Below are 72,089 nucleotides of genomic sequence, written 5' to 3'. Positions count from 1 at the left end.
CAGTTGACATGCTTTAAGATATAACACTAGCCCTCCTCTGGGTAGGTCTAATCACTTTGATCCCTCACGGACTGACTACCTATATTGGGATCCTGGGTAAAGGGGTAAGTCCTCATCAGGCATCCATGGCTGGGGTTTAAGTCAACACTCTTTTACCACGACCATTGGTAATGAGTACTGGCGCATGTCGGGGTTTCTAATCCAATGCAAGGTCATACTGGTAACACACTACATGGAGTCCAGATACTTCCCCTATGGCACCAACCAATGCGGTTCCGTATCCTTCGCAACCTAGGAATGAGAATCCTCATGGACTGGCTACTGTTGTTGGACTCCACTCCCTAACCCTATGGTCGTCCACATATTGTTTGGGCGTAGAATGCTCTCATGACTTCTCATGACACCCGGTCCGCTCCTTGGACGTCCATGAGCCCAACCCTAACATATGCAACCCTACCATTGCATGAACAACAGTGGACCATTGAGTCTCCGCACGAACTGGTTACCACTATAGGATGAAATAGAGTCACGTCACCATTGTCACGGGTCATCCGGCTTCAATTCCCCTACCGAAAGGGTAGTAGTATGTGGGGGTACCTAGCCATGCAAATCTAGACTCCCTAAGTATGTCATCCAGTAGTCATGATAGTACTGGAGGCATCAATGAGCATGTGTCCCATACCACAACCCTTTGATATCTCTAGCCAAGATACCCAATTGGATACCCTTTCTATCACAACTACACTACAACAGTCAAGATCATATCATAGCCAATTGTTCAATATCATAAATGATAAAGTACATAAAAGAACATCACAAACAACAAGTATACAACAATATTATCATGCTTTATACAATTACAACAAGATACATGATTAATGAATAGGAAAACAAGCAACTGATTCATCATGTATATGTTATTGCAAATAGACAAGAATGTATGTCCTTACTTGTAATTAAGTAGAAGCTCTTTAGAATGCAATCCAATCACAATTATAAGACTTTCAGCAAAGACAAAGTCCTCCTAAATATAGGATTACAAGATTATATAAGAGAAATGAGTCAAAACGAATAAAATCCAAAAGTCACATAGCTACTGTGACTTAGGCGGTCGCTTGGGCCAAGCAACCTCCTTGAGCAACCACCCCAAAAACAGATAGTTTCCAATCCAAAACTCAGACCTTTGATCATCCGATTCCAATCCAGTTTGGGATGATCACAATCCGAATTCCAAACTTAACATGTCTATAACCAAGGAGCAAAACAAAAACCTAAAATTAACATAGATCAATCACCCAAATTCTTCCCTTTGATTAGATCCATCGTTTATTCAAATGTAGGGATTCGGTTTTAGACAGAATCCTATCAAAAACATTGAAAAGGGGATATAGCTAACAAGATAGCTAACTACCAACAAAATGGGGATAGATCTACACCATTCAATAACTAAAGAAAGAGAATGGGTGAATGGAGATTCACTTACCTCAACCAGATCAACAAAAATAGAGGGGGAATGGTTCCATATCACAATCAGCACTTCCCCCCTCCGCCTAACTGTCCAAAATAGTAATCCCGAATATAATAATAAGTTAATAGGGCGAGGGTTACTATTCATAGAGAACATGGGGCAAATTAGGGTATTTTCCCGCAAGCAAAACCTGGCGGTCGCTTGGGGCGGTCACTTGGTTCAATCAACCGCCTTAAGCAACCGCCCCCTAGTACATTGCTAAACATGGGTGCTTTGCTCAAGGGGTTGACTCCAAACCTCAACCTAACCCTACACAACACATGGGAGAGGTCTTACCTTCATTCCGAACATCTCCAAATGTTTCAACACCTCCACCAGAGATCCAACTTCCCAGCAAGACAGGTTCTTCATCAAGAGAATCCAGATCCATGGGTTCAGGGTATGGATCATGGACTTCTATCCGGACACTCCACAATTTATTCCAACTAGATTTTTGGGTTATCGGACCTGCAATACGGATTTTGGGTTAGAATTATGGGGGTTGTTACAACCCTAGTCTAACTAGCCATGGGGCATTACAATATGATTTAAATAATATTAAATTTCTATGATGGGACTTGGGACTTGGGGACAAGGGTCGTGGATTATGATCTAGAAAACCCATTTTTGGGTCTTGCTATAGGGAGGTGACTAATCATACAATCATAACTCTTCCCTACAAATGTGACCTTACGTACAGATGTAACTCTTTGATAGGTGCCCATACGAGTTTATAAATAGAGGATAGGTCAAGAACAAGAGTGTAACTTTGGTTTTTGAAACAACAGAAATTTCGTGATAATTTGAAAAATTAGAAAAATTCCGTTTTTGCTTTCTTCCTTCCTATGTTGTATATTACCTTCATATCTCCTTTGCAAGTAGAATTTGTTGGAGTGCTAGCCATCAAATCTAAGGAGTTGTTGTATCTTGGAGGTGAGAACACCAAGGTCAAACCTAGTCTGCACTAAAGGGGGTGTTCAAATACCTTAAGGAAAAGTATTGGACATACGCCCCAACTCACCCTGTTCGAGCTTGGGTTGGTTTTGTTTCCGCCTCTTCTACATCATTTGGGTAACTAGTTCTAACATAAGGTATACTACTTTGTATTCCGTTTCTCTTTGTCTGATATTGGTCTGTCTATATTGTGCCTCTAGTCTTCTAGTTCTAACAATCTTAAGGTATTTGAATCAGTATAAGACATGGCCAGTGACAAGGAGACCCGCTGTTGATTCAATGGCTTCTAGAAAAACTCCTCCTGACAGTGTTGTTCCAAACACACAAAGTGTCATCCTAGTCCTGCAAACCAATGATTCTGTACCTACGAATGTCATCCCACCAGTGCATGTGTTGCAGTCTTCTATGACCACATGTAGATTATGTCAGAATTTGACAAGATAGACCAATTCGTTGGTCAGAATTTTAAAAGGTGGAAACATGTGATGTTGTTCGCTCTAACCCAAATAGGGGTGGCTTTTGCTTTGATAGAACCAAAGACGGCACAAATAGAGAACCCAGAACTCGAGGCAAAGAGAATGGCATGGGTTTAGGCTGATTATTAGTGTAAGAACCGGATTTTGAATGCTCTTTCTCTAAACCTGTACAATGTGCATTGTAGGTTTGAGTTATGCCTATATGATTTGGGATGCACTCTCGAAGAAATACACATTGGAGGATGTAGGAAGTGGTACATATGTGGTGGCAAATTTCATGAATTTCATAATGAACGATGATGAGGAAATTTCTCCACTGATTGACCAATATTAGGTTTTGATTGGCAAGTTAGCCAAGGAAAGAATGATTCTGCCGGATGCTTTTGTTACTCACTCTCTAATTGAGAAGCTTCCTAACTCTTGGAATACTTTTAAGTTGAACATGAAACACAAGAGGAAGGAGTGGACTTTTGAACAGGTTTTTGTTTGAATAAAAATAGAAGAGAGGAATAAAGCAAGGGACAAGAAAGAAAGGGGCAGTGGAGTTCAAAAAGTCAAGGCAAATCTTGTGGAAACCGGAAAGCAATCAAACTTCAAGAAAGGTCTTCAAGTCAAGAAGGATAAAGACTTCAAGAAGAAGAATAGGAGTTGCTTTACCTGTGGTAAACCGGGTCATTACAAGAAGGATTGTCACATTAAGAGGAAGTTCGAAAAAACCAAGATTAATCTCATTGAGGAAGACATCTTTATAGCGATCATCACAGAAATTAATTCAGTTGAAAACCAAAAAACTAGGTCATCCATACTGGGGCAATGAGACATATTTGCAATGATTAGAACATGTTCTCAAAGTACACTCTAGTTATCTCTGGAGATAAGGTCTTCATGGGAAATTCATATTCCTCTTTTGTAGTCGGCAAGGGCCAAGTGACATTGAAGCTTACATTTGGGAAGACATTGGTTTTGGACAATGTGCTTCATGTGCTAGAAATTAGGAGGAATTTGGTGTCAGGGCCTCTTCTTAACAAGGCTGGGATGAAATTGTCTTTTGATTCTGATAAATTAATTATTACTAGAAATAATGTATTTGTGGGCAAGGGATATTTGAATGAGGGGCTATTTGTACTCAGTGTTCATGATTCAATAAATGATAAGCCTGATTATGTTTACTTTGTTGAGTCGTATGACTTATGGCATGCTAGATTAGGTCATTGTAGTACACCTTACATTAAGAAAATGTGTAGGATTGGCTTAATTGAAGGAAATCTAAAACCTTCTTTAAATAAGTGTCAAACATGCGTTGAGGCTAAATTTAGTAAGAAGCCTCATAAGTCAGTAAATAGACAAAGTGAATTACTTGCTTTGATACACAGTGATCTATGTGATTTTAAATCTTCTGAGTCTAGAGGTGAAAAAAATATATGGTTACTTTCATTGATGATTTTTCACGATATACTATAGTATATTTAATTCACTCTAAGGATGAAGCATCTAATGCTTTTATTTCATACAAAACAGAAGTTGAGAACCAACTAGGAAAGAGGATTAAAAGACTTAGAACCGATAGAGGATCATAGTATTTTAATCTGTCTAGTTTTCTTGAGAGTAATGGAATTGTCACATCCACCCTAAATCCACCAAGGGGTACCCTATCTGGATTACCCGGGGGAGTGATTCACGGTCCCACCGATCAAGTTTAGAAACGATCATAGCCACTTAGCACAATAATATAATCAAAAGCAAGAACAAATCTTTGTATTCAATTACTTTAATAATAAAAGTCAAGAAAGGGCCTCAAAAGGATCATAAAAGAACATCAGAGTGCAAAAAAGATACCAATAAAATACATAGTCAAAAAGCGGAATGAAGGGGGGGAACCCCACTCTACAATAATAGCGGAAGGTAGATCGAGTAAAAGTAAGGGTTAAAACCGGTTCCCAAAATAAAAAGGGGAACAACTAAACTACAGTCTCAACAAATCAAATAAAAAGTCAAAAGATAATAGGACGATATCCCATCGTTGTCACACAAGCGTAAAAGCCGGACTGCTCCAGATAAGTACCAATCTCATACTGATAGTCTTCATCAACTTGGTCGCCATAACCAGTATTGTGTGAGTCACCAATTTGGTCTTCAGAGTGTTTGGCCATTATAGTCAACAGTAGTAGTACCTGCAAAAAAGTCTAACAGAATGTGTTGCAAAAGGAGTGAGTTCAAAAGAATTCAGCAAGGCAGTTATTCCATAAAACATAAGCCATATGATACAAGCCATAACATGATGCAATATGATATGAAACACATGATGCAAGTATGATTCTAACTCTATGAATGCTAGTCTCTAAGGTAGACATGTTTTAAGTCATAGCACCATACTTCTTTGAGTATGTCACACACACACCCTCAACCATTTAAGATATCTTAGGGTCCCTCAAACATTTAAGATATCTTGGGCAGCCGGTTGGTAATGGGTCCTACATCCCTCTCGGACATTCCTTGGCTGGGGATTTGGTCACCACTCTCTCACATCACCATTAGTATAAGTATTGGCGCATGTCACGGCAAAGCCTAGCCCAATGCAAGTCATCTACTCAATCATGTCAACTCAGATCCGGATACTTCCATTCCTCCTCAACCATTTAAGATATCTTGGGATCCTTTCCGGTATCCTTCACACTAGAGTCACGGATATACCCATCGGACTCATCAACCCTATTGGTCATCCACAAATAGTAGACGGGAAGCTCTCACGTCCCCTCACGGATCATTTCATTGGTCTTGAGTGCTCGTGAGCCCAAGTCTAGCTATTTGCAATCCTACCAATAAATGGCTCCCACAATGTGATTCATGACCTCTCACGGATCATTTCACCGGTCTTGAGTGCCCACAAATCCCCACTACTACCACGGGTCGTTCGGTCTCAATACCCTTCCGATTCGGGTCTGACACGACAGGGACATCCTAGCCACACAACTAGACAAGTCCTATGTATGTCATCCAATAATCCGGGAAAACATCGTTGGGCATCTTCGGGGAACACCCCATACTATTCCCTCCGATGTCCAAGGACAGAAGCGTCAATAGGACACTCCCAAATCCCAAATTATACCTAAGCAATCACATGCTTATTTCCATCATATCATATACCAACGATACATTATCATATTGAAAGATATGTCATAACATCACATGATCAAGTGTATAATTAAATGAAAAGAATAAATAGACATGATAAACAAGTAATTAAGCATGGTTCTACTGTCATAAGGTAACTATAGTAGTCATATGATGTCTAAAATCAACTAATAAACTAAGCCTACTAAGTTGCCAACAACAGTGTAAAAGTCATACAGACTATGTTATATGGCGATAACCATCCTTACCTTAAGCTGTGATGATGATGATCCAAAAATCACAAAAGAATGATCCAATGATGGTATTAAGACCCTAGACAAACATAAATGAAAGATTAGAGAAGAAATTGGGAAAATCGGAGGTCGAATAGGTCAAAACAACGAAGAACACAGTTCAACAACATGCTTGGTCGATGCTCCTTGGTTGATGGGATCGACCAGCGAAAGGATCGGGCTGCATAGTGTATTTTGGTGATTTGGTCCGAAATCGGTCTTCCGGGGCTCGGATCGATCCGAAACTTGGAGGGATGATTAATAACAGTATAAGAACACATATAAGCAAGTAATTAACATCATCTAATGGTTTAATTAGAAAGCCCCAAATCGAAATACTAAGTTCTAAAGACAAGGATCATAGCATAAATGAGAAATCAATGTAATTGAAAGGGAAGCTAGGGAATTAGTTGGGGAATGGGTTAGGAACAAGATTACAATCATTTGCAAACTATTAATTGGACTAATCATACTCCACATTTCAGTTTAGGACAAGAAATAAAGTTGCTAAGCAAGGAATCATGGTAAGGCATATGCAATGATCATAATGAAAGTGAGCTATAGCAAGGATGAAGGGAAATCAATGTAAATGGGAGGAGACACTCATGACAAGGTGTTTGCAAGGTTGCAGCACCTTGGCCATGGTCTCAATAGTAAGAATAAGAAGAGGAGTGAGTAGGATAGAGAGCAAGAGAGAGAGAGAGAGAGAGATTCATACCTTAGGAGTTGATAATGGAGGCAAGAGAGAGTGATTTGCAATGATTAGAGTAGAATATCCTTCACCAATATCAAGGAGGAGCTTTGGGGAACCTTCTCCACGTTCTCAGGTGTTGCAATGATTAGAATAGGGTTCAAAACACAAGGCTAGCATAAATAGGGTGTGGAATATTCCAAGGGAATCATTTACTCAAATCTGGGGAGCCTTGGTCGATGCTCCTTGGTCGAATGCTCCTTGGTCGATGGGATCGACCAAGCATAGTTCAGCAGAAAATTGGCAATAGTTCAACAACTTCGGATAGGAATTCGGAGGGCTATACGGGGTCAAATTGAGTGGGATTTTCTTCTACAAGTCAATCAAGAAGTCTAGTTTCGGGAAATACCTTCGAATCATGCACGGGAGTTCATTAGGTACTTCAAATAATTCATCCCTCTTCAATGCGCAGTTTCTTAACAGTCACTGACAATGCTTCCAAGTATGGAGCACTATCCTCAAAATCCATGGGTTTCAGGTCAAACACCATGTTTTCTATAAAGAGGGCCCACAAGGACTTCTTCCTTCACTTTGGGACATTGGATATACCCTAAGAAAAAGGTCGGACATGACCTCCTAAGGCTTTCAAAGATAGCAACATTGAAATCAAGGTTTGACTTCAAGGTCTAACATTAAACAAGCCTTTCTTTATCCCAAAATAAATAGGGTGTCCTAGTTAAGTTTGAGTTGGATTTCACAAGAATAATACATGAAACAACAACGCCATATCAACCATAATGGAATAGCTGAAAGAAAAGACAGAACTTTAAAGGAAATGATGAATTCATTACTTATTAGTTCTCGTTTGTCTTTTTATATGTGGGGGGAAGCTATGCTAATAGCTTGTTTCATTCTGAATAGTATACCTCACAAAAGTACTGGTATGATTCCCTATGAACTATGGTTTAATAGAAAACCTAATCTTAAATATTTAAGAATCTAGGGCTGTTTGGCTAAGGTAGCAATAACCTGAACCAAAGAAAATGAAAGTAGGACAAAAGACTTTCGGTTGCATATATTGGGTATGCAAGATAGTTCAGCATATAGATTTATGGTCCTTAAAACCTTAGATGGCATATGTGAAGAAGGGGACATAACAGAATCTAGGGATGCAGAATTTTTTGAGAAATTTTTTGAGAATATCTTACCTTTTAAGTTGCCTTCGATACAAGAAAAGGGAGTTAGTGGTGAGTCTGGTCAAAGAAAGGAATTGGCAACATAGGTTGCTAGTGATCAAATAGAAAATGACGATCGCTTATCAAGTGATGAAGGTTCCAGCAACCTACGTAGAAGTAAAAGACAAAGGACTTCTAAACACTTTGGAAATGATTGGATAGTCTATTCAATAGATGATAATCCAACAAGGTTGGCTTATCTAATAGATAAGGATTCTTTTTCATATAGGGAAGCAGTGACATCAACAGATGCTATTTTCTGGAAAGAAGCCATCAAAAGTGAGTTGGACTCAATTATTTCCAATCACACTTGGGAGTTGGTTGATCTCCCTCGAGGTTCTAAAATCTTAGACACTAAGTAGATATTCTGCAAGAAATTAAAGGCGGATGGATCACTTGATAAGTATAAGGCAAGACTTGTAGTTAAAGGCTTTAAACAAAAGCACAACATAGATTACTTTGACACTTTTGCTCTAGTAGCAAGAATCATTGCTATAAGGATAATGATAGCTCTTGCATCCATTTACAAGTTGGTTATCCGCCAAATGGATGTAAAGACAGCTTTCCTAAATGGTGACTTAGAGGAAGAAATCTATATAGGACAACCTGAAGGTTGTGTAGTACCTGGCCAAGAGCAGAAGGTATGCAAGACCTTTATAATAGGCTATAAGGTCTGCAACACCACAGTAACACTTCTCCATAACTCATCAGATGATATTGTGTACTGTGCCTCGCACCCGTTAGGCGTGTTGAATTATCACAAACTCATTAAGTCAATAGATAGTAAATAACTAGAATACAAGATAATCATAAACTCATAATATAAAATATAATAATTTATAAGATGAAATAGTAGATAGTTATCTTACTTGGATCAAGCCCAATCAAACCACTCTTGCGATGCAAACATGGATCTGAGGCCCGACTTCTTATCTTGCATGCTGCTCAAGGCGACGAAATTTGTTGCAGATCTTGTCGGACTAGGTCGCACCAACTCACCTCCACATGATCTCCTCATCATTGCCAAAGCAATGCTATGGTTGTAGATGAAGTTGGTTACCTGTCTTGCCCTTTCAACTGTGTTGTAGACAATGCTGATTTTTCCAATGTCCTTCAGCATTAGGTCAATTGAATGAGATGCACAAGGCGTCCGAAAAGATGATAATCAGGTGAAGCCATCAACACTTCACCGGCCTTCTTAAAGTTGGAGCCATTGTCAGTGACAATTTGCACCACATTTTTCCTACCAACCTCATCTATGACATCCTGCAAGAGACCCATGATATATCTATGGTCTTTAATATGACCAGTAGCATCCACTGATTTAAGAAAAAAATGGTTCTCCAGTCACTGTATACCATAAAGTTGATGATAGACTTTCTCGTCCGGCCGGTCCATCCATCAGACATGATGGTGCATCCTTTAGTTTCCCAATGAGGATGCCTTGGTAACCAATTTGATAAAGGATCTTGATGAGTATGAAGGATCCGATATGGAAGCCGAAGATGAGCCAGAATTGGCATGGGCAATAAGGGAGTCTAGGAATGAAGCTAGAGAAAGAGAGTGAAGAGATGAGCAGTTGAGAAGAACTCAATCAGTTAGGCCACAATGGCAAGGTCAAGAAGAAGTTGGTGGCTCATCTTGTCGTCCACATAAGGGGAATGAACATGCTAACCTTAGCAGATCAAGTAGTGTTAAATCTATACTTGATCGCTTTGGTAAGAGTGGCAAAGGAAAGAGCAAGGTCCCAGATATTAGGGACATGGAACCTAATTTATATCAGAGGAGGGATGAAAGTCAACAAAGGATTGAAGAGACTTTTCAACCAAAAACTTTGAGCAAGAGGATTGGTAGAGCAATATCTAGGTGGTTCCACAGTTCAAGCATCCCACCTCACAAGGCTAAAGATCCCCACTTCAAGGCAATGGTAAAGGAGATTCAACGTTGTGGGACAAATGTAAAGGCACCGACTCCTTATGAGATTGCTAGGCCATACTTGGATGAGATTGTAAAAGAAGTGGATGATTATGTTGATAGGTTTAAGGAGAAGTGGCCTTTGTATGGGGTGACCATCATGTGTGATGGTTGGAGTGGGCCAACTAGATTGTCCATTATAAATTTTCTCATATTCTGTGATGGTCGGACAATATTCCATAAGTCTGTGAATGCGTCTAGTAATATCAAAGATGCAGGTTATTTGTTTCAGCTTATGGATGGTATTGTGGATGAAATAGGGGAGGAACATGTTGTTCAAATAGTAACTGATAATGCTGCCAATTTTAAGAAGGCTAGTCATCTGCTAATGTTGAAGAGAAAGCATTTATTTTGGACACCATGTGCAACTCATTGTATCGATTTGATGTTCAAGGACATTGGAGAATTGTCAAAAGTAAATACGATTGTTTCCCAAGCATGAAGGATTACAAATTTTATTTACAATCATGGTTATGTGTTGGCAATGATGAGGAAGTACACGACAAGGGATTTGGTGAGGCCTGCAAGTACGAGATTTGCAACCAATTATATTGCAATTGATAGCCTCCGTTCCCATAAAGATAACCTACTTCGGATGTTCACCTCTAAGGAATGGTTGGGCAGTAGTTATGCAAGGTCAAAATTTGGGAAAGAAGTCCAAAATGCCATCACAGAGATGAGATTTTGGGAAATGATGCGTCGAATCCATGGTGCTATGCATCCACAATTTCGCCTTCTTAGAGAGGTTGATGGTGATAAAGAGCAAACCATGGGTAAGATTGTAGATGCAATGGAAAAAGTGATGAAGAAGATAGATGAAGACCAACCAAAATCAAGCAAGAAATACTTGAAGATCATTGAAAGTAGATGGGAAAATATGATGCTTCAAGATCTGCATTTGGCAGGTAATCTTAAACTTATACACGTTTTTAGTTTTTCTATTTACATTTACTCACCCACTATTTACATTTACTCACCCACTATTTATGCATTGGGCATATTATTTGAATCCAGAAACCCAATATAAGCACAATCTTGGGACTAGAGTGGATTTATTGGATGCACTGAGGAGAGTAGTTAATAGAGTCAGCCGGATGTGAGCCATGCCACACTTGCTATGTATGAGGCTAGTATCAAGTCTAAAGACTAATGATAATACATTAATTTGTATAAGATTAACATCTATGCGTACATAGGTGGAGATTTAAATAAATAACTAACGTTTGATACTTGAATACCTCTTTAGGCAAAGTATTTAGAGAGGCCTCTTGTGGTTTTGCTGATAGAATGGCTGTCCATGCAAGGAGCACACAACGACCTGGTAAGTGTTAAGTTTCGTAACTAACTATGTTACTTAGAGTTGAGTTTAAGCTTCAAAATTCTGATAAAAGAATTATCTTCATGTAGCTGATTGGTGGCTCAATTATGGAAGTATCAGTGCGCCAAACTTAACAAGGATTGCCATTCGGATCTTGTCACTAACAGCATCTTCAAGTGGTTGTGAACGTAACTGGAGTACATTTGGGTTGATACACACCAAACCCTGCAATCGTCTCAGTTATCAAAAGTTAGAGAAGTTAGTATATGTTCATTACAACATGAAGTTGAAATATTTTAGAGTTGGAGAGAGTAGGGGATCAAGTAGATGTCAACCCAATCAACCTCGACCACTTTCTTGATGAAGAAGACCCAGTTAGAGCTTGGATAGCTGACACTGATGATGTACTAGTGATGGATCAACAAGCTGAGGATCGTCAATCCACCAATCCAGATCCAATCATAGAGAGCATCGTTTGACAACTTGATGAGGATGAGACACAACCACCCTCACATTCACAAAATCCTAACGTGATGGAAGAGGAAGAGGAAGAGGATACCGATGAGGGTTTGGTTAGGAGAAAAAGGTCATGTCACAAAAATGACAAAACTCGGCAAAGTCAATATGATAGTGATGATTCTGATGAAGGTGATGGTAGTGGTGGTGATGGTGCGGGTGGTGGTGTATATGGTGGTACTAAATCAAATGGTGGTAATGATGGTGATGTATATGGTGGTACTGGATCAGCTGGTGGTAATGATGGTGGTGGATCTAGTGGTTATGGTGGGATACAATTTACATGTGAGGCAGGGTTTACACATGCAACCCAAGATTCTGATAATGATGGTAGGCTATACAGGGGAAAGGGGAGGCACTCCCAACTTGGTTATGAGGATGTTATGAGTGGCATGGGGTCACTTAGTATGAGTTCAGATGGTAGTGGTGTTCCTTCAAGTCATCGTCCTTATCCATCCAGTGGTTCTTCTAGTTATAGATATTCTATTGGTGGGTCTTCTAATGAAAATTATTATGCTTATGGACATGGTGAGGCACAATCACAAGTTAGTAATATACCAATGTTGGCAACTCCAGAGCAATACACAAGATTCTACCATGAGTGGGAATCTCACTTCCATCAATTTTATAATTGGGGTCAATATTGTACTTATGTTCGACAAGTGCCCAACATCATCTTGGTGTCTCTCATTCAAGAAGATTCAACATATGGCTTTGAACCTCCACGACATTCTTCATGGTATTAGAAGTGATTTTTTTGGGGTTAGGATGGTATAAGAAGTGATACATGTAAGAAACATCATCTAATGATATCTTATTATCAATTTCATACTTCCAGTCTCATGAACATTTTACTTACTTATTGCTTGGATTATGTGCTTAATTTCAGCTATAAAGCATTAAACCTTTCTCTTCCTCCTACATTTTCTCTCAAAGTTCATTTTCTTTAGTTAATTTGTAATATAAATTTTTGGGTAGAAAAATCGAAACACAACCGAATATTTTCTAGTTCTTATTAGCTTTTTCTAATAGAAATTATTATGAGTTTAGAAATATATTACTATGAGAGTAATGCTGTCATTCTGAATATGTGTGCCAACATGTATACCCATTGTTGTTATCTCCTTACAAGCCATTATTGTGATGGGGCTTTTGTCTTCTTAGTTCATAGGTGATTCACTAGGGACTTATGCAAGGTGACTTGATTTTACCATTTTGTTTGGTATATTCTACAGGAGTTAAGATTTAAGGAGTATGAAGAGGCCAAGAAGTTCTACCCTCATGGATTTCACGGAGTTGATAAATCTGGTAGACCAGTGTACATTGAAAGGATTGGGATGATTGATCTCAATGCTCTTCTGAAAGTAACTACAGTTGACCGTTTCGTTAAACATCATGTTGATGAACAAGAAAAAACACAGAATTTGAGATTCCCAACTTGTTCAATTGCAGCTAAGATACATATAGCATCCTCCACAACTATCCTAGATGTGCAGGGAGTAGTAAGTGTCTCCATTTCCATCAAAGAAATACAACATACAGTAAATTTGAGTACCTGGTTGAATTTTATGTTATTTTCATGTTTGAGCAAAAAAAACATACATTTACATATACTACCTTGTTGCATTTTTGTTGTACAAGTAATAACATGAAGCCTTTTCTAGTAATAGGCACAATTATGCTGGAAAATTTAAAAGATTGTCTGATTGTTGATGACGACATTAAGCCAGGTAACTATTAATAGCCAAATATACCATTTTTGTCATATGGTAGAGATTGATAGAATTGGGTGAAACTATGTGTTTGAGAATGTGTCTTACTCATTACCTATATTACTAGCTAGATTTCACCCTTTAACAAGAATTGGCTATAACTAGAAAATGGGTTTGAAGTTCCATACTATGTTTTCATTAATAATTAAACCAGGTTCCTAATTGTGTATGATACTGAAGTTCAAGTTTGCATAGAAGAACTGAAGTATTTAAATTAGAAATTAATGTCCTAAGAACGTTTAGTGATTGACTGCCAAAGATGTAGACTTTTCTTTATGTGGAATGGTGTTGTGCAGGGTATGAATAACTTCACAAAGCCTGTTCGAGATCTTTTTATAGAAATTCAAAAGATTGACAGCAATTACTATTTGAGGGATTTAAATAGTTGAATTGAGCTCACAGTTTCACTTTTCACTCTCAAACAAGGTGGGGAAATTGAAATCTGCAGAGATACTTCCAGATTATGCTTTAGTTGTATAGGCTTAGAAATGATCACAAATTTTCCCAAGGTTTTCATTGCTTTTGCAGTCCCTTGAATGTATTCTTTTATGCTTTCATCATACAATCATGTTGGGTTGAAGATCCTAATGTTCGCCCCAGCTTCAGCCAGATTATCCGCATGCTCAATGCATTACTTTTCACCATCACACCTCCCTTGCCTGAACCAGATACCACCAAGGAGGCAGCAACAAGTCGTGATAATGCAATCAGCGAGTCATCTGCACTTGCAGGACGGAAGTTCTCTTTTCTTCGCCAACTTTGTGTTTCAGTTTTCACTCTCAAACAGGGTGGGGAAAAATTGATCACATCTAGAAACAACATGGAAGCTTAAGCAAGTCTAATACTTCCTTTTGGGAAAAAATTGTTCACATCTAGTGCCTTAATTTGTTTTCTTTGGCTTTAACCATTCTCAGACTATTTGGTTCTCTAATCCTCAATGCAATAGCTTCCTTGAATGGACTTCTCAGCCAGTTGGTTCTTTAATCCTGGTTGGTTAGTATAGTTATGATTGCAGCTATTTTTGTTTAAATCCCAGTTATTTTGGAAAACAAGGATGGCTTCACGTATAATTAATTATGAAACTTATTCGTTTCTCTCTCATACCACAGTGATAAATAATTTTCAAAATTATAATTCTAATATGACTAGTTAAAGAAGTGGTTTAGTAATCAATTAGCTTGGGAAGTAGGAGAGGTATGACATAAATAATAACCCTTTCTTGTATCCTTCAGTCCATGTTCCCTCACCAATTGTATAGACATGGAGACTGAAATAATATTATGGAAGCTTACTCATTGCTTGAATTATGTATTTTGGTCATTTCTATTTAATTCTGTACCTATCGATATGTATCTGCAAAACGATACGATATGAAGCGAAACGTCTCTTAAAATCACCCAACCGATACACTACCGATACGTGATACTTTAAACCTTGCGTGTAATCTTGCAAATACCGCGAGATAGCAATAATTTTCGAAAATTCCTTTCACCTTTGGGTGATAAAAAACCCTAGATTATGCTTCCCAAAACATCTTAATGTTTTAACCCATCTATAAAAATTGAATGCAATAATAATCCTCGAAAATCTCATTACCTTTGGGTAAATGAAATTCTTTAAATTATTATTCATTCCCATTTAAGTGCATATATTATTATTACTTAGATGACAACACCTTTGCAAATACCGCGGGATAGCAATAACTTGCGAAAATTTCTTTCACCTTTGAGTGATAAGAAATTCCTAAATTATTCTTCTCAAAATATCTTGATATATTAACCCACCTTTAAAAATTGAATGCCACAATAATGTTCAAAAATCTCATTACCTTTGAGTAAATGAAATTCTTTAAATTATTATTCATTCCCATTTGAGTGCATATACTATCATTGCTTAGATGACATCACCTTTGGGCAAATGTCACCAAACTTTGACTACTACGGTAGACAATAAAAAAGTGGAGTGATGCCACTTTAGTGGATTACACTCCTCTTATTATCCTCATTCAAAATTTGTAGTCGAAGTACAAAAATACGCACAATATATTAGTATAAACACAACCAGCTAAGGGGTTAATATCCAATCATAACAATTATAAAAAAAATATTATCTTTTAAATGTACAAAATCTAAGAGATTAACTTATTTAATTCTGAAATAATATTGTGGCACAAAAACAAATTTCAGAAACATTTCTATAGCACAAAATCATATTTTAACAAAATTGTTTCAATGACCAAATGGACGCCCGTCTGAATCAGATGGAATCTCCGTCTAGTCCTCTGTGACCAAACGGACTTTCGTCTATTACCAGACGGTGTTCCTTCTGAACGAAAAAAATTATATTTTCTCCAAAACGAACCTAAAATGCCCACACAGGACAAGATTCATGATCTCATCATCCTATATCAAAAATTTCATGAAAATCCGAGAAACATAAAAAAAAAGTTCATCGATTAACAATTGACGCAAATTATTATGATCCTCCTATTTTGATCCCAATAAAAAATCAAATCAACATAATCTAGTTCCATAATGATTTAGGGTTTCAATTAAATCTTCAATCCTCCCACTGGATCGAATCCAATATCAAATCAGTCGTTGGAACATAACTTCAAACGTTATTGATAATAATTAAAACAAAACAATTATTCTAATTCTATATGATCTAGCTTTGATAACAATTGTTGGAGTAACTTTGGGTTTTTCTTAAAACCCTAATCGAATTCCATATAAATATTAGAATACAATATAGTGTTTAAAATAATTATGCATACCTTACACTAGACGTATGTTGAAGAAGATTAATCCAACTTTGAATGTCAAATCTATAGAGTGACAAAGTCTTCTCTAATCTCCTAGTTTTTCCTACTGTATATCTTTCTTGTGGAGAGAGAAGAGAACAAAAACTTAAGTGATTGGAATGACCGTATCATAACTATTTATAATAACAATCCCAAACCCTAGTTCACTTCCACAATTGACCGGTTTGGCTCATCTCAAACCTAATGGTATTGCATCGGCCTGATGTATTGAGAGCCTCATCAATTATTAATCCCAGTAATTAATCCAAGCCCACATAGTATATTAGGATAACCCTAACACTTAAAACTCTATTTGAAATTAATACATAACAAAAAACAGGGGAGCCACAAGACTTACAATCGTAGAATGATAAAGCTGTTAATCTCTTGTTAGAGACTTTGAAGAGAAAAATTAGAGCAAATGATTCAAACAAATCTGACAAACAGAAAAGAAAATACAAAAGAAATAGAAAATTATGTAAACAAACTGAAAACTGTTGAATATAAGTCCAAACGTCACCAGTAGGCATTGAGAGTGAGAAATTAGAAAAGAAGATCTATTGCAATTTTTTTATTTTTTTTTTTTTTTTTTTTTTGTATAAAGGCCTTTTTTATATATAAAGGAATTGGGGTTTGAGATATTACATGTGCGGCCGACAATAGTTGAACTCACAACCCCTCCACGGATTGACAAAGATCTATTGTAGAGTTTTTTTTTTTTTTTTTTTTTTTTTTTTTTTTTTGGGGGAAAAAGGTAGCTTTGTATAAATAACGGAAACAAAATTACATACGATAATAGAACATCCCATCCACATCATTTCTGATTAGCCGTGCAAGGTCATCAAGAATGTTAGGAGGGAAGAAAATAACTTCATTTACAAAGTGACAAAAACTCGCCAAAAGGTCAACACCAGTATTTAACTCCCGAATGTGGTGATGAAAAACACAATAGTCGAACTGTTGTGAGAGGTCTCGAATGTCCGCGACTAACTCTTGCGCAAACCAAGGAATGCTATACTTGCCCCATAACATTGCCACAACAGCTTGAGAATCCGACCGCACCTGGACACAGGTATAAGCTAAATCAGATGCTTGTTGTAAGCCGTGAAGGATTGCCTTCAGCTCCATTACCAATATATTTGTTTCAAACACAGCACCTGCTATAGCAAAAATAGCAGCTCCCGCTGCGTCTCGTGCGAGAACACCATACCCACCAAGGGCAGACCGAATAGATCCATCACAGTTCACCGAGATCCACCCATTCGGAGCAGAAATCCATTTTACCGCCCTTGCCACTGGGAGCCAAAATTTCACCTTAATCTTCCATCGGTGGAAAAACTCACGGTTACCAGGGGAATCAACCACCATGCAAGTGCCCCTTGAAAACCTATTTCGAACATCGCTTAAAATATGTTGGAACGTGCTTTTAGCTAGAGCATGACCATTTTGAAAAACCACATTATTTCTTGCTGCCCAAATCCGATAGACGAACACTCCAAAGCTGAACTTGCGACTAACCAAATCATCACTGGCAAACCTCTCCACAACCCATCCGATTTCCTCACTCCAAGAGTTTCTCCGAGTATAAACAAACCCGTGGACTTGGAGAAGCTTAGACCAAACAGCTGTAGAAAACTCACACCCAACGAACAGATGGTCATGAGACTCATCAGCATTTTTACAGATGCAACAGACCGAATTTTCACAGCCACCCCAAGCTATTACCTTGTCTAATGTTGGAAGACACTGCAGAACGGCTAACCAGGCAATAAAACTGAAACGCTGATGACCACCAGGTGACCAAACAAGCCTAGCCCAAGCCTTCTTCTCTCCCTTCAGACGAACCACTTCATAAGCAGTCTTGAGAGAGTATTTCCCACTTGAAGTTAATAGCCATGTTGGAGAGTCTCGCAGTAGCCGAGGAAAAACCCTAGTAGAGACAATCTCCTCCCAACGAGCATTAATCCTCAAATCCCTGCCACCATAACTCCATTGCCCATGTGCATCAAGTAGCAAAGAAACCTTATCACTCTGCCATCTCCCCAATGCTTCCACAATTAGATCATTTTGTAAGGCTAGAGAGCCATTGGATAACCAAGGATCAAACCACAGAGAAGTGTCCTGCCCATTCTTAATTCTGCAAAGGATGCACTTATGGGCCAAGTCTCTAGTATTTAGGATGGCTTTCAACACTGCAGATCCATCTCTAGGCACCGCCATTGACCACACAGAAGAGTTCCCCAACCACCGATTCAACACATAAGCGCCCCAACACTTGTGATTACTGGCAACAAGAATCCAAATGTACCGGATTAAGGCCGCTATGTTCCATTCGTGTAGACTTCGAATACCAAGCCCTCCTTCATCAACCGGCTTGCAAATCAAGGGCCAAGAGACCTTGTTGTAGCCTGAATTTGAGCCACCCTTCCACAAGAATCGAGCAAAAGTGGATTCCAATTGATTAATGACACCCTTAGGAATAGGAATGACATTTAACCAAAATGAGACAATCCCTGCCAACACTGATTTAATAAGAGTTACACGGCCACCATAAGAGAGAGAACGGTGTTGCCATCCCGAAATCCACTTGTCCACCTTAGAAATCAACTCGGAAAAATCCTGGACATGAAGTCTCTTGGAAGAAAGAGGAATCCCCAAGTATTTGACTGGAAGAGTACCCAAAGAGAAACCCAATTTCTGAGTAAAATGAGTGATGACTGCATCTGACGTATTGCAAAAGAAAATCTGCGACTTATCTCTATTTATAGATAAGCCAGATTGAGCTGAGAAATCCGTGAACATCCTGTCAAAGGTGTCTGCATTCTGTTCAACAGATTGACCAAAAACCACCACATCATCCGCAAAGCAAATGGAGGAGAGATGAGGTTTCTCACAATGAGGATGAAATAAGAAATCCCCTCTCGCAGCTGCATCCGAAATGGAATCTAGGAAAACCTGTATGACCATATTAAACAACATAGGAGACATGGGACACCCCTGCCGGAGTCCACGATTAGCATGAAACCGTCCGGATTGGGTCCCGTTTAGAAAGATCACATAACTAGGATTCACCACGCACCGAGATACCCATTAATTTATGCAAAAGCGTGAAAAGGTAACTCCATTGCACCGAGTCATACGCCTTCCTTAAGTCAATCTTGGCCGTGAACCGAGCACTCCCCTTGTTAAGATGGTAATCATGAACTATCTCTTGGCAAAGAAGAATGTTATCAGTAATTTGACGACCTTCAATAAAAGCATTTTGGTTATCACCCACCACTTTGTCCAGAACCTTCTTAAGACGATTTGCAAGGAGTTTTGCAATAAAGCGATACACTAGGCTGCTAATAGCTATTGGCCTAAACTCATTGAAAGTGGTTTGGCTCTCACCCTTTGGAATCAAAGTGAGTCTCGAAAGCTTCAACTCATCCGGAAGCCTGAGGGTGGTAAAGAAGTCAAGGATCGCTGCACAAACCGATTGACCTGTAATGTCCCATGACTTTTTGAAGAAGACAGCATTGAACCCATCGGTACCCGGAGCACTATCCTCATCAGCATCGAAGACAACCCCCTTGATCTCCTCAAAAGAGAAGGGAGTAGTAAAGAGCAGCAGGTCTTCGTTTGAAAGGATTCTGTTAGCTCTAGGTGCCAAGTGCTCACAAATGATCTGTCTTGTACCATTAAAAGCATTTTCAAAATGACATCTTGCTTCATTTCGGAGCCCTTCATCATCTGTTATGGTATAGCCATGAGAGTCCTGAATATAAGATACCCAATTACGAGCCCGACGGTTTTTAAGAGTGCGATGAAAAAACTCTGTATTACCATCACCCTCTTGCAACCAAGTAACTCGCGCCTTTTGCCTGAGCTCGGATTCCCTAGCGTTGAGAAGTTTAACAAGGGTGGAGGAAGTCAACTTTTCTTGCATTACCAATGTATCATCAGGCCCAATGGACTGCAATTGAGACTGAAGGGCATCGAGCTGATTCCTAGCATCTTCAATCTGACCATCAAGGTTAGAAAAATTCCGCTTACTCCAGGACTTGAGATTGTCCTTGAGCAACCGTAATCTCTTCATCAAGGCGAACAAGGGGGAGCCGTCAACATGATGCTGCCACACGTGTCTAACCAGGGGAAGAAAATCAGGGTGATCAGCCCAAAAATTACAAAAATAAAATTGTTTACCTCTAATCAAAGGAGCAAGCCCAAATGAGATCACCATAGGAGAGTGATCCGACACGCCGCGATTCTGAAATGTGACGTAAGAGGAGGGAAAGGCACAATTCCAATGGTGATTGGAGATGACATGGTCAATCTTGGATGAGATGTTGTTCAATCCCAAACTATTATTACTCCAAGTATAGAAAACCCCTGTACGCCGCATCTCAACTAAATCACAGTCTTCAAGGCAAGTTCGCATAGGTTGGCATCTCTGAATATTATTATACATGCCACCTTCCTTCTCAGATGGATCCTTAAAAGCGTTGAAATCACATAGCAGGACCCAAGGGACAGAGATGGAGGAAGCCAACATGCGAATATCAAACCATAGAGAGTTGCGCTCATCATCGAAGCTCGCACCATAAATGAACGTAGCGTAGAAACTATGTTGAGTACGTCTACTAGTAACCTCTGTGTGCATGAGTTGAGAAGAAGATAGCACTAGTCTGACATCTACCTCGTCATGATTCCACAAAACCCAAATTCTGCCCATTGGGGAGGTATCATAATTTCCAATACAATCCCAATGATTGCGAAAAGGTCGAGACACCCAATCAAAATTATGAGCCTTCACATGTGTCTCCAATAGACCAAAAATAGATATTTTATTAGATTTCGCCCAATCCATGATATCACGTTTCCTACCTAGGTTAGTCAACCCTCGAACATTCCAAGCAGCCACTTTATTCATTGGGAACAAATATTGATGTTTTACGTAGCCGTTCTCTCCCCGAAGGACTTCTCTCTCTAACTCGAGACAGGGTGTCACCATGAACACCATCCGTCCATCTTTCACCGGGATTCTCATCATCCAAAAGAGGTTCAAACCGATTCAAGGGGTGGGTACCACGAACCCTGGGTCTTTTATTTGGAGTGGGGCCAATGGTGACATCATCCGAGTATACCACCAACGCCTTGATTGGATCAAAGCTCCCTAAGGAGTGAGTAATTCGATCATGAGCAACCTCAATGGGGACCACTGCCAAGTGTTGGCTCTCTAAAATATGATGACTTTCATTCCTCTATAGCACTGATTCTACCTCCAACTCCTTCCTTGTTAAGCTAGAACTTTCTTGGTTAGATTCCAAGATCTCCGTTTCAATGATATTGCTTAGATGGCTATTATTGATATTTATATCAACTGCATGATTTGTTACTGTTGGACAATCCATAAGAGTTTGACTATTCAAATTGTTGGGCCCCAAGGAGAGAATCCTGGAATCATTGATTGGATTCTGGAAATCCAAATTAGCATTTTCCTCATTTAAATTTGGCAAACCCGCCAAATCAGAATTTAGTCCTCCATTACCCTTGTCACTACCCAAGTTTGTACTTTCCACTCTCGGTGAGCGAGGATCTCTGTGGTGAATCGCGCCGGATGGACGCCATCCCACTGCCATTAGAAGTGTTAGCTGCCTGAGGGTTGCGCCTCCCCCGACTCCGGCGTTCGGCAATTCTCCATTCACTACCTTGAATACCCTCAGGCGGTCTTGGTTCCACTTCACTTGCTGCTGAATTTTCAACATTCTTTTTGAGCATGATCCTTCCTGGTGACCAAAGATATGGCATGAAGAACACACTGCCGGCATCCATTCATATTCAACATGTTGGTGTACCATTGAGCTGTTGGCAGTGCGAACTTTTATCGTAGGTGGGAAACCCTTAGTGGCTTGGATTAGAACACAAACCCTGGCAAAAGCAAGCCTCTCTCGAGCGGCCGTTCGACGATCAGCACATAGAGGGGTCCCTAGAACACTTGCAATCTTCTCCAAAGCGAGATCTTCCCATAAGTGCAGTCGCGACCCATAGAAACGCACCCAGATCGGCAGTACAGACTCCTCTTGTTTCTCCATCGGTACCTCCGTCGACCATGGTCGTAGAACAATGGGTTTTGCTCCAATGGTCCATGGCCCTTCCTCCATTACCCGCATGCTAAGGTCAGCACTATGAAAGTTGAAAATGAATAGCCCGTCATTGACCCCAAAAACCTCAACGGCACTAGCAAAACTCCACTTCTCCTCAACATATTTCTTCATAATATTGTAAGGAGGTTTAGCACCAAAAACGTATCCCATAAGCGCCGTCTTCCACCGCTCGATAACCTTACTATAATCATCCATACAACAATTTACAACCTCTTCGCCGTTTAGCATCGCAGGCGATCGGTAAGAGAGTGGATGCGCTCCTTCTTTCACACTTCCGCCGGCAAAAAGGCTAGCCCAAGACCGGCCACCCTCAGACCTGGGGTTGCCATTTGACCCCCCCACCACGAGGATTTTGTCGTGGACGTTGGGCCACTGGAGACGAAGCTCCAGTGGCCGATGTCGATCCATCCTCAGGCGAAGCAAGTATTGTTCCTCTCCAGAGTCAGAGAGTGAGCAAGTGAGAATAGAAGAAAAAAAAATATAGTTTCCATGAAAGAACAAACATGTATTAACTATTTTATCCTTATCTTAACTATAAAATTTTAAGTACACTAGGCATAAATGAAGATAATAAAATTCTCACCATTTTTTATTATGCATTTTTTGAAAGTTTTTCTTTTATTTAAAATAAAAATAAAACTGATAATAGATGCCAAATAATTTAAAATAAAAAAAATCCTCCCAATTGAAAATGATAATCAATACAAAAATGAAAATCCTCATAACTAAAAATGATAATCGATACGAAAAATAGATCCTTATGTAAGGGGCTGAGATCGTCTGCGGCGCTCGTTCCAGCGGCCATCCAGCGGCTGCTGCTACTGAACGAGCGTCATGTGGACGGCTTAAAATCTTAACCGTGTTTAAGTGATTACACTGTTAAACCGGCCAACAAACCAGCACACCGGTCCAACCTGAAACGACTCACTTGAAGGGAGAAAGGATCGACACACAATTGCCGTCGTCTCTGCCTCTTTCTTCGCAGGCCATGGAGCGAGATATTCTCTAAAGGGAGCAGAGGAGCAGAGGTGTAAGCTTTCTTCGACAACCCTGACTTGAGGCGTGCATGGTTTAAGGCTGCAATCCTCAGAGATGATAGCTTTGATGATAGCTGGTGGGAAGGTGTTATCACCGCGCGAGGTTCATGGTAATGATAGGTTTTTAGTTCACTTTAGGTGTACCAAGGATCAATGCGTTTCCCCTGCATATCTTCCTTCGTCTCCGTCGTGAATAGGTTAACAACAGTCGTGTTCCTCCTCTTGAAGAAGAAAGAACTCAGTTGGAACTGAAGAAGATGAAGATTCTATTGAAGAAGTTGACTAGTTATGGAGTACTGGAGTTCGAGCTCTTCTTGGGTTTTTGTCTATAACTACTACCTACTTTCTTTCTCTATCCTCTTTATTGGTTTCTCCGTTGTTGCTTTTGTTTTCCCCTTTCTCCGTTTCTTATTGTAACTCTTAAATTTAACTCTTCTACTGTAGCTTTGTTATCAATTTGGACCATCTTGTGATGGATTTGCAATCCTAGGTTAACAAAATCAAAATAAATTTGCCTATCGTAATCAATCAAGCAAGTGCAGGAAGCATTTCCGGAAAGAAGGTGCTTCTCAATGTGATGAATACACTGTCTCGCTTCTTCTTCACTTCTCTGCTGCAGTTCACAGAGCAAAAGAACCTTTGTAAAGGAAGAGCTCTGCATGCCCAAATCTTGAAAATTGGTCTGGGTTCAGATATCTACTTAGCTAATAGTCTTGTTAACCTGTATGCCAAGTGTGGTAACTTGGTTGAAGCTGCGCTCAAGTTTGAGGAGATACAGACCAAAGACGTCGTCTCATGGAACTGCATTATCAATGGCTACTCTCAACAAGGCCGTGTAGGCTCTGTTAATGTCATGGAGCTGTTTCGTATGATGAGAGCTGAGAACACCCTGCCCAATTCCCACACTTTTACTGGCATTTTTACAGCTGCCTCCAATCTCTCGGAAGCTTCAGTTGGACAGCAGGCTCACTCCCTTGCAATCAAGACTGACAACTATTTTGATGTGTTTGTGGGCAGCTCTCTGTTAAATATGTACTGCAAATCTGGCCTTCTTTTAGAAGCCCGCAATGTGTTTGATAGGATGCCCCAAAGGAATTCTGTTTCTTGGGCTGCAATGATTTCTGGATATTCTACTCAAAGACTTGCACTGGAAGCTTCTGCATTGTTGAAATTAATGCTTCAGGAAGAGGAGGAAGTGAATGAATTTGTACTTACTGGTATATTTAGTGCATTGGCTCTTCCTGAATACATATTGTGTGGAAAGCAAATACATGGTTTTGCACTTAAAATTGGGTTGTTATCATTTATTTCTGTTGGGAATTCTCTTGTCACTATGTATGCAAAATGTGGGAGCTTGGATGATGCACTTCAGACATTCAAGTCCTCTAGTGACAAGAACTCTATCAGTTGGTCTGCTCTAATTACTGGGTATGCTCAGACTGGGGATTCTAACAATGCTTTAATGATTTTCTCAGAGATGCAGAATGTTGGGTTCAGGCCAAGTGAGTTCACCTTCGTTGGGGTACTCAGTGCTTGTAGCGAGATAGGTGCTATTAGGGAAGGACAGCAAATTCATGGCTATTTGTTGAAATTGGGATTCGGATCGCAAACTTTTATAAGGACCTCATTAGTTGACATGTATGCAAAATGTGGTGAAGTCATTGATGCTCGTAAGGGTTTTGATCAAATAAAAGATCCTGACTTTGTGTTGTGGACTTCAATGATTGGAGGGTATGTACAGAATGGGGAGAATGAGGCGGCTTTGAATTTGTATGGTATTATGATGACGGAGGGGATCTTCCCTAATGAGTTAACCATGGCTAGTGTCCTTAAAGCCTGTTCCAGTCTTGCAGCTTTGGATCTCGGCAAGCAAATTCATGCTTGCACTGTTAAGTACGGTTTTACTTTAGAATTCCCAATAGGAAATACCTTGTCAAGCATGTATGCAAAGTGTGGGAACCTTGAAGATGCTAACGTTGCCTTCAGACGGATGCCTGTGAAGGATGTGGTTTCATGGAATTCAATGATATCCGGTCTCTCTCAAAATGGTCGTGGTGATGAAGCCCTCAAGCTATTTGAGGAGATGCGATTGGAGGGTACAAAGCCAGACTCTGTCACATTTGTTAACATTCTCTTTGCTTGTAGCCATATGGGTTTAGTAGAGAGAGGTTGGGTCTACTTCAAGTTGATGTTTGATGAATATGGCATAGTTCCAATGGTAGAACACTATGCTTGCATGGTTGATATCCTCAGCCGTGCTGGCAAACTTGAATTAGCCAAAGAGTTCATTGACTCAGTTCCCATTGACCATGGAATGTGTTTGTGGCGCATTTTGTTGAGTGCATGTCGAAATTATCGTAATTTTGATATAGGAATATATGCAGGGGAGAGACTAATGGAGCTTGGGTCCCAAGAATCATCAGCTTATGTGTTACTGTCAAGTATCTATACTTCCTTAGGTAGGCGGGAAGATGTAGAGCGTGTTAGAAGGGCAATGAGATTTCGGGGAGTGAACAAAACACCTGGTTGTAGTTGGATTGAGGTTAAGAGCAGGGTGCATGTATTTGTTGTTGGAGATCAGTTGCACCCACAAATTGTTGCAGTACGTAACTTGATACAGAGATTATTGAAGCAAATGAAGGATGAAGGTTACAAGCCTTCCTTTGATTCATCATTTCAAGATTTTTCTAACATGGAATAATGAAGAATTCGTGCTGTAGAGATCTGTTTATTTGGTTCTCTTGCCTAAATAAGTGGTTTAAGTTATTCCATTTTACTCCCTTATACATCCAGTACTCTTATGTACTAATGCTCCCCTACTCAAACTTTTACATCTGATTCCCCCATAAAACTGAACTCTCACCTCTCCTTCTCTATGATATTTTTAAACATCCAAGTTACCCCTCTATTGTTTTAACCCATTCTGTTTCTCTTTCGAGTTGAACGGTTCTCATTATTTGGTTGAAGCTTGATACTTGAACCATCGAATTATCCTCAATCTTCTCAAGCACTGAAATCAACTCAAAAGAGAGACAGATTTTTAATTTCTGCCACTCCCAAGACTTGGTAAAAGGTAATTTTAATGTTGAAAGTTGAAATTTCTAGATAACTTTTTAACTTTATACTGGAGTTCTACATGGCCCAAGGAGGTTGAACAGCTTGCAAGGTAGTTCGTTTATAATCCATACAAGGTTAGACAGTGAAAAGCTTTTAGTGTCATAGATAATTGACTTTTGGGCTCCTTATCTCTTGGCTCCTGTTAATGCGCATTTAATTGGCTTTATTTGGCATAGGTGATTGTTAGTTCACCTGATTTGAAAGCTAACCATGCAATTCACTGGCATGTGGATATCGTTTCAGAGAATCAGAAATATGGCAAGTAGTAGGTTACTCACAGTCTTACACCAGTTGTAATACATTGGCGCATGCATGAGATTGGATGCACTAATTTTAATCTGGTTGATGATTTAGGTTGGTGAAGCTGCTAGATGACATCATGGATAGTAGTAGCAGGTTCTTGATATTCATGGATACCAAGAAAGTTTGTGTCCAGAACACCAGACAGCTTCGGATGGATGGTTGGCCTGTCCTTTCAATCCATGGAGATAAGAGTCAAGCAGAGAGAGATTGGTTACTTTCAGAGTTCAAAGCTGGCAGGAGGCCCATTATGCCCATAATGACTGCAACAAATGTAGCAGCACGTGGTTTGGGTATCTACAGTGCTTGCCTGGATCAATGGTAACTGGGTTCTTTAAGTACCTTCAGGACACCTATTTGACCTGATATATTATGAGTATAGGCATGGAATCTGTATTAGGCTTGGATTGTATGTTCATTAGTCTTCTAGGAATAAAACAAAAATGTAGGTTTAAGCTCTAACATTGTTATGATTATAACTCTATCGATGGTGCATGGATGGTATTTGTTTATCAGTTGTCTTTTAGATAGATTTGTTTTATTCCATACATCAAGATCCTCATTTTAAAAGATTATTAATGTTAGCATTCAGGTGGATGGATGTGGATGCTACATAATGTACTGTGGATGAGATCTTCAATATGTTGATAAGAATAAATAAAGATTGGCTTGGATGGGTGTAATTTGTTGAATAGCCATTGTAGCTTGGAGAAACAACTCAATACTCATCTCTTTTCTTATTTCCTGGTTGTGATGACAGATATGTGCAGGATTTGAAATTTGTGATAGATTATTATTTTCTGGGATCCTAGAAGATTATGTCCACCGTATTGGTCGAACAGGCAGGCTGGGGCAAAGGGAACAGCATATACATTCATCACTGCTGGAAATGCTAGATTTGCCAAGAAACTTATTAAAATCCTTGAGGAAGCTGGACAAAAAGCCGCAATGTGTGGAGCGTCACCTCCTCCATCAAGTTGTGCTCTTCCTTCGTACATACATTTTTATGTAAATGGTGTTTATATATATGCATTCTGTCAGTAACTTCTGGATTCCACTAAATAATATGTACATAATCTCCTAAATCAACCAAAACTGTATTTGTACTCCTTGTTGTTTCCCTAAACTTTAATTTCCACCTTTCTGTTGCATGTTGGACCTCACCTTCTAGTTCCATTAAAGTTTATCCTCTGCTTTGGGCATGAATTGTTGATATGGTAGACTATTTCTAGATGGTAATTATGCCCTGTTGTTTTATAGTCATGTAGAGTTTCTCATCTTTTTTACACGTAGGTTTATTTTTCTTTGCATTGATATTCAACCAATTCTCAATGTTAAATGGTCTTTTTCTGTTTCTGCTTCTATAGCCCAACAGGTCATGGGGGATTCCGTGATTATGGGAGAGGTTTTGGTGGCTGCCCATGGAGTTGATTAATGTGGGTTGTGGATAGCCAGAGACGTATGAATTGCAAAACTGATCGACCCCTCCAACCATCTGGGGCTTGTATTTTGAGATTTACTGATTGATGGTTGGACCTGACATATTGTGGTAACTTCTCTTAATTGCAGATTGCAGTGCCTGAGAAGCCTTCACATTGGAGCTCAAATGGTCACCATTAGCTGAGCCTGTAGGCTTAATGTATGGAGGTTTGTAAGACAGAACTACTCCACTAAGGAAAAAGAAAAAGAAAAGGCAACCTCAATTCTTATCTCTCTCTTTTCCGCTCTGGTTTCCACCTCTGCCTTTTGCATGTTTTCCACTGATTGAATTAGATTATTCTGCACAGTTATTGTTACTTTCATCCAAGGGGTTATTCAACTGATGGTTGGGCTGCCATGTTCTGCAAAACCTTCTTGAGATTGTGTTTGTTGTTTCATTAGTCGTAACATCCCATATGCTGCCAGGTACGTTCTCTATCTAATAATTTTATTTCCTGCAGTTAGATGATGCAGTATGGAGAGTAGAACACTGGTATGTCCAAACTGGGAAGATGGTATCTGTGGTTTGTTGAATATTTAGTCATAGAAGAAGAGGAAGCTTTGATGGTTTAAGGAGGTAGCTTTGTCATTAAGATAATCTAGGCAGAGCCAGGTATAAAGAAATCACCCACTTGCCAATGCCAATTACCAAGGTCTGATTATTTATTGTGGGACATTCCATTTAGAATAAAAATTTGTGTGTTCATTGTGATTCCCATGGATTCTGGTCCCATATTAGTGTTGAAGTTGTTATTGCTTGATATTTGTTAGGAAACAAGCATTAAATAATCAAAACAGTAGTTGAACTTGAACAAAGAAAAGAGAGAAGAAGAAGAAGAGAGATGAAGAATTAGTAGAAGAGGCTTGTGATTCTTGCTTAAGAGTCTAGAATCACAGAGCCCTTTTATTTATAGCTTCTAATGAATCTAATACAACTTGAGAGACAAGTAATTGTCCTCTAGAAAAAGGAAACAAAAAATTACAACTTTAGTAACTTCCTAGCTCCTAAAATAGAAAATTCTGAAAGTAGAAACTACCACCAAAATAAAAACTATGCTTTCTAAAAACTCCCAAAACTTATGTAGCAAGACTCCTACATTAGAAATAGAAACTATGCAGTTTTTACTGTTCACGTGAACAGTAACATGAACAATAAAATAGTCCAGACTTGCATATACTTCAATACTCCCCCTCAAGCTGGAGTGTACACAAAGAAAACTTCAGCTTGCACAATAAGAATAAACTTGAAAGGTAGCACCAATCTTGAATCGTGTAGCAATGGCAGACGTCAATAAACACTGAGAAAACTTTACCCAGGAGATAATCAACACCAACTTAAAAAAACTTTAATTCTTCATGTCAATAGAACCATCCAATAATAAGAACAATCGACGATGTTGAAGACGAACAAAGTCCATAAGTATAACAGGATCAAAGATACTATCCATATAATGCCGGTAGTAGGAGAAATATCCACACTAAATCTTCAAAATTGCAACTCCAATGTCCATAAGTATAGCAGGATCAAAGACACCATCTACATAATGCCGGTAGTAGAGAGAAATATTTATACTAAATCTTCAAAATTACAACTCCAATGTCCATATAAATGCTTCACAAGAAGGCAAGTAATAGGCAAAGTATAGGTAGGTAAAAGGCAATATTGATTACTGTGGACCAAGTAGGTAGGTAAAAAATAGTATAGGTTACTGTGGACCAAGTAGGTAAGGTAGTATGGGTTACTATGGACCAAATAGATAAGGTAAAAGATGATGAGATGGGTTCTGCGGACCAAGTAGGTAAGGTTAAAGGGACAAGATGGGTTCTAGTAGAGACCAAGTAGGTAAGGTAAAAGACAGTATGAGTTACTATGAACCAAATAGATAAGGTAAAAGACAGGATGGGTTACTACGGACCAAATAGGTAAATTAAAAGACAGTATGGGATACTGCAGACCAAGTAAGTAAGGTAGTATGGGTTACTACAGACCAAGTAGTTAGGTAAAGGACAATATAGGTAAAGACATGTAATGATATCATTGTAGAATGCCATAAGTTGAGGACAAAGATCTTTACAAATAATATCCATCAGCACATCTTGAGTAGATATAGAATAAGGTACCATTCTCCCCCTCACGTGTAGCATTACACGTGGACAATTAATGATGACCAGTGACAAGCATCTTAAAGTATGAACACAAAAGAAACTCAAGAAGGAAAAGTAGCAGCCACATAGCAGTGTATTATTCACCAATATAGTTGATCAAGCAGCAGAAAATCGTCTCACAAGACAAAGTCTTGTGCACCAAGGGGGAAAAAAAATTCTGGACCACCGCTAACCCTTAGGCAGGAGCAAATTAGATCAGGAAAAAATATATATTAAACGAGCTTGGAATCTCAAAATTGTAATAGTCGTTGCAGCAATCCACTCTGAAGAAGTGCAACAGCAGTTGCTGCAGTAGCAGATAATATCAGATCTCGGACCATAGCAGCAAACTTCTGCTAGATTTGAAACTCTAACAGATCTCGATATGAAGGAAAAATAGTCCTCTAGGTCTTTGTAGAAGTATTAGATAAAAAGAAGGCTAAACTTGATTATGAAATAAACAACGGAAGAAGTAGTAAAGCAAGAAGGTAGCAGCAGAATTTTTCAAAAGAGAGAAATTCAATGAAACAGGGGTACTAGTATACGATTTGCAACTAAACTTATAGCACAAACAATGGAAGACAATACTTAGGTCTTGCAATCCGAATTATGGGCATATCTTTGCAAGAATCAAGAGGAATCCCAAGACATCAGTTATAGTGCGATTGAACTTCAAACAATAGATACTTTACAATTGGAATCTAATAAGTAATTCAATACATGCCTTCGATTTGGCATCTTCCATGTGATTTAAAAAAGAAAAAAAAGCAGACACCTTGGGGTATAAGGCGTCTAAGGCTCTTGAGGCGATGCCTAGGCAATGCCTCATACCCCAAAGCGGTTGCCTTATTGCCTGAAAATGAGGCGACACCGATTTGAGGCGCTCCGAAAGTGCCTGGACGCCTAGGCAACAAGGCAACAAAGTGGTAGCTCTTAGACGATAAAAGGGAAAAAAACTGCCCGTCAATAAGCGGTTGAAAAACCACCTTGCCACCTAGGTGAATGCTTTGACAACACTGCTTGGGAGTCATTTATAAATTAATATTTTCAAAATAAAAATGACTATCAGATGACATGATTGATTTGGTAAGCTAGAAATTATTTGAAATTGAGCAATTGTTGTCTGGCTCCATGCTGTTGGAGTCCATATCTGCAAGGAACTTGTCAGCAATGATGTGTTTCACAACTTTAAACTCCGTCATTTCCATCTTTTCCATCTTCCGTATTTTTTCTTGAACCAAGGAATCAATAGTTTTGCTGGGTGAACTGTGATTCTATCTTTTATAAATTAACCAATTTCAGATTCCAATGACTTTCCATTTATGACCCTTGTGAAGAATTTGAGGGGAGCCATTTAATGGCATGTTGGATTTCTAGTACTCCATAATGTATAGATCTGTTTATTGGAGGAGCATGATGACCACAGCCTTTAAGGGTCTGTGATAGGACCCTAGGAGGTAGCCACGTGGAAGGGGTGGGTGGCGAGAGTGAGAGTTAGGGGTGATTAAGGGGATTATAAATGCTGGGGGGGGGGGAATTGAGAGGAGAGGGGATGGGGTATTTTGTAGTGGAGTTGGGGAAGCTTTTGGCGGGGCAGCCTTTGGCAGAGGTCACCATGAGGTGTTAGGGTGACTGGCACCATTAAAACCATTGAATTCTTGTGTAATTCTTCAGTTTTGTATTGAATTTCATAGTGGATTTGAAAGTTCTTATCAACTGTTATCAGAGCAGCCACGATTCGAGGGAGGCAAGATGTCTTTATCTCTGTTTACCAGAGAAGAGAGTGTGCAGAATTGGTTAATGGAAGTTGAAATCTTCTGTCGAGAACAACAGATCGAGAAGGAGCAATGGTTAACAGTGGCTCTCCATTACCTAGAAGAAGAAGAAGCGCTAGAGCGGCTCTGCCGGAAGGAATGGCCAGAGTTGGACTGTTCGAGTTTCAAGAAGGCCTTGTAGAACCACTTCGGTATTGGTAGGGAGATAGGTCTGAGTCCAAGATTGGATACTTACCAAAATGCAACTGCCATCATGTTCAATGAGAGATGGAATCGCAGGATAAGCAGAATAACGCCGGAAAAACGACAAAAAGTGCACTGGAGGCAGTCGTCGGGAGGTACCACCGATTGGCTGCAAGCAGTGCTTGTCATTGAACGTGGAGAAGAAAGAGGAGAAGCTCGATTTTGAACCCCTACTGTTCTGGAGTACGGGCGAGCGCTAATGCCGGCGAATCAAATGGTGTTGAGGGGGAGTGAATTGAGTAGGCTTGGGGACTGATGTTGGAAGATTTCCGCGCGGCCGCTAGGATTTCTTCTCACTGCAGTTGGAGAAGACGATGCCAAAGAGGGTTTTGTGTTTGTTTAAAAGACCCCAACCCGGTTCAACTAGACGACTCAACCCATAGGAGCTAAGGGTTAAACCTTGGACCCCAACATCAAGCCCAAGCACTGGCATGGGCCAGACAGTCACTGCGGTTGGGCCATCTTGAAGGCCCAATTCTACTTGTGCTGCCAGCCCATTTCTGTCGACCCATTCTGGCCTTTTGATCTAGGCCCAAATTCAGATCAAATGCATTCTGAACGGCCCCCAGGGGCTCAACCCATTTTGTATTGACCCAAAAGCGCAGCTCAACCAAATCAACGGTCTAACGGACCGTCGTCTTCAACCTACAACTATTGAGCAGGCGTGGCAACGACAAGCCCTACCTGCCTAGTTTACCAGAGGCAGCGAGTGCTGAACATGGCGTGGAAGGAGGTCGCATCAGTCACGATGGCAGCGGTTCTGCATCTCTGGCGAAAACAAACCCCCTATTCCATCTTCTATCTTCACCGCCATGAGCAGTGCTGCAATCCAGAGGCCACAAGAGTTGAGGGTGGTATAGCATGGGTGGTTTTGGTGATGTGAACGACAGCAGCGGTGTGGCAGCTCTGCTATGGAGAAGACCCCGGTGGATCTGATTGTGTTGGCGATGTTCTGATGGTTAGAAATTCAGTCAGATTATGGTGATGCAAACGACAGCAGCAGTGTGGCATTTCTGCTACGGAGAAGACCCCGGTGGATCTGATCATGATGGTGATGTTCTGATGGTTAGAAGTTCAGTCAGATTAGATAGATCTCGGAATGAAATTTTTGTTACCGAACACAGGAATAGGATCTTCTAGGAAGGGAGATACCTCAAGGCATTCACCATTAAGCGCATGCAAGTAAGGAGACCAACTTATATTCCTTCCTGCAGAAGTTTCCCCCTACTATAGAAACAGGTGGGAATCTGTTTGATAAACGCTCTTTCTAGAGAATGAGGAGCAGGTATGCAGATATTTCCAGCAACAACCCGAGAAGACCACGTGTTCTGTTTCTGCAATTTCTGAAACTCCTTAGATTTGTTCCATTGGTAGATTTGTTGGCTGTCGAAGGATTCAAGAAGGTCATGCCATCAGCTTTTGGGAAGAAACCCATCACTGTTATTCATTGGAACCAAAAAGCAGTTGTGTGCGAAACTATGCAGGAGATTACTTTGTCCACATGCTGATCCAATCCAACATTGTAGGGCGACTAGTTGAGTTGAAGTCCGATGGTGCGTATGCAGCTGACCTTAGTAAGAGTTATGACTGCTGTACAGCTTATAGACTCAGGAGGCTTTATTCAACAGAACAATTGAAGCTGTTGTTAACGAGTATAATGACCTCTTCACTGGACAATTGGCGAGTCACAGGAAACATTTTTGAGTCTCTGCTGCTTGTGGTTGAAGAGGGTACTGAGAAGGACATCCCTGAGGCTTTGGTGACGAGAGTAAAGCATAGATCATTGCAAGTCATTAACTGAGTGATGCTATTGGATACCAGATGTGTCTCTGGAAAGGGGCCTACTATTGGGCCTCTGCACATATTGCTGAATTGGAATGGCTGTGGCAAACATCTGAAGACCAAACTTTAAATTTTTCTTCACCTTGACGACGGGCACCACGTGGAAGAGGGGGGGGGGATTGGGAGGAGAGGGGATGAGGTATTTTGTAGTGTGAGGTAGGGCAGCCTTTGGCTGAGGGCACCGTGAAGTGTTAGGGTGACTGGCACCATTAAAACCAGTGATTCTTGTGTAATTCTTGAGTTTTGTATTGAATTTCGTAGGGATTTGAAGGTTCTTATCAGTCTGGTTTTGGGTCCATTCTCTTGATGAAATCAGGAACTGTAGCCAAGGGATGTTCAAGCCTAGAAATAAGGAATTGTGGGGCCTATCCAAAGGTTTACGTAGCTTGTGAATTGGAGATTTTCTAGTTTTGTTTTATGCTGAGATATTTCCAGCTTATGTAACTTGTGGTTTACAGATCTTCATGTTCTCATAATCGTGGGATTGTTTTATAATTTTCTCTCTGTTATATTTTTTATTTTAATACCAATGCTGGATATTTCCGGACCTTCTATTTCATTTTAATCTAATAGATTAGGTTGTTTTGTTAGTTGGGAGACTCCCTTTTAGCTTGTGCATGGCAGATTCGTAGTGTGTTTAGTTTCTTAATTTTGTTTCTTTTAACGTAATTTCTGTTTCCTGATTAGGTAACTCTTGATTTTGATTAGTGATCGTGTCGCTAACCAATCAAAAATAAAATCCTATACTAATCTAGCAAGCAGAAAGTACGGGGTCGAACTATGGGGAGCTGAAAGGCTAAGTTACTAAGATTGAATTCAACAAAACTAAATTTAAACTAAATCTATTAATCAATGCAAAAACTTAAATTATGAATATGTGAAGATCTTTGGGATTTCGAATCCCCAATGCTTTTCCCTAACCGATATAACTCTATACTTCAAAGTAAATTAAGGATGGTCTTCCTAGGTATTGCCCTATCTTCGCAAGACTATCGTCCTTCGCGGAAGCTTGGCACGCTTAGTTCGCTGAGCTATAGAACATCTTTGGCCAAACTCAAACACAATCAACTAGAAGAGATAGAACAATCAACTTAATGAAATAAGCATGGTTCATCTACATCCCAAAGAAAAGGAACTAGCTACTCATTATCATAAAGTTCATAAGAAAAATAAAGATGAAACATAGGGGGAGAGAGAGAGATGTGGTCTTCTTCTTCAGCAATGAGAGAGATCAGAGCCGCATTCGCCTTCTTCTTTTCTTCTCTGTGGCTGGCTTCTCTTTTATGTCTCCCGCACACAATGAATCCCCTCTCTTTACCCGTAGATTTGACCTTTATTCTTTCGGAATTTGGAAAAACTCAAAACTGGAAAGTTGTAGATATTTTCAATATCGTTCCATAGCATCTTGAATCATCGAAATCCAAGCTCATACGAGAGAGATATGCCCAAAATACTGAAGGTAGGTCTGTTTACCCGATTTTCAGATTTATTACCAATTTTGTTCCTTAGACCTCCACCTGTTTCCAATTTGGCTAAGATCTCACTTTTCATGATTTCTTGGGAAGCAAGATTGACTGCCATGATTTAAAATCCACCAATATCTAATATATTTGCCAACTTTACTCCATATTATCTCTAATATTCAAAATCACCTTATTCCTGAAAAATACACAAAAATACTCAATTAGCTCTCTTTAATTAAATAAGTATGGGGAATTAAATCAAATAAATAATGGTAAATGCATGCTTATCAAATACCCCCACACTTGAGTGTTTGCTAGTCCTCGAGCAAAACAAAACAATAAAAGTAATACAGAAAATAAAGAAAGAAAAACCTAACTCACTTTCGTAGGAATCACGGTTGCACTTAGCATGTGCAACAAGCCTTTAAACCCCTAGGTTACCCTAGTGGACGAGTTGTGTCTCGTGAGTGTTTGCGAGAGAATATACACACAAAATTCTTAAGTGCTCTTCTAATTATTACGGCGGTAGTAAGAGTAGAAAGATAGATTCCAAGACAAGGACACTCCACTAAAGATTGAAGGGAATATAGGCACCCCCACACTTAAGCTCTTTACACCCTCTCTTGAGTCTAGCTCTAGGCAAACAATTCAATCGAGAAGTCTCCTCTTATCTTCAGTCTACCAGTTCACCCTCAAATAAAACTAAACTAGATACCAAATAATACCAAGAACTCAAGATCTAAGCAATATTGACCTTCTTAGACATTTCTCCTTTATAAGCACATTAATTCACTTCTTTCTTTAATGGTCACAGTTCTAGTTCGTGCAATGTCTTGCCTCTTAAGCTTTCTAGATGGCCTATGTAACGAGTGTTGGGTCAGCCGCTCTCAAGCCAGATGGCCTTAAGGGACTAGGTGTAGAATACCCCTCGAACTTACTTACTCAAGCCAACTAGGCTACAGGCCAAGACTGGACCAAAGACACCCCAACTGTTTGACGCGAGGCACGATGTTGGTGACACCGAGACCCGGTTACTAAGAAGGAGGTCTAACCTTTAAACTTCAGCATATTTTTTTCTTTTTCTTTTTTCACATTATACTTCAATTCACTTCACATTTAAATAGTCTAAAATCGGTCTCAACTTGTCACCGTAAGCACAAGGCAATACAAGATAACTAGATGGTCAAACTTTTTGGACTACCTGGAATTCCTATTTTCCGATTCAGCCTCGGTCTCAAAATGTAAAACCCATTACTATTCTCTCAAGAGGGTGTTCATTACATCAGATGGGATTTCTAAAACACTTAAACTCTCATTTTGTATCTAAGCAAGGAATTAAAACATTTATCTTACCAAAGCCAGAAAAAAATTGGGCACTTTTTTATCTTTGTGACAATGCTCTACCAACTATCAACAAGTCTTACTCGAGTTGACACCCCCCCACACTTAAATTATGCAATGACCTCAGTGCATGCAAAAAAAATAATGGAAGCAAATAGAGGAAAGAGTGTACCCGATGTTTGAAATCATGATAGAGCACGCTACAGTAAAACCTAACAACAAACAAAGAAAAGAGAAGAAAAAGAACAAGAAATAACATCTATACAAATGGGTTGCCTCCCATAAAGCGCTAAGTTTAGTGTCTTCAGCCAGACTCAGTGAGAGACTCATGAAGAGTCTTGAGGCAAGTCTTCTAGGTCCAACTCCTCAATAAGTTGGCCATCAGCAAGGCCATCAATATAGGGCTTTAGTCGTTGGCCATTTACCTTAAAGGTTTGCCCATTGAGTGGGTTACGGATCTCTATCGCACCATGGGGAAATACTTGAACAATCACATAAGGACCATCCCATCGAGATCGAAGCTTACCAGGAAATAAGCGCAATTTAGAATTAAACAACCACACTCGCTGATCAGGTACAAAGGACTTCCGAGTAATATGTTTATCATGAAAAGCTTTGGCTCGGTCCTTATAAATGCGCAAATTATCATAAGCATCATTACGCAATTCTTCTAATTCAGATAATTGAAGACGGCGAGTAGAACTAGCGTCAGACATATCAAAATTAAATGTCTTAATTGCGCAAAATGCCTTATGCTCTAACTCAACAGGAAGATGACAAGCTTTACCGAAGACTAAACGGTATGGTGACATACCAATAGGAGTTTTATAAGCAGTTCGATAAGCCCATAATGCATCCTCTAATCTAACAGTCCAATCTTTGCGGTAAGGTCTAATGGTCTTTTCCAAGATGCGCTTGATCTCACGATTAGAAACCTCCACTTGACCAGATGTCTGAAGATGGTAAGGAGTGGCAACCTTATGGGTAATGGAGTATTTCTTCAGCAAAGATCCAACCCGCCAATGACGGAAGTGACTACCGCCGTCACTAATAATAGCTCTAGGAAAGCCAAAGCGGCTAAAAATATGGCTCGGATGAAGGACATCACTACCTTATGATCATTGGTCCTAGTAGCTTTAGCTTCTACCCATTTAGAGACATAGTCAACTGCTACAAGTATGTATTCATGACCAAATGATTTAGGAAAAGGTCCCATAAAATCAATACCCCATACATCAAAAACTTCAACAACAACAATGGGGCTAAGGGGCATCATGTTTCTATGGGAAATATTGCCAACCTGTTGGCATCTAAGGCATGCTCTACAAAAAGAATGGGCATCTTAAACAATGTAGGCCAAAAAAAACCACTCTGCAGCACCTTTTCTGCAGTCTTATTACCACTAAAGTGTCCCCCACAGTCAAGAGTATGACAAAAGGATAAAATACTTTGAATCTCACTCTCGGGGGACACAACGACGAATGACTTGGTCCGAACAATAACGAAAGAGCTCGGGATCTTCCCAATAATAGTATTTAAGTGAGGAGAAGAAGCGGTCTTTAGCAGCCTTATCCCAAGCAGAAGGAATCCTCCCCGTAACAAAATAATTAACAATATGAGCATACCAAGGTGTAGATGTAGAAGATATAGCGAATAATTGCTCATCAGGAAATGTCTCACTAATCAACTTAGAGGGGATAGAATCAAGAGGAATCCGAGATAAATGATCTGCTACAACATTCTCTGAGCCTTTCTTATCTCTAATCTCTAGGTCAAACTCTTGAAGGAGTAGAATCCAGCGGATGAGCCTAGGCTTGGCATCAGGCTTAGAGAGAAGGTGCCGAAGAGCTGTATGATCTGAATAGATAATCACCTTTGAGCCCAAAAGATATGAACGAAACTTATCAAGGGCAAAAACCACTGCTAGTAATTCCTTCTCAGTAGTAGTATAATGCATCTGAGCATCTGAGAGGGTCTTACTAGCATAGTAAAGAACGACTGGTTTCCCATCTACCTTTTGACCCAAAATAGCACCAAGAGCAAAATCAGATGCATCACACATAATCTCGAAAGGGAGATACCAATCAGGTGATTTCAAGATAGGTGCTTTAGACAATAAATCTCGAAGGGTATGGAAAGCATGAAGGCATTTCTCATCAAAGGTAAAAGGGGCATCCTTTGCAAGTAAATTGCATAAGGGTCTAGAAATCAAGCTGAAGTTCTTAATGAAATGCCTATAGAATCCAGCATGGCCTAAGAACGATCGGACTTGCTTAATAGAAGTGGGAGGGGGTAGTTTGGCAATAACCTCAACCTTGGCCGGATCGACCTCAATACCATGTGCAGACACTATGTGTCCAAGGACAATTCCTTCTTGAACCATAAAATGGCTCTTCTCCCAACTTAAAACAAGGTTGGTCTCCACACATCTTTTAAGAACTTGTGATAACCGGTTGAGACACTCGTCAAAGGAAGATCCAAAGATGGAGAAATCATCCATGAAAACCTCTAAGGATTGGCCAACCATATCAGAAAAGATGGCCATCATGCACCTTTGAAAGGTGGCTGGAGCATTACATAATCCAAAAGGCATGCGTCTAAATGCAAATGTACCAAAGGGGCAAGTGAAGGTTGTTTTCTCTTGGTCAATAGGGCAAATGGGAACTTGGTTGTAACCAGAGTAACCATCAAGAAAACAATAGTGGCTTTGCCCGGCTAGTCTCTCTAGAATCTGATCAATAAATGGCAAGGGGAAGTGATCCTTTTTGGTGACTGTGTTCAACTTTTGGTAATCGATGTAGACACGCCAACCTGTAGTGGTACGAGTTGGGACGAGATCACCATTGTCATTCGGAACCACAGTAATGCCGGATTTCTTAGGGACAACCTGAGTAGGACTGACCCATTCACTATCAGAGATTGGGTAAATAATTCCGGCATCTAACCACTTAATCACCTCTTTTTTCACCACCTCTCTCATATTAGGATTCAGACGACGCTGAGGATCCCTACGGGGTTTCGCTCCATCCTCACAATATATCCTATGCATACATATGGAAGGGTCTATGCCCTTAAGATCAGCTAAGGACCAGCCAATAGCTGACTTGAATTCAGAAAGCACTCCTAGAAGGTGGTCTTCTTGCCTAGGTGATAGATCAGAAGAAATAATGACAGGCAATGTTTCATTTTCCCCTAAGAATGCATACTTTAGATTGGAAGGGAGAGGTTTAAGTTCCAACTTAGGGGGAGATATGAGGGATGAGGGTTGGGGAGATGCAGCTAATGGAGGTAGAGGCTCAAATCTCTTTGGAAATGGTGGCTGCTCCAAAGGAGTGGAAGAGTCCAACAATGTGTTGACTTCCTCAATAAGTTGGTCGATTCTCCCGGATGACAAGTAACGTTGTAGGGAATCATCAATAAGCATGTTTGGAGTATAATCCGCCACTTCCTCATCAATAAGGTTATTCGCAAAGCACTCTTCATCTCTATTTGGGCTTAAGGATGCATTGAAGATGTTGACTCTAAGTTTCTTATTTCCAAATGATATATCCATGACACCCGATCTACAATTGATGCAAGCATTCGTGATGGCTAAAAAGGGGCGTCCAAGAATGACTAGTGGTAACTTATTGGTAGGTTGGATTATCCATATCTAGGATCAAAAAATCGACAGGAAAATATAGATCATCAACCTTTACCAAAACGTTTTCAAGTAGCCCACGAGGTCGTTTGATTGAGCGGTCTGCTAATTGTAGTATCACATCAGTGGATTTCAAATCTCCTAGGCTAAACCTATCATAAACTGAGCCGGGTAAAATATTCACACTGGCTCCCAAATCAAGCAATGCTTTGCTTATGGATAGATCTCCAATGACACATGAAATTAAAGGTGTACCAGGATCTTTAAGCTTAGGGGGCAGTTGGTTGGAAATTATAGAGCTAACTTGTTCAGTTAGGTGCACAGTTTTCAGAGTCTGAGTTCCCATCTTACGCTTTTGGGTGCATAGATCTTTTAAGAATTTAGCATAAGCTGGGACTTGCTTGATAGCATCCAATAGTGGGAGATTGATATGAACTTGTTGGAATAAATCAATCATTTCTTGCATCTTAGCATTCTTTCTAGGATCTGGAATTGAGGATTTAAGAGCTTCAGGGAAGGGGGTTTTGGGAGTGTAAGATTTAGGAGTAGGACCATCTACAATTGGAATTTGCAACCCCTTACGAGGAAATTGATGGGTAATACTCATAGGTGGTGTCTCTTTACTAGGCTTGTGTGCATCATCACCAGTCTCATGGGTCAAATCAACATCTTCTCGACTCTCAAGATCGATGGGCAATGGCTTAGGAATGGACAAAGGTGAATAATATTTCTTCCCACTACGTGTCACATGAGACCTTTGGTTGGACTTGTTCTTTCCCGCACCCAATTTGATGATTAGGGTTACCTATTGGTTGACTAGGTAATTGGCTAGCCTCCCTCCTACTGATGGCATCAGCTAGTTGACCAAGTTGGGTTTCCAATTTGTTAATGGATTGAGAATGGAAATGCAACAATTGAGTATTTTGCTCTAATCCACTAAGTGTTTTTAGTACCTTATCCTCAAATGATGAATTATGTGAGGGCTGTTGCTCATTCCTATAGGCATTTTGGTGCATATTAAATGGAGGTGGATATGGGGTTTGTTGTCCTAATGACAAGAGATGGTCCAATTTCTTTGATAGAAAGTCAACCTTAGTGTTCATTTCAACAGTAGGATTGATCTCATAGAGACCGCTCCTCGTTGGATGCCCAATGGGTGGAATCTCAGTCCTAATTGCTGAAGCATGGTATTGGGAATTTTCACTAAGGGTCTCAAAGAATTTCCATGCCTCTTTCTCATTCTTGTGCATGAAAGTCCCACCACAAGAAGAATCAACCATTTGCCTATGTCGGTCTCTAAGGCCATCATAAAAGCATTGAACCAATTGCCATTTAGGAATAGCATGGTGGGGGCACTTTCGAAGTAATTCTTTTAGTCTTTCCCATGCCTCATGAAATTGTTCTCCTTCTTGTTGGGAGAAACTTGTTATTGCTCTCCTAATGCTATTGGTACGACCAATGGGGAAGAACTTTTTAAGGAACTCCTGTTGCATTTCTGCCCAAGTGGTAATTTTAACATTATCTAAAAAATGAAGCCAATGCTTAGCTTTATCTTTAAGGGAGAATGGGAAAAGCAATAACATTAAAGCATCAACTGAGAGGTTTTGAATTTTAATCGTGGAGGACACCTCTAAAAACTCATCTAAGTGCTGATAGGGCTCTTCATTGGCAAGTCCATAAAAAGATGGTAGCATTTGAATCACACTAGATTTGATCTCATATTGAGCTGCCTCTATGTTAGGCAACTTAATGCAAGAAACCGGAGTATATATCGTAGGAATGAAATGCTCACTCAAGGGCCTCATTGGAGGCTCATAGTTTGCCATGGTTCTTTGCCTGCTAAGGTTGGCCAATGTCTCTTCTAACTCTAAGTCAAGTGGAGTCAACTCAGGGTTTAGGGACGGACGACCATGCATACACACAGAAGAAAAAAAAAAAAAAGAATAAGCTAAATAAGGAAAATTAAAAGAAAATAACTATAGCAAAAGGGAGAGTTTAGGACGTACCTGAAGTGCAATCCACGTGATCTTTCAAACAAAAGTTACACATGTGGGATCTGAGGGATGGGGATTTTAAAAAATTAACCTAAACAACCCAATCTAATGCAAATATTACAATTGAAAAGTCCTAAATACAATTATATCTAAGAAAGAAAAGATAACAACCTAAACTAATTATCGAATCGCTACTCTTGCAGTTACCTACAAAACAAAAGAAAAAGAGATTAGTTAAATAAGCAAAGAAAAATAAAAAATTAAAAAACACTAAAATTACTCTAAAAATTATGCCTAATTGACAAAAATCAATATTAGCAACCGTGCTTTGGTTCCCCGGCAACGGCGCCAAAATTTGATCGTGTCGCTAACCAATCAAAAATAAAATCCTATACTAATCTAGCAAGCAGAAAGTACGGGGTCGAACTATGGGGAACTGAAAGGCTAAGTTACTAAGATTGAATTCAACAAAACTAAATTTAAACTAAATCTATTAATCAATGCAAAAACTTAAATTATGAATATGTGAAGATCTTTGGGATTTCGAATCCCCAATGCTTTTCCCTAACCGATATAACTTTATACTTCAAAGTAAATTAAGGATGGTCTTCCTAGGTATTGCCCTATCTTCGCAAGACTATCGTCCTTTGCGGAAGCTTGGCACGCTTAGTTCGCTGAGCTATAGAACATCTTTGGCCAAACTCAAACACAATCAACTAGAAGAGATAGAACAATCAACTTAATGAAATAAGCATGGTTCATCTACATCCCAAAGAAAAGGAACTAGCTACTCATTATCATAAAGTTCATAAGAAAAATAAAGATGAAACATAGGGGAGAGAGAGAGATGTGGTCTTCTTCTTCAGCAATGAGAGAGATCAGAGCCGCATTCGCCTTCTTCTTTTCTTCTCTGTGGCTGGCTTCTCTTTTATGTCTCCCGCACACAATGAATCCCCTCTCTTTACCCGTAGATTCGACCTTTATTCTTTCGGAATTTGGAAAAACTCAAAACTGGAAAGTTGTAGATATTTTCAATATCGTTCCATAGCATCTTGAATCATCGAAATCCAAGCTCATACGAGAGAGATATGCCCAAAATACTGAAGGTAGGTCTGTTTACCCGATTTTCAGATTTATTACCAATTTTGTTCCTTAGACCTCCACCTGTTTCCAATTTGGCTAAGATCTCACTTTTCATGATTTCTTGGGAAGCAAGATTGAATGCCATGATTTAAAATCCACCAATATCTAATATATTTGCCAACTTTACTCCATATTATCTCTAATATTCAAAATCACCTTGTTCCTGAAAAATACACAAAAATACTCAATTAGCTCTCTTTAATTAAATAAGTATGGGGAATTAAATCAAATAAATAATGGTAAATGCATGCTTATCAATTAGCTCCAGGCTTTCGTGAAACCAAGTATATCTCACTTGTATTTATTTATTTTTTATGTAATTGCCAGGAACACTGTCCAATGATTTGATAGTGGATTGGAATTTGGAAAGATGGTTTAGTTGGTTATAATGGAGATTTATCTCAACACCTCCAACTCCCCCACCCCCCAAAAAAATGCACTCCCACACAAAAAAAGAAAAGAAAACAAAAACCAATCCTCCCAACTGGAAAAAAGCCCCCGGGGGGGGGGGTGTTATGCTATTTCATGTATTATGAGTTATGACTTGAGTTTTCTATTTGATATTTTCCGGGGTCCCTAGAAGATTATGTCCATCGTATTGGTCGAACAGGCAGAGCTGGGGCAAAGGGAACAGCGTATACATTCTTCACTATTTGAAATGCTAGATTTGCCAAGGAACTTATTAAAATCCTTGAGGAAGCTGGACAGAGAGTCAGTCCTGAACTAGCTGCAATGGGGCGTGCAGCGCCACCTCCTCCATCAGGTATTGCTTTTCCTTCATACAACTGTTTTTGTGTACGTATGTATGTATGCGCGCTGTATTCCGCTAAACCATTTGTACATAATCTCCTAAATCAACCAAAACTGGATATCTACTACTTGCCATTACCTAAACTTTAATTTCCATCTTTCTGTTGCATGTTTGACCTTACCTTCTAGTTCCACTAAACCATGTCTAAGTAATCTCCTAAATTAACCAAAACTGGATATCTACTCCTTGCCATTACCTAACTTTAATTTCCACCTTTCTGTTGCATGTTTGACCTCACCTTCTAGTTCCCATCAAAGTTTATCCTTTGCTTTGGGTATGAATTGTTGATATGGTGTTTTACCCCAAAAGCAGAAGAAAAAAAAATGTATAATTGTTGATATGGTGGACTACATTCTGACTGGTGAGCATGCCATGTCATCATATAGTCAATGTAGCGTGTCTCATCTTTCTTACGCTTGGGTTTTTGTTTCTTTGCATTGATATTTTACTGATTGTTGATGTTAATGTTCTTTTCTGTTTCTGCTTCTATAACCAAACAGATAATGGGGGATTCCGTGATCGTGGCAGAGGTTTTGGTGGCCGCCCATGGAGTTGATTGGTGTGGGTTATGGATGGCCAGATACGTATGAATTGCAAAACAGATCGATCCCTACGACCATCTGTGGCTTGTATTTTGAGATTTGCTGATTGATGGTTGGACCCTCGAATCTTGCGGTTACTTAATTGCAGTACCTGGGATGTCTTCTTATTGGAGCTTAAATGTCACCATTAGCTGAGCTGTAGGCTTAATGTATGGCAATTTGTAAGATAGAATTACTCCACTAAGGAAAAAGAAAAAGAAAGCAACCTCAATTCTTCTCTCTTTTTCCACTCTGGTTTCCACCACTGCCTCTCCGTGTTCTTCACTGATTGAATTAGATTCTTCAGCTTACTTATTGTTACTTCCATCCAAGGGTTTCATGTTCTGCAAAATCCTCTTGATATTGTGTTTGTTTGTTGTTCATTACTTTTAACGCCCCATATGCTGCTAGGTAGCATTCTCTTTCTAATAAATTTTTTTTTCCTTAGATGATAATACAGTGTGGAGAGTAAAACACTGATACAAGTCCATGTTGGAAGGTGGTGTTCAGCCAGAGAAGTTCAGAGGAAGCCATATGACTTAAGGAGGTAGGTTTATCATTAAGATCTAGGAATCTAGGAAGAGGAAGGTAAAAAGATAACTCTTTTTCAATTCTAGCTACCAAGTTTGATTTTATTCATTGTAGGGCTATCAAAGAAGCTGAACTTATACCTTCAGTAGGATTGCGCCAAAGCTAGAAACAGGCAACAACCATGGTAAACAAAATTTTTACCTCATAATCCCCTATATTAAAAGAATATAACTGTTCCAGGGATTAATTAATAAAGCTAAGCTGTTCAAAACATACAACGATTTCCAAAGTACTTGGAATTCTATGAGAGGTTCTTCAATCGTGTCTTGGAGCTTCTCAGCATAGTTTAAAGTATTTCATGATACAATATGGTAATAGTTGAGATGTATTCATATTGGATGCTATACACATTGATATGTTTCTCTTTTTCTTTTATCCTAAAAGATATGCATGGATGCTACTTAATTCTTTTGTTTTTTTCCATGCCTAATTATATGGTTCACACTTTAAAATTCTAGCTAAGGTACTATTAGTGAATGTTGGAAATTGATAATTCATTCTTTCTTCTTCTTCTTTTTCTGGCGGCAATTTCAGACATACAAAGGGTTGTTTCAGCGAAGACTTTCCCTATAGTATATGACATTAGGAGGCTTGTTTCCTCTTTTCTTTCTGCAGTGTTGTTTGTATTGCAAAAGTTTGCAATTTGTTTTGCAAATGCTCTTGCAAGGAAAGGCATGTTGTCTCTAGGGGAGGAGACATCGTGGCCAATATCCACTCCATGGGTTCAGGAGCTTGTCTCCTCGGATCTTTCGGCTGTATCACCCTTCTCTGTCTTTTGAATAAGCGTTAAAAGAAAAAGATACATATGGAATTGTACAAATAAAGCGGTTAAAGGCCCAAACTCCCTAGGGGAGGTCTTGGGTTCGCACCCATTCAACAAGCATTAATTATATAAAAAGCTCCTTGAGGATGTAATCGTGGTGCACGATGTCACTTACTTGACCAATGCAATATCAATAGTTTAAAACCTTGTTCTTCAGATATGTTTCTAAACCCAGTCATTACAGCCATACATAAAATTTAAACTATATGAGCTCCATTTTAGAACAATATCAATAATATGTACGTCGAGACCCACGAATGTCATAAACTATTACACATACAAACATGTCAAACCTTCCCATTGGGGATTTCAATGTTCCTAACAGTTCGGTTGAACCATTTTCTTGCGTCCAAAAGCCACCAAATAAATGAGTCCTAAAGCAACAGGTGCATAGTTGATTGTATTCCAAGAGATTGGGTAGTAAGTTGGTAATAGAAAGACTGAACAGGTATAACATGTTCACAAGAAGACTACTAAGCAAACTACCCTGCTTGCCTAACCTGGTCAATGCATTGGAATACCTAACCATAACCAGGAGACAAAATTCTCGTTTAATTACTACTTTATTCCCTATATTTTTTTAAATTACTAATCTAACCTTAAACTTTACCTGTAATTATTGTTGCGCCCTACCGTCTCCATTAACTAAATGATGACATGACAATTTTTTTTATTTTAAAATCTCAAAATAACCCTAAGGTTTTATTTTATTTATTTATACTTTATATTAAGTTATATTTTTACCTTAGTAATTAGGAAAAAAATAACCATAATTTGGTAGCTCCTTATGTTTTAGTTTTTTTATATTTATTTTTCAATTTGGTGTTATTTTTTAGTTTTTGTTTTTTACTTTCCAATTTGATGTTACCAATTTTAAGACGATCTTACTTCCATTAGGTTTTCATTTATATACTATCTAATTTGGCGTTATAAATTTCAGGAAGTTCCTCTTCTAAGCGAAAAAAATAATTTAGGCATTCTATTTTTGGAATTCAAAATAATAAAGATATAACTCTAAAATTGGTACTTGATATGGTTTTTTTTTTTTTTTTTTTTTTTTTTAATTTGGACAGTATTGTATTTTGACTTCTCAATTTTAAAAGAACAAAATAGATATTAAACATACAACTATAACGGTCTCTTAACACTATTAGAACTGAGGGAGTAACAGTAATTTTATAAAGAGAGGGTCATTTTAATAATTAAGCTATGGTAAAAGGGGCAGTAGTGCTTATTCTAAAAATATATTTATTCTTTGTTAGATTTTCTTATTAATGAGGAAAAGAGTTGACAAAATACTTAAAACTCAATCATCCATCGTCATCTTCATTCTTCTTTGGATAAATATCACTTACCTCCCCTCTTAGCTAGACAAATAGCACTTACACCCCCTCTTAGCTGAATAATATCACTTACCTCCCCTCTTACCTAGCAAATATATCAAACACCTCATCTCTGTTAACTTGGTTAAATTTAACTTTTACCGTTAAATATTTTTTTTGAATCCCAAACTATCCTTGGCTAAAATATTTTTTATTTTAAACCCTAAATTATCATAATCGTCCTAGCAGTTAAAATACTAAATTACCCTCAATTAAAATAATTATTAAAAACCAAAACACTATAATTAAAACCCAATTTATCTTTAATTATTAAAAACCCAACATATCTTTTTTTTTTTAATTTGATCAAACAATTAAAAAAACACATACTACTATCAAGTAAAATTAAAAATGCAATTAAAATGGTATGTTGGGCTTTTAATAATTAAAGATAAATTGGGTTTTAACTATAGTGTTTTGGTTTTTAATAATTATTTTAATTGAGGGTAATTTAGTATTTTAAATTCTAGGATGATTATGGTAATTTAGGGTTTAAAATAAAAAAAATATTTTAGCCAATGGTAGTTTGAGATTTAAAAAAATATTTAACGGTAAAAGTTAAATTTAACCAAGAAAGTTAACAGAGGGGAGGTGTTTGATATATTTGCTAGTAAGAAGGGAGGTAAGTGATATTATCCAACTAAGAGGGGTGTAAGTGGTATTTGTCCAACTAAGAAGGGAGGTAAGTGATATTTACCCTCTTTTTTTTTTTTTTTGCTTTGTTTTTCTTTGGAAGTTGAAATACATTTGAGGGTTGATGAAAAGTAATATGAAAATTTAGAAAATATAGTAGATATTGAATCTGTTATTTAACTTCATTATTCTAATTGCAAGTAGGTGATTGATGTATAATTCGAAATACAATGGGTGTAAATGTAAAAAATAAAAAATTTCAAAAATAAAATTTTGGGTAATTTTAAGCTGGACCCCTTGAGGTTTGATCTATGTTATTTTTAGTCCAAATATATGGAGACTTTGTATCTCACTCCCTTGAGGTATCCAATAAGATCAATTAAGGACAAATTGTGATTTTTATGAGTAAAATACCCTCATATTTTTTCTACCATAGGATTTACATCATGTCTACATAATCAAATCCAACGGTGAAAATCAAAAGAATCGGGTATTTGCATAAATTTATGAATTATTAAACCTTTGAATATAAAATCAAATATTGTGGGTTCACTTGTAAAAACTAATTTTTATAAGAATCTTTGTTAGGTGATCAGACTCTTCTCCCTAAAACGTTTATACTCATTTGTTGGAATATCGAGCGGAGCAACCGGTGGTGGCGCACCCGGATCTCAGCTCTATTTCTGCCACCAATGTGAACATTCCATCTTGATAAACCCTTCTGCCACCACCGAACTTGCCTGTCCAGACTGCAATGGTGGTTTCCTTGAAGAATATGAAAACCGAGCTAATCCCTTTTTCACCTACTCCAACAGTTTTTCCGGTGTTGGTGGTGCTCCTTTTCCTTCCCTTGCCGCTGGGCTTGCTGGTCTTCCCTTCCTCGTTTCATCTTCCACCAGCATGGAAGTTTAGGCTGATTTCTTTGCCCCTCTTTGGCCCTAGAATCCGCCAACGATCAAGGAAGACAATGACGACAACAGTGCAAGATCCTTACGTCTTCAATCCCTTTGTCTTTCTCAAGAATTATCTCCAAACTTTGCATGTAGGTTGAGCCAATATTCAATTTGTCATTGAAAACAACCCCTCGGATTCTTGTGCCTTCCGGCTTCTGTTGAATCAAGAGGGATTCTAGCAAATGAAACCAAAACGTTTTAGGGAGAAGAGTCTGATCACCTAAAAGAGAGATCTTATAAAAAAATAGTTTTTACTAGTGAACCCACACTATTTGATTTTATATTCGAAGGTTTAATAATTCATAAATTTATGCAAATACCCCACTCTTTTGATTTTTACCGTTGAATTTAATTATAAAGACATGATGCAAATCTTACAGTAGAATAAATATGAAGTTATTTTCTTCATAAAAATTACAATTTGTCCTCAATTGATCTTATTGATACCTCAACCCTCGGAGGAGGAAAATGCAAAGTGTTCATTTATTTGAACTAAAAATGACATAAATTAAATTTGAGGGTCCAGATGAAAATTATCCTAAATTTTTTTTAAAGATCATAAATAAATATAATAATTTAATAAAGGAGTATACGTGATTTTTTTTTACTTTTTTACTTTTTTATAATATAATTTATAAAGAGTAGCAAAGTAAACGAAGAGGACCGAGGAAAACTGACGAAGCGGACAGAAGAAAACTTCACAAAAAGGCCAATAAGAATAGGAGACAAGAGGAAAACTCCGAGGAAGGAGAGAAGAAAGATTGGTGATTCCAAAACTCTAGACCACCAAACCCAAAAAAGGATCTATTTATTTGAGGGTGACCCACCAACAATTTGCAAGCAAATAATCGCTTTTGCTTCCCGTTTTCTGTTTATCCTCTGTGTTTGATGTTTCCATGGTTTACTGATTCTGTTTTTCTATTGCAGCTGAAATAATACAACAAGGCCAAAGTGTTCTCCTCTTCGCCATTAATGGAGACTCCGGCTGCTGGTGCTGGTGCGGTGCTCCTCCTCCTCCTCCTCCTTCTGAGCCTCCAAAAGTGCCTTCTGCCAAACGCTTCAAGTTCGTGTGGCCAATTCTCTTAACTGTGAATCTTGGTTTGGGAGGTCAGTCTCTTCTTTTTCTTACTCTTGTTAAATGCCTTTTTGCGTTTTTATGCTTGACTCAACAACCCATAAAGGTCGAAACCCTAAGTTTCCCTATCTCAATGTTTCGCTTACCATGAGGCCATCTGGACTTGATTATTTTAACCAAAAAAGGAAGGAGATGAGTTCATGTCATTTGGGTGCATCAGGAGTTGCGTAGTTGTTAAACATTCGAAATTTTTCTTTCTAAAGAAATCCTGGATTGAGTGTACCCACTATACTAAAATTGTGTTACATTTTCCTTTGAGATGATTTGATCAGGTTTAACATATTTGGAGACTCAATTGTTGACAGCAGACATTTTCTTCTTCCCGTATTTTTCTTTAGTCAAATTGAGTGGATTTCATTTAAATTGTATTATGGGACACCATTCAATAATTGTGCAAAACCAACTTTTTGGTTGTATAGCCTCTGAGTTCATCAAATGACTAGATCCCTTTCACCATCATTTCACTCAGTTAGGGACACTGATTCGAGTTAGGAGGTCAACTGCTGTTTTTGTTGTGTTTGTGAAACTTGATCTTTGCAGTATAGTTCATTAGTCATATCCTTTAGTTAGATTGGCACGATCCTTAATTGTTGAAAATGGTCAGGGGACTTGACTTACATGGTTTTCCTTACTTTCTAAATCGAGGATAATTTGAAGTGAGTTGGTTGATGCAGTAGCTGTGGATTGGACACCACTGCCTAATATTGATAATCAATTTCTCATCCATTCTTAACAATATATTAATGGTGCCACTACCAGAAACCTAGTCATGTCAGGTCATGTTGCATGTCATGATCTCAGTTTCCATTAAATTAGAGAAATTTGTTGTTTAACATATGTTTGAGCTCATTGGGTGTGCATACTACCTATGCGACCAGAGATCATAGAGATGGCAATCCTTTGATTTCATAATTTGATGAAATTGGTTACAACTCTTCTTGATGTACTATTGCATTATTTGTATTGTGTCGATACCATAAAAACCCATCAATATGTGAGACATTTTGTGCTTCATTCACCAACTTGTATTAGAAATGACAATGAGAGTTCCTCCCAGCTTCATGGTTTCTGAATGGATATAGGATAGGTCTTTGATAAGAACTCTTAAGTCTCATCACCGATCTCCCCAAACACAATGAACAAGATAAACTTCACCAGAAATTGCCATTCCAAAAATACGTTAACAGCAGCATAACGATGGCTGATTTCATTAAACAAAGAACTAACACTTATATCAGATGATTACAATCGCTTTCTACTGAATGATTCTCTAACAACCAAATGAAAAACCAGCACAATCACAAAACAATAACAAACTCCTACCAAAACCTTACCCGAGAGACCCCCTCTCCCAGCAAGCTCCGCTTGCTTCTTACTCCATAACTTTTCGCATCCCCTCAATTCCCTGCCTTTCCCCCTTTACATAACAGAACATTTCTAACAACCTCTTACACCACTCTCCAATCCTCTCTTGCCACATGGATTGTCTCCTCTGCTTCTCTGCCAACAGCAGGGTAGTGGTTGCTGTCCAATAGAAGTTGGCCACCTGTTCCTTTTGTCTTTTGAGGCTGATCTCCTGTAGCTGCTGAGGGTGATTCTGTGTTTCTTCCTCTATTCTTTCATTTGTACAACCCAAGTTATGAGGGGCTTATCACGGTTTTCCTTCTTTTTCTTTTCGTTGGAGAGGTTGTTGGTAGTGAATTCCCAATTACAGTTGGGTTACATTAAAGATCAATCCTAAGCCTCTATTTGTTTGCTCTCTTCATGGATAAATTAACCAGGGACACTCAGGATCGGGTCCTGGTGGCTGGTTCTTTGCATTTTACTGATGGTTTTGTTTTGATGGATGAAATAATGTGGAGATTGAGGGCAAGTTGTAATTATGGAGATCAACCTTGGAATCAAAAGGTTCTAAGATAAGTATAATGAAAATGTTTATAAGATTTGTAACTATATTTACAATAGGAAGGATGATGACGTGGTGAAAGTTGATGGGAGGATACTAGGCAGAGTGATTATTTTGGTATCTAGGCTTACTGATGAATAAAGGATAAATAGATGATGATGTTACATAAAGAATGCAGTGTGTTTAAAACGTTCTGTGATTGGTGTAGTCCTTTAAGAAATGCAGGAAAATTTATAATGGTAGTCTTATGGCCAACTATGATGTATGGTGTGGAAGGCTAACCCGTTAAGAATCATGGTATAGATAAACTCACTGTAGCTGAGGTGAGAATGTTGAAATGGTAAAACTAGGAAGAATATAGTAGAATGAACAAATGAAGTAGCTTTGATACATGCAAATTGTGAGAAAGTCATCTGAGGTGGCATGGTCCTATACAATGGAGACATTTAGCTGTTCTAGTTGGGCAAGCGGTTTAATTTGGATTGAGGGAGTTAAAAGAGCTAAAAATGACATGAGTACAATTGGTGAGAAAGATGTATAGATTAGGCTTTCAAAAAGTATGGTCTTGAATAGAGCTGATTGGGACGTACTGATGTAGCTGACCCCATTTAGTTTGGATAAGGTTGATATGAGTTGAGTTTGTCATTGAGCATCTGGTTTCTTTTTCTTTTTCTTTTTTGGTATAGACCGCCACTAGTCATGATGAAAATTAATCTATTATCATGTCTATGGTCCATGTATATATTGACATAGCCATTGTATTAGTTGACAAACTTCATGAATATTCTACTGGTGGGTTATTCATTTAATTATTTATTTATTTGCCCTTTAAGGTCTCTTAATCTCATTACAGTTTTCGTTTAGATAATGATATCTGTCCTTTCCACTTTCAACTTCATCACTGATCTGTGCTTTTCTATTTACCAAAGTTTCTGTTTCAGTTTAAAATCTCTTAATCTTATATACTGTATCTTTCTGTTTACTGAGGAAAATGCAACTTTTGTAGCTTATATGCTGTTGACAAAAAAGAAAGATAAAGTAGTAGATGATGACAAACCAGTAGTAGATGTTCCTTCCACTCCAACTAAAAGTACGACTACTGTTACTGGAATATCATCACACCCTGGACCAAACATAGAACAACCAAAGGTGGAGCGCCCACCCATACCAGAGGACCAGCAGCGTGAACTGTTCAAGTGGATATTAGAAGAGAAAAGGAAAATTAAGCCAAAGGATAAAGAGGAGAAGAAACGTATTGATGAAGAGAAGGCCATTTTAAAACAGTTTATCCGATCAAAGTCCATCCGAAGTTTGTAAGACAGAAACCCGTGCTCTGGTTTGAAAGTTTACAGATTTAATGGTTTCTTTTCTTTATCTATTAATGATTGATGATTGTTTTCACCTGACTTGTGATCTTTACTTCTTGTGGAACTACCAAGTGCTTCACCCTTGTTATCTACAAGTTTGCGTTTTCAATGAAATTCTTTGGAATGTTTAATCTTTTGGTGCAAATTGAAAAATTTGTATTTACTTTCTACAAAATAATAAATAATAAATAAATCAATTGCATTTACTGTTTTCTTGTAATTGGTGAAACATACCAAGAACCATGGAGCCCTATTTCTTGTATGGAACTCTTTAGGCTTGTTGGTGACTAAATGTCCTGTTACTCAATGCTTTTTCTTTGGAGCAAATGAGTTTATGCATTGATTCACATAAGCTAAACATTCCCTCTGTTCTTGGAGCTTTTTTGACCGGTCTTAGTCCTACTAAAATTGGGATTCGACCGGTCTTAGTTTTGATTCAGTAAAGTCCCAGCCTTGGGAACCAAGAAGTCACAATGAAGAACTCTTGCCTGAGCTAGAATGTGCTGGATTTGTGTTTTCTTTCTTGACCAGATATTTGCTGTCCATAATGGATTTTATTCATGTAGCATCTGTACAGAAAACAGAAAAGCAGGACCTGGGTCTTCTCTTGTGATCCTAATCTTAATTAAATTTTTTTTTTATATTTCTTTATAATCTGATTTCTAGGAATTGTAGTTCCCAGTGTAGAAAACTTCAGTTAGTTTCAAGGGATGCATGGGTTTCTAGTGTGAAATTCTCTTAGACAAACATTAGAGTTTTTTACTTATTTCTCTTATTAGTGAATCATAAACTAATGTTGGGTCTCTTTAATACAATATATTACGTATGGATCAAAACCAAATTAATACCATTAGCCGCCATTAAGTATATTCAGATTTCAAACGTAGAGGGACCAAAATGTCCTTCAAGTTATTTAATAAATTGTGTTAGTAATTTTAACTATATAATTAATGCTTAATGATCAATTATCTCTTTTTAAAAATATATATTAATACAATAGATTAAATAACCTGAAAGGCACTTTGGTTCCTTCACTATTGAAGTTTGAATATATTTTACAGTAGTTAACGGGGTTAGTCTGCTTGGGACCCACACGCAATATATTGTATTAAGAAGACCCAATATTAGTTTATGGTCCACTAAAGAGATTCATGTATAAAAAAATATTTATTTATTATTGCGGAGAAGTCTTAGTTTTCTTCCAATAGCATTCATATTTGTGAAACATCCAAAGGTTCAATTTTGAGTTTCACTTTTCTAAGGGCCTGTTTGGTTACATAAGTCTGGAGATTTCAAATCTATGGAGTTATAATTTATAAAATTAGATGTTTAGTTGTGAAATGAAATCTGTGGATTCATTCTAAAAAACTATTTGATCGATGTGATTTTTGTGAATGTGCAAATGTATAGTTTTTTAAAAATCTCTAAATTTCACCCCTTACCCATAAATCTACAGATTCACGTTTTTAGTGTAAAAAAATGAATCTCTAGATTTCATGAATCTAGAGATTTTTACAACCAAACGGGTATAATTCTCAAATTCATGAATTCCAGAGATTTGAAATATCTTGATTCATGTTAACCAAACAGGCCAATATTTCAAGCTCAGTTACACCTAGTGCTATAAAAATACATTTCGTTTCAAATGCTCTCTATTTTCTTCTCGAAATCTATCTTTGAGAATGAATAACAATAATGTTATGGGCTATAACGGGTTGGTAATGGTCTCAAAACTGCCGCAACCGAATCTAAACTTCTAGCACAAACCGTTAGCCAACCTTAACCCAAACCGCATCAAACTGAGACTATTATTTTGCAAATGGATTGTGTTTGGGCTTAGTGTTTTTTTAGCTTGAAACCGTTAAGCCCAAATTGAAACCACTCCAAACCGCATAGTTGACACCCCAAGTCTTGATCGTTATTACCCATAGAGTTAGAGCAACATCTTTCTTCACACTTTTTATCACACATCTAAGAGGGGGTTTCATTTCAGAGCACTACACAATAGACTAGAGGTGGATCCCCTCCCAGGGACAGAGCCAGGATTTAACATTTCTTTAGGGGAGAGGTTAATAAAATATTAATTAAAAAAAGGCGCCAAAATTGGCTTTTCATAAAATGCCCCCTTCCACTTTAAGGAGAGTTCTGCCTACGTTCCCTGCTAAACATATGGTGAATATCTCAACTCAGAAAAGCAGAATAGAATTGTGAACAACGCTATTTATCTCATGCATCATTACGGTTCCAATGAGAGAGTTCACACGAAAAATCTAATAATGGTGGGTTTTAAAATTTATGGGACAAGGAGGCCATTTTTCCTTTTCTATGCATGCGCTTGACAACCTTTTTTTTTCGTTAAAGCAAATACCCAAGTGGACTAGAACAACGAGGAAAAGATGATCAATGCATAAAATTGACTGTTGAAAGAAAAAGCAAAAACATTAGATTTGAATAATGGGAAGGATTGAGTTTGACTTAAACCAAAGCCTAGGTTTTGATGACCATCGTTGCAGTGGCTAAGGGTGTTTGGAACATTTAAATGATGTAGATTTTACCAACCTGCAACTAGATGGAGTCCCTAATAACAATGGTAGGGTTTTGGATGGACCCTCCTCATGGAATGAAAGATATATATAGGGATGTCAATGGGTTGATCTAGGGGAAAAAGCTTGGGTCATGCGCATTAACAGTCAAGTCGAAATCTCGATTTGACAGCCTGAAATGTATGGCTTGATGGTCCTACGCATTTAATGTGTAGGACCCAAGCAAGACCCCGGTTCAGGCCGGTTTGGTTTGGATTTTTTGGTTTCTGGTTGTTAGCACCTAACTCAAATTAAGGGTGTCAATTGCGTACTTAACCGTATCGAATCGTGCCGTCTAAAGCTACATCGTTCAAAATTTGGTAAGGTACGATACTAATTTCAGATACTCATACCATCGGTATGTAGCAAAACCATACCAAATTAGTGTCGTACCAAATTAAAGGATATAAATATAATTTGACAATTAAAACACTTTACCTTTACCCTATCCCTAATTCCTTGTTTCAGTCTTTCGTTTCGTCTTGCACTCCTCTTTGTTTTGTCTCTATTAATATCAGATTTTATCGACTGTTTGATCGCAATTTCATTAGGATCTTAATGAACTAATAACAAAAGTGGCATGGCTTCATTCGTACCATAATTGTACCGCACTAGATATATACCATGTTTAAACCATTTTTTTGCACCGATTTAATGCCGAACCGTTTTTGCAAATGCTGAAACCGTATCGTACGGTATAAAGTCGATGCGATATGATTGTGATTTTTTGTATTCAAAGTTGATACCGTTCCGATTTACACCCTTAACTCAAATACAGACCATTAGTATCTGTTTAACATCATTAATCATTTATTACCTGCTTGATCACATCATACTCTTTTAATATTCCTCTTGTACTTCCTGGGGTTGGTCCTAGCATTTATGTTTTCTTTTTCTTCACCCTCATTTGTTAGTTGATTGATGGGTTGGAGCATTCCCCATCCACTAGTGCTTTCTCTTAAGTACTCTTCATCATTATTTCCTTGACTTTTTGAAGATAGAAATCTAAGATTAGTCCTCGAGCTGCATTGATCATAAATTATTCACTTCTTACAAATTGATACTTTTTCTAGTACAAATTTAAAGAAGAAAAACTATAAAGAGGTGAGCCACATGGTAGCCTCATTTATAAAATAGAGAGAAAGAAAGGGAAGTAACATGCGAGGTTTAAACAAGATAAGAGAAAAGAGGTCGGCTATTTGATATGATGAAAAGTGTGTTCTTATCATTGCCAAGGGACAATATTCATTCTCTCTCTAGAAATAGAGTCAATTATACACATTTGTTACTTAATTAGTGTTCCATGATGGTGATCATAGTCTCATGTTCTATCTGTAATTCGAATACTGATGAGAAGAATGTTTGTTTCCATTAAATTATCAATCCCAATCGTTAGCTGTTTAGTTTGTCATAAATAATTAACATTAGTAATAATAAATCAATGCAAAAAATCTCCGCCGGGAAACTCACCTGCCACAGCCCGGTGTGCGACGTGGATCGAACACCGGTTTATAAACCAGGGTTGGCAACCAAAGAAAAAAAAATAAAAATAAACCAAAAAAATAAAATATAGTATGGGAGGATTAGGGTCTGATCATTAGCATGAAAGGTGTAGAAGATGTAAGAACCTTCAAGAATATTTTTCTTTCTATGATGGTCAATAGTCATTTTGGATGCTTTCCTGTCTAATAAACATAGAAATTGCACACCACGGTAGCATTTTTCTTTTCTTTTTTTTTTTAAATTAATATTTAAATTTGGAAAATGATATATTTTTAGCCACCAATTCAATTAGCTGAATTGGTTTTATTGCCTAATGCATACAATGTCATATCAACATCAATCATAATTGATATTGGGTTCGAAAGTATACATGAAGTATTACTACTTATAAACAACCTAAATCTCTTAGGACCTGTTTGGTTACATGAATCTATAGATTTCAAATTTCTGGAATCATGAATCTAAGAATTATACCCATTTGGTTGTAAAAATCTCTAGATTCATGAAATCTATAGATTCACCTTTTTACACTAAAAACGTGAATCTGTAGATTTATGGGTAAGGGGTGAAATCCAGAGATTTTAAAAAAGCTATACATTTGCACATTCACAAAAATCACGTCGATCAAATAGCTTTTTAGGATGAATCCACAGATTTCATTCCACAACAAAAAATCTAATATTATAAATTATAACTCCATAGATTTGAAATCTCTAGATATTTGAAATCTCCAGACTCATGTAACCAAACAGACCCTTAATTCATGATATTTAGTAATAGAAATTTTTGAAGATTTATAAGCAACCAAATATGGTATGCTTGTTTACCAGATACTTATGATATGATAATATGATATGGAGCTAATGATCTAATCATAAATGTCGATTGTGCAATTATATGAAACATTTATCACAAACCAAATATGGTATGCTTGTTTGCCAGATACTTATGATATGATATGGAGCTAATGATCTAATCATAAATGTCGATTGTGCAATTTTAGAATAAAACTAAGGATGATGAGGTGTAGAATCCCTGGAGAATAATACATATGGTCCTCATCATATAGCAGTGGCCATCATCATCGATCATATTGAATGGTTAGAAAAGTAAGAAATAGGGTTACTGAGTAACTGGAGAAATTCATCCAAAATGGACAGTGGCTTATTGCTTTTGGGTTTGGTAGGAATTGTATTGTTCTTTCTCCTTCTCTGTAAGAGTTTGAGAACCAGGATCTGCAGGTGCCCACTTCCTTTAGGAACTCTTGGATGGCCTCTCATAGGTGAAACCTTCGAGTTCATCTCTTGTGCTTACTCAGATCATCCAGAGAGCTTCATGGATAAGCGTCGAAGCATGTAAGTATTTCAACTTTTGTGTTGTGTTTTAAGATATTTGCATGTTTGTTTAGAGACATTAATGGAAGAATCACGTACCTGTGTTCTTCAGGTATGGCAAGGTCTTCAAATCACATATATTTGGTAGTCCAACCATCATATCTACAGAAGCTGAGGTTAGTAGGTTTGTTCTGCAGAGTGATGCAAAGGTTTTTGTCCCATCTTACCCAAGATCACTCACAGAGTTAATGGGTAACACTTCCATTCTGGGCATCAATGGAAGCTTACACAGAAGAATCCATGGTCTCGCTGGAGCTTTCTTCAAATCTCCTCATCTTAAGGCTCAGATCACCCAAGATATGCAGAAGTATTTGCAAGAATCCATGGATGCTTGGGAAGACAATCGCCTCATCTACATCCAAGATGAAACTAAAAATGTCGGCTCTCTCTCTCTCTCTCTCTCTCTCTCTGTGTGTGTGTGTGTGTGTGAGGTGATCTTAAAAATAAAGTAGAACACAGTTCTAGAATTCTTCCTTGCTAAGTTGCTAATTTTTTCATCAGATTGCATTTCAAGTGCTTGTGAAAGTTTTAATTAGTTTAGAGCCTGGTGAAGAAATGGAGTTTTTGAAGCAAAAATTTAAAGAATTCATTGCTGGTCTTATTTCCTTACCTATCAAGATACCAGGAAGTCAGCTTTATAGATCATTACAGGCAAGTTGATTTAACCCAATAAATTTCCAGAAGCTAGTACCCCATTCTCATTCTCATCATTTCTTTCATCTTTAACTTAATTTCTCCTTTTCAGGCAAAGAAAAGAATGGTGAAGTTGGTTCATGAGATTATACAAAACAAGAGGAAAAGCAGCCCAAGCATTCACAGAGATGTGGTTGATGCATTACTCGGTGAGCAATTAACAGATGAATTAATATCAGATAACATTATTGATTTCATGATTCCAGGGGAGGATTCAGTGCCGCTTCTTATAACTCTTGCTATAAAGTACCTCAGTGATTCCCCTAAAGCTCTTCATCAATTAATGGTTTGTACCCAGCTGGTTTTCCTTTTTGTTCTTTGATTAAACTTATCAAATCTAGCAAATGCTGTAGAAAACAAGGCCTTTAACTTGCCATATTTGCAGGAAGAAAACATGAAGTTGAAAACCCTAAAATCCAAACTTGGAGAACCTCTATGTTGGAGTGACTACATGAACTTGTCATTCACACAAAATGTAAGTTACAACTTACAACCTTGGAATGTAAATAACCCATGACCATCATGACCCTATCATTCATTTATGTTCATGTCAGGTAATAACTGAGACATTAAGGATGGGAAATATCATCGTAGGAGTAATGCGTAGAGCCATGAAAGATGTGGAGATAAAAGGATATTTGATACCCAAGGGATGGTGTGTCTTTACTTACTTCAGATCAGTTCATCTCGATGAACAACATTATGATTGGCCTTACCAGTTCAATCCATGGAGGTGGCAAGTAAGAATTGAAGGCCCTGATCATCACCTTTTTGTAATTAATTTCTGCCTTCTTGCGTTGGATTTCTGTCTTTTCATGCCTACTTTTTGAAAAACTTGTCTTCTTGACACGACAGACAGAAATACAAGAGAGCGATCTATCAACAATAACTCTACCTTGACTTCACAATAATTTCAGGACAAAGACACGAGCTCTTGTAACTTCACCCCCTTTGGAGGTGGACAGCGACTTTGTCCAGGACTTGATTTGGCCAGGCTGGAGGCTTCCATCTTCCTCCACCACTTTGTTACTCAATTCAGGTACCCTCCCTCTCTCTCTCTCTCTCTCTCTCTCTGTGTTGGATGATGAGGGGTCTGTTATATATGTTGTGACTCGAATTTTTTTACCCAACTTAAAAAATGGACCTACATCGACATATTTTACTAGACAACCCAAATGACCCAATTCCTGAGCAATGTGATGAAAGGAGATAGCTTAGGCCGATAAAAGATATATACTTTATGTTCTCTTATTTGGGTCATTGTGAGATTTGAGATTTTGTCTTAGGGTAAGAATTTTTTTTAACACCATTCTGACAATTAATTGAGAGGCCTCTATTATGTTCTTATTCTACATAGTAAGAGTTATTCCTCTTCGTCCCATGGACGTAAATACACAGTATTGTATTGGTGTGTGGACTACGTTAAATATTTGTGTTATTTTTCTTGGTATTCATTCTAATAAGATCTGTTATAGGCAAAGCACAAGGGGGTTCTTTCAAGTTTTAGACAATCTGAAAGGCCAAAAAAAGGCATTGAGTTGCAGAAGCCTTGTGGATATCTTCAACAGATATTATAGAACCTTAACCGTTTGAGTGGTTTAGGATGTTTTGGTCATTTTGTGGGTGTAGGGTTTTTCTGTTTTGTTTGAGAAAGTAGAATGGATTAGGGTTAGCTTTCATCTTCATCTTCATAATCTGTGATATGACAGTCAGACGATAAAATAGACAAAAGGTGAATCACTGCCATGGCTTAAAGAATAGCACCTGTGGGAATGCATAGAAAACCCAGAAAACATAATCTGACAAGAATAATAAGATTCAGCAGAATTGCATGTGCACTGCCCTTACTGAAGCATTAAGAACACTGAAACTATCTTGGATTCGCCTTCTGCTCACGAGTGTTACTGGGAACTGGGAACTAACAACACCATTTCCCTATACTTTTTTTCTTTTTTGGGTTCAAAACCATTTCCCTATACATGGCTTGCAGAGACCACCAAAAATCCTTGTTTCTTCTTCTGTAATCTTGTTCAGACATCATGATCTGTATAACTCAAACTTCTGAGATACAAAAAGATCTATTTACTTTGCATGAAAATCATGCTCCAAGATTTACATTTTTATTACAATTTGCAGGTGGGTAGCTGAAGATGATTCGATTGTAAACTTCCCTACTGTAAGATTGAAAAAGGGAATGCCAGTGTGGGTCAAAAGGAGGTCGGAACCCTTCTTGCAAGTGGACAACAACTAAACAAACAACCCTGAAAAGTTTCCAATCCAATGAAGAAGGATAGCCAGGAGTTGGGTTTATTACACATGTTTGGAAGGTAGATTTGGCCCGACACAAGTGTCCTTCATTCTCTTTCTTCAGCATATCCCTTTCTTTCAGTACTATTTCTTCCTCCTTATCATCTTGTCTGTTTACTCTGTACAATCACATGTAAGTGATTTGGGAAAAAGCAAGAAATTATTGAACGCTTCCAAATTGTACTCTTTTGTTTGTTGGAGTTGTCTGTTATATCCAAATTCAAAACCATATAAGGAATGGAATATTAGCTGTTAGTTTCTGAACTTTTTACTTCTTAAAAAAAAAAACTTTAATTTTTTTTTTTTTTTTTGGAAAAAGGTAGCTGTGTATTAGAAAGAAAAGAAAAAGTTACAATCTGAAATAAGTCTTCCCTTCAGCGTCATCTTTTATAATACGAGACAACGCTTCAGGTAAAGAATGAGGAGAGAAAGAAATTTCATGTACAGATGGGTAAAGCCCAACAAAAAAATCAGCTCCAGCATTAAGCTCACGGACAACATGATGAAGCCCATATTGGCATAACCGTCTCAATGAGTCTCGGATATCACAGACATCCTCTGTTGCATACCATGGTACGGTAAACCGACCTAAAATCATCGCAATAGCACTCGATGAATCGGAGCGAACTGGACTCTCTCGGATAGAATGTTCCAAAGCTAGTACTAGTCCTCGACGAATGGCCGTGAGCTCCATGCAAAGAACATTTGTTTCCGGACATCTACCCAGCAGCCGAAGATAATCGCACCCATCTCATTTCTCGCAAGAATCCCATATCCTCCTTGATTCCCCATGACAGAGCCGTCACAATTGAGAGAAACCCATTCTGCAGGCGGTTTATTCCAAGTTAGAGCGGGGAAACCAAGAGACCAAGAGAAAAAAGGGAAAGAGGAAGGGAAAAGCAAAAAAAGGTAAAAAGGGGAGGACAAAAGAACCAAGAGAAGAGAAAGAAAAAAGAACGAAATAGTACCAAAAGGGAAAGAGAGGGAAAGAAACGGAAAAATGAAGAAGAAGAGGGAAAAGAAAAAAATAAAGGAGGCGAGAAGAGAGAAAAGTGGGAGAAAGTAAAGGGATCACGGAGCCGAGATGAGCGCAAAGTAAAAACAGAACAGGGGAGGAGAAGGAGAAAAGGGAGAGAGGGGAAAAGGCAGAAGAAAAAGAGAGGAAGAGAACCAATGAGGGAAGGAAGGAGGGCGACCACAAAAATAAAGGAAGCAAGGGGAACCAGAGGGAAAGAAGAAGCAAGAGCAGAAAGGCCAAATAAGGAGGTTGGAAGGAAGGAAGCAGGGAGAAACATAACGATCCCAAGAAAAGAAGGAAGAGGAGAAGAGGGAAAAGAGGAGGAACAAGGGAAAGAAGACAAAAGAGAAAGAAACAGAAACAAACACACAAGGGAGGGAAAGAGGAAAGAAGGGTGCAAAGAAGGAACAGCCAAGGAAAGGAAAGAGGAACACGAAGACAAAAAAGAAAGGACGAGGGGAAATGGCCGGAAGGGAGAGAAAAAACCAAAAAAAGAAAAAAGAGAGAAAGAAGAGAGAGGGGGCCACCCCAAGGCAACCAAAAAGGAAAAAAGAAGAGAGAGAGGGAAAAAGAAAAAAGGGAGAGAACCAAGGAGAGGGGAGAGGAGAGAAGAAAAAAAGAGAAAAGGAGAAGAAAGAGAAGAAAAAGGGAAGAGAGAGCGAAAACAAAAAGAGAGGAGATGTAAGAGAGGGTGAAATGTAAGTGAAATGAAATCCAAGAAAAGAGAGGAACAAGGAAGAGAAGAAAGGAAAAATAGAGACAAAGGGAGAGAAGGGAAGAAAAAAGAGACTGGGACCAAAGAAAAAAACAAGCAGGGCACAGCACCGAAACAAGAAAAAAGAGAAAGAGCGGAAGAAGGGAAACAAGAAGCAGAAGAAAAGGGAAGGAAAGAAACCAGAGGCCCCGGGAAACAGAACACGAAAGGAGAAGAGAATGCGACTATGAAGGAAGAGAGGAAGAGAAACGAGAGGAAGAGAAGAAACGGGAGAGAAGAAAAGAAGAGAGAGAGGGGAGCAGAAAGAGCAGGAAGAGATGAAAAAAAGAAGAACAGAGGGGGAAGAAAAGAAAAAAGGGAGAGACGGACACACAAAAAGGGAAAGAGCCCTTGGACCGAGGAGATGGGTACAAAGATTGGTTGAAATAAGATCAAAAGAGCCCAGGTTCACCAGAGCACAAGCTCTTGAACAAGGATTTGAAAGCGTGATAAGGGAGAGAAAAAGGACAGAAGTGGAGGAGGACGAAAAAGGCGGGAAAGAGCAGTGAAGGAGTGAGGAAAGGGGGAAGAGGAAGGAGGCGAGGAAGTCAGGGATCAGCAACAAGAGCAAAGTGGAGAAGAGAAGACAAGAGCACAAGAAGGGAGCGGAAGAGAAAGAGAGGAGGAAGAGGCAGGACAGGAAAAGGGAAGAAGTGGGATGATCAGCCAGAATATAGAAATAAAATTGTACCGAAAAGACGTGGAGAGGTCAGACCAAGGAGAAGATAAACAGAAACAGGAGGAAGAGGGAAAGTGGAAACAAGACGGCAAAGACAGACAATGAGGTGAAGACATAGAGGAAGAACAAGGAAAAAGTTTGATGAGGAAGTAAGCAACAGAAGCAAGCAGGCAAGCGAGAAAAAGACCACCCCAACAAGCAAGGCAGAAGTCACGAGTAAAAGCCAAGGGGAAGAGGGAGGGGAAAAGACGAAGGCAAGTCAAAGATATCGACAGAGCACTAGCACCATAGACAAAGGAGAATAATAGTGCAAGAGCAAGCAAAATATTGATGAATAAGTTGACTGAAGTGAAAATGGGTTGAAGGTCAATCATCCCAGAAAGAACCCAAACCACCATAAGGCAGAGCAAAGTTGTGGATAATTTCCAACACGAGAAAATGAGGCCACGAGAAAATATTCTAATTTTACATGGGTTTCAAAAAAGCACAAAAGTTGGTTTGTTTGCATGAACCCAATCCATCAAGCGTTTAGGGTATTAACCCAACATTCCACGTGGCTATCTTCATCATTTGGGACGGGGGGAAGAAGTGACAAGCCGCCATTGGGGCTTCTACACGGATCCTACCATTCAAGTCGGGGATCCCATGATTCATTACCAAATCGAGCCACAAGAAAGGGGTTCAAAACGATTTGTAGTAGCGCAGGACTACAAGCATCAAAGATGGCTGGATTATGATTCCGTTGGGTGAGGGATTACATGGCTGGGGTGCCGTTGCCTTTTGAACATCATTTTCATTCATAGGGATATTCGGATTCCTTGCAAAGGTAGCCTGAATTGTTGGGGTGAGATGGTGAGAATCTCCCAAAAATGTATTTGACATAGAAGAGTTACCCGTTGAGGAATTTAAGGTTCCATGAATAGGCATGCCAGCATCCCTTAAGGAGGAAGATTTATTGCCATTGACCGCAAGTGGAAAGAGACCAACTGAATTTTCCAACCTGATGCAGCAAGGTTGATTAGAGAGTTGTAGAGCATCTACCCTGTGTTCTTCTTGACTGATGGAGGATCTGAAATTTATACTAATATGAGAATGAATTCATTGGAGGAGGCTTAAAGCTCGCTTGGCTTGTGGGTTGCAAGGGATTGTTTCAGATGTCAAAGCAATATTAAGGAATCAAAGTGCTATAAACATTATCAGAGAAGCAAATCTTTCACTCCTAACTTATGGTCAGTTGAACAATGTGCCAAAAGCAGTTTACTTGCAACATGTAGCAGGTGTGAATGGGGTGATTGTAGATATGGTTCCTGAGATTTCAGCTTCAGTGTCTGATTACATGGAACAGCTTAAGAAGAGCAAAGAAGATAACCTTCCTAAAGGGAACGTGCAGAAGAAAACACTACAAATGCAGAAATTCTTGCCTGATGAACTCTCATTGCTGCTGAAGTTAGATAGCTGACTTAAGACCATGAAACCTCTCCTCAGTGGGATTTTTCAAGGAGGAAAACACTTCCCAATGAGAATCTTTGTATAATTATTCGATCTTTCTCACTCCAAGGACCAATGTGTAGTGCCTCGTATGGGGCTATCTGTTCTGTCTGTGTTAAAATGCATATATACAAGAAATGCATGACAATTGATCTGCTTATTAAAGTAATTGATTATATGTATCTCATGCCTACTCCAAATTTGGGTAAGTTGAAAAAAAGAAATTATAAAGCACAACGGCATTTTAACCCTAAAAATGTCAATTTTTTGATTAAAAATGATTTTGCTGAAACATCGGGATCCAGATTACTCATACCAAGAATATAAGAAAAAAAAATACCCAAGACATCAAAAATGTCCAAAAACAATAGGTGAACAAATGAGGCTGAACGAAGCCCTTGCTAAAATAAAATCCTGAAGGGCAACCTAGGGCTAGCTGCTAAGGGTGTTGGAATGAAGCCCCCAGATCGGACCATTCACTGTTTGAGTCTGGAAGATTTAGTTTGAAAACAAGTGCAAAAGACCTGCTCTATAATGAAGCATAGACTGGCATAACTAAATGTCTAAGAGAGGTATACGCAAGCAATTAGAAGAGTTCTTTATTGTTTTATCTTTTTTTTTTCTTCATGTAATATAGGATAACATTTATTTGGGTCCTTGATTGATACTCTTATTAAGTGCAACAACACGCTACTCCATTTCACGCACTATATGGCATTTAAGACCGAAACGCCTCCTCAAAACATTCAAGCGACATCCTCAAGTCCGATCTACAGCCCAGAATTTGGTCCCAGCCACCAATTTCACTTACTCCTTCACTTGATAGCTGCCAGAAAAAATTAAAAGGGATTAGTCTTGCTCTTCTCTTCACTAATATATGGATTGTGTGTGTGTAAGAAACTCACCAATAGATTCAGCAAAGAAGATAAAAGAGAGGACAAAGAGAAAGGCCAAGTGAGGCTTAAGTAAGCCATCTCAAAAGCTTTGCTAGCAAAGTTGTTTGTCAAATTCTTGTATTGGTAAAGAACTATCATATCTTTGTATATATATAGGCATAGTTAAGGTTATTGGTTTGTAATGGAGGCTATAATTCTCTACCATCAAAAGAAATATCTAAATATGAACTTTTTGTTGAAAATTCAGTTCTTTGTTTGAGAGATTAAAAACATTTGCAGTAGTATGGTAGAAACACATAAATAAGAACATTTAATTGAAAAAGGAAAAAATTAATTCACTTTTCTAATAAATATATTTAAAAAAAGAAAAATGTTTGCAATACTATGCTAGAAACACCTAAATAAGAACATTTTGATTGAAAAAGGTAAGATAATAATTCAATTTCTTGATAAAGAGTTCTAAAAGATAATCTCTTGTACTATGATAAAATGATGAGGTTTCATATATCTAATAAGGGTCGTGGTTTGGCTCCCTAAAACATACTTATTACCAACTTTATACAGGTATATTGTAGTGATATCAGGCCAAAATGTCCATCCAAATAAGATTTCATGCCAAATTTATTAATATGATTGATAATTCAAAATCACAATAGTTTTATTTACATGCTTCAATGGGTGATTTTTTTTTTCTTTTTTTAGTAAAAAATTGGAGACCTTTTCATGAATTGAATGATAAGAGATCCATTTTCAAGTTTCATTAAGAAGAAATTGAATTCCCCCCCCCCTTATTAGTGTACCAATGGAAGTGTTCATATTCATACATTCTTTTGAGAGTCTTGATCATCTCTTCTGACGGGGAGCACAGACTGACGGCTGTTGACCACAAATTACAGGGGGCCCACAAGATTAGGGTGATGGGATTTATTTTTTTACTTGTGGGCCCACATAATTTGTGGCTGCAATGCTTGTGCTCCCCGTTTAGAGAGATGATCCATATCTTCTTTTGAAACTAGTGAACTTTCTGTCACAAATCATTAACCAATAATGCATATATATATATATTGGACATTAACCAATAATATTGGACTTGTTTTTGAATTGAATCTTTTAGCACTCAAAAATGGTCAATAGGTCGGTTAGGGTTGTACCATATAGTGGGGGCTTCATTTCCGTAGTCCCTAATAAGCAAGGGCCAAGCCCTCTCCTACTATAATAGGTCTCAGAAAACAGTCCATTTAGATTGCCACAACATTATACCAAAGAAGGTCAATCTTTGGAGCTGGTACAAGATTTCCACACAACATAGCAAATAGTGGAGGTGCAGGACACTAGACATAGTTGGTTTCCTGGGCAATGGAATGTGGATTTATTAAATCATTGTTTTCAACAAAATATACCTTAGGAGATATTGAAAGAAGTCATTTAGAGCACGGAACAAAATTCCATCGAAATTTGCAAAATGTTCACCGAAAATTTTCATTTTGGGAACTCAAAACGAAAAACTAGGGGACCGAAAAAAATCCCAAGTTTCAATCGAAACCGTTGAAATTTCATAGAAACTTGTCGAAACCTAGTTTAACTAAGTTAGACTAGCTAGTTCATAAGAAAAGAAAAAAAAAATCCCAAATTTCGTGGGAAACATGGAAAATTTCGTGAAAACCTGAGAGATTTCACAGAAACTTGGAAAATTTTGTGGAAACTCGGGACTTTTTCTTGCAAGTTTCATAGCTTTCCCAGATTTTCAATTTTTTTGTTTCTTTTGTTTATCAAATATCCCCTCCATTAGGACTTCCTTATCTAAATTGTGTATTCCCTCAGACTGGTTATCTTAGGCATATTGATGACCAGACTTATAAAGTTATAGTTGTCGATTACCTTGACAATTATAGACATAAAATGTTATGGGATGTCTATGTTCGTTGATTGGAGAAGAGGGTGTTACAGGCATAGTACTACTCAACTCACATGATGGATTAACAGAGGCACTCCTCTTGGCAATGAGTTGTACTTCCCTTTAATTGTCAGTTACTTTGTGTTTGATATTTTGAAGTTAGAAATTATATATTAAATGTTATGTGCTTAAGTAGTTAAGTTTTTAGTGTACTTTTCAGACAACTTTACATTGATGTTATGTACATTAAATGGCATAACTACATTGACTTTTTAGCAAAATACAGTCAATGTGTTCTTTATACTCTAATTAGTTTAAATGCAGAATCCCCCCTCCCAAAATACCCTATAAAATCTGTCAAAATTTGCACAAAAAAGTCATAAGTTTCCGCGAAATTTCCTAGTTTCCCATTTTCACCTAATCGAAACTTGAGTTTCCCTCGAACTTTTTCTATGATTCAGAGTGCCTAAAAGTTAATTTTCATTTTAGTTGTTTATGCATGTGGCAGAATTAATATAGCATATTAAAATAAATCCTAGAGGGCAACCTAGGGCTAGCTTGTTGGGGGTGTTGGAATGAAGCCCCCATTAAATGTCATAACTCCACTTGACGGATCAAGAGAAAATTACGTGATTAGCTGCTTTTAGGTTTCCCCTTACAAAAATAGCCACTCAATGTTTCATGTTACAAAATTAGATAAAATTGAGTTTGCACTTACAAAACTAGCCAAAATAGTTCTTTTTCACCTCTTTGGACATTTTTACCCCTAAAATTGACCATACCAGCATAGGGGTGAAAATGTCCAAAGGGTATGAAAAAATAATGACTTTACCCTTATGGACAAAATAGTGATTTTCCTCCCTAATGTGATCAGTTTTAGGGATAAAAAATGTCCAAAAAGGTGAAAAATCAATATTTTGGCTAGTTTTGTAAATGCAAACTCAGTTTTGGCTAATTTTATAAAGTGAAACATTGAGTGGCTATTTTTGTAAGGGGAATCCTAAAAGCAACTAATCACGTAATTTTCCCATGGATCAAACCATTCACCTGTTTTGAGTGCTGGAAGATTTAGTTTGAAAACAAGTACAAAAGACCTGCTCTATAATGAAGCATAGACTGGCATAACTAAATGTTTAAGAGAGGTATAAGCAAGCAATTAGAAGAGTTCTTTATTGTTTTATCTTTTTTTTTTCTTCATGTAATATAGGGTAACATTTATTTGGGTCCTTGATTGATACTTCTTATTAAGTGCAACAACACTTGCTACTTATATTTTCACGCACTATATGGCATTTAAGACCTGTAATACGTCCCTCTTCAAAACATTCAAGCGTACATCCTTCTAAGTCCGATCTACAACTCCAGCAATTTGGTCCTAGTTTCTCACCAATTTCACTTACTTCCTTCACTTCAGTAGCTGCACAGAAAAAATTAAAAGGGATTAGTCTCGTTTCTTCTCTTCACTAATGTATGGATTTGTGTGTGTATAAGAAACTCACCAATAGATTCAGCAAAGAAGATAAAAGAGAGGACAAAGAGAAAGGCAAAGTGAGGCCTAAGTGAAGCCATTTCTGCCAAAAGCTTTTGCTAGCAAAGTTGTTTGTCAAATTCTTGTATTGGTAAAGAACTATCATATCTTTGTGTATATATAGGCATTGTTAAGGTTATTGGTTTGTAATGGAGGCTTATAATTCTCTCTACCATCAAAAGAAACATCTAAATATGAACTTTTTGTTGAAAATTCAGTTTCTCGTTTGAGAGATCTAATAAAGATTTTAAATAAGAAAATTTAATTGGAAAAGGGGAAAAATTAATTCAGCTTTCTAATAAATAGGTTTAGAAAAAGAAAAATATTTGCAATAATATGCTAGAAACACCTGAATAAGAACATTTTGATTGAAAAATGTACAATAATAATTCAGTTTCTCGACAAAGAGAGCTCAAAAATCATTTTTAGTAAGGGTCGTGGTTGGCTTCCTAAAATATACTTATTACCAACTTTATACAGGTATATTGTAGTGATATCATGCAAAAAATTCAACCAAAAAAAATATCATACCAATAATTCCACCCAAATAAGATATCATGCCAAATTTATTAATACGATTGATAATTCAAAATCAAAATAGTTTTATTTACATTCTTCAATTGGAGATTTTTTTCTTTCAATTTTTTGTAAAAATTTGGAGATCTTTATACGAATTTGAATGATAAAGAGGACCCATTTTTTAGTCTCATTAAGAAGAAATTGAATTGAATTTTTTTTTGTACTATTGGAGATGTTTTGGATCGTCTCCCCCGACGGGGAGCACTATGTGTTTTACCGACGGCTGTTGACCATGAATTATAGGGGGCCCACAGGATTAGGGTGATGGAGTTTTTTT

The 72,089-nt window shown here is 38.2% G+C and overlaps 5 protein-coding genes and 1 non-coding gene across 6 annotated transcripts; 5 read left to right on the top strand and 1 right to left on the bottom strand.

The window, feature by feature from the left end:
- The first annotated feature begins 10,728 nt into the window (after nt 1–10,728).
- On the top strand, nt 10,729–12,038 carry LOC149011616 (uncharacterized). The gene is made up of 4 exons (XM_089162707.1): nt 10,729–11,146; nt 11,488–11,562; nt 11,649–11,747; nt 11,860–12,038. Exons 1-4 carry the CDS (start codon nt 10,729–10,731, stop codon nt 12,036–12,038), a joined length of 771 nt encoding a protein of 256 aa, XP_089018833.1.
- Nucleotides 12,039–24,147: 12,109 nt separating this feature from the next.
- Nucleotides 24,148–27,213, top strand: LOC149011615 (Tetratricopeptide repeat (TPR)-like superfamily protein). Its single transcript, XM_089163244.1, has one exon. It carries the CDS (start codon nt 24,411–24,413, stop codon nt 26,532–26,534), a length of 2,124 nt encoding a protein of 707 aa, XP_089019370.1. The 5' UTR covers nt 24,148–24,410; the 3' UTR covers nt 26,535–27,213.
- A 10,651-nt stretch (nt 27,214–37,864) lies between these two features.
- LOC149011614 (uncharacterized) lies at nt 37,865–38,814 on the bottom strand. The gene is made up of 2 exons (XM_089162706.1): nt 38,650–38,814; nt 37,865–38,536 (listed from the first exon to the last, which is right to left on the bottom strand). Exons 1-2 carry the CDS (start codon nt 38,812–38,814, stop codon nt 37,865–37,867), a joined length of 837 nt encoding a protein of 278 aa, XP_089018832.1.
- A 3,702-nt stretch (nt 38,815–42,516) lies between these two features.
- On the top strand, nt 42,517–42,623 carry LOC149011613 (small nucleolar RNA R71). Its single transcript, XR_016174861.1, has one exon. It is a non-coding gene; the product is annotated as a small nucleolar RNA R71 (small nucleolar RNA).
- Nucleotides 42,624–50,103: 7,480 nt separating this feature from the next.
- On the top strand, nt 50,104–54,803 carry LOC149011612 (uncharacterized). The gene is made up of 4 exons (XM_089162704.1): nt 50,104–50,178; nt 50,730–50,853; nt 51,017–51,196; nt 54,137–54,803. The coding sequence occupies exons 1-4, from the start codon at nt 50,104–50,106 to the stop codon at nt 54,445–54,447; spliced, it is 690 nt and encodes a 229-aa protein (XP_089018830.1). The 3' UTR covers nt 54,448–54,803.
- A 4,778-nt stretch (nt 54,804–59,581) lies between these two features.
- LOC149011611 (cytochrome P450 90D2-like) lies at nt 59,582–63,255 on the top strand. The gene is made up of 8 exons (XM_089164263.1): nt 59,582–59,937; nt 60,029–60,353; nt 60,478–60,627; nt 60,722–60,955; nt 61,055–61,144; nt 61,224–61,409; nt 61,587–61,708; nt 62,806–63,255. The coding sequence occupies exons 1-8, from the start codon at nt 59,735–59,737 to the stop codon at nt 62,918–62,920; spliced, it is 1,425 nt and encodes a 474-aa protein (XP_089020389.1). The 5' UTR covers nt 59,582–59,734; the 3' UTR covers nt 62,921–63,255.
- The last annotated feature ends 8,834 nt before the right edge of the window (nt 63,256–72,089 follow it).

Source organism: Hakea prostrata, chromosome 7, assembly GCF_041222555.1.
Source record: "Hakea prostrata isolate BN-2017 chromosome 7, UWA_Hpros_2, whole genome shotgun sequence".
Lineage (NCBI taxonomy): Eukaryota > Viridiplantae > Streptophyta > Magnoliopsida > Proteales > Proteaceae > Hakea > Hakea prostrata.
Note: the sequence above shows the minus strand (reverse complement) of the source record. Positions and strands in the feature narration are given on the sequence as shown.

Coding starts and splice junctions, on each gene's coding strand:
- LOC149011616 (XM_089162707.1), top strand. CDS start 10,729: ATGAGGAAGTACACGACAAGGGATTTGGTGAGGCCTGCAAGTACGAGA. Junction 11,147..11,487: donor TCAAGATCTGCATTTGGCAG/GTAATCTTAAAC, acceptor ATACCTCTTTAG/GCAAAGTATTTAGAGAGGCC. Junction 11,748..11,859: donor ATCTTCAAGTGGTTGTGAAC/GTAACTGGAGTA, acceptor GAAATATTTTAG/AGTTGGAGAGAGTAGGGGAT.
- LOC149011615 (XM_089163244.1), top strand. CDS start 24,411: ATGAATACACTGTCTCGCTTCTTCTTCACTTCTCTGCTGCAGTTCACA.
- LOC149011614 (XM_089162706.1), bottom strand. CDS start 38,814: ATGATGCCCCTTAGCCCCATTGTTGTTGTTGAAGTTTTTGATGTATGG. Junction 38,537..38,649: donor CTAGGACCAATGATCATAAG/GTAGTGATGTCC, acceptor TCTTTGCTGAAG/AAATACTCCATTACCCATAA.
- LOC149011612 (XM_089162704.1), top strand. CDS start 50,104: ATGACGACAACAGTGCAAGATCCTTACGTCTTCAATCCCTTTGTCTTT. Junction 50,179..50,729: donor ATTATCTCCAAACTTTGCAT/GTAGGTTGAGCC, acceptor TAATTTATAAAG/AGTAGCAAAGTAAACGAAGA. Junction 51,197..54,136: donor TGTGAATCTTGGTTTGGGAG/GTCAGTCTCTTC, acceptor CAACTTTTGTAG/CTTATATGCTGTTGACAAAA.
- LOC149011611 (XM_089164263.1), top strand. CDS start 59,735: ATGGACAGTGGCTTATTGCTTTTGGGTTTGGTAGGAATTGTATTGTTC. Junction 59,938..60,028: donor ATGGATAAGCGTCGAAGCAT/GTAAGTATTTCA, acceptor TGTGTTCTTCAG/GTATGGCAAGGTCTTCAAAT. Junction 61,145..61,223: donor ACTTGTCATTCACACAAAAT/GTAAGTTACAAC, acceptor TGTTCATGTCAG/GTAATAACTGAGACATTAAG.